We start from the raw sequence: 72089 nt of genomic DNA, 5'->3' as shown, positions 1-72089 counted from the left end.
CATGTCTCTGATGGTGTCAACGAAGTTGTGTGAACGTGCACACCCCACCCCACTCCCAGGGTAGAAACTGCAGCTGCAGGGTCAATCAACAACCAATTGTGTAGCTTCTGTGATAGGCAGCTCTGTTCTTACCAACAGGAATATGGATGTAAGTGAAAATAAACCCAAGCAAACATCCTTGTGCTAAGAGGGCTGCCAACACCCAGTACCTTGAAACAAAAGGAGTGTGAAGACGTAACCCTCTCAGACAGATTGTGGTGTGTCTACCCCTGTCTCCCCCCCCGTTCAGTTTCACAGTGGAACCCCCCAAGAACCAGGACCACTGGGACATGAAAAAAGCCAGAATCAATACACAGCCCAAAAAATTCCTGATTTACGTGGGAGACGGACTTTGCATTTGAATCAGAAAGACCACTGATCAAGATCTACCTTACTGTTTCTGGGAAAACTTCCTGATAGACCATTCCTGTGGGCTAAGGAATCCCCCCATGCCGCCTCCTGTTTGGGGTTAGGGTCGACTTAATTTTTCTGGATGCAATATTTGCCTCAGCCTGAATTTTTTAAGTTGGTTTTTCAGCTCATGAAATTTCAGGAAGAGCAATGCCTCTGCTGTTGTTGATTGGAAGGACTTTGTCTAAAATTGAACTAGCAACAAAGTAGTAGTAAAAATATCACAATATACTCTTAGGAATAATTTCTTAAAAGATGAACGCTCTCCATAGAAATATGGGCAATACACGTAAATTCACAGAGAGGTAGTATCTCTAAGGAATATGAAAAAACGTCCAGAATCACAAGTAATCAAAAAAATACAAATCAAACCAAAAATAAAAATGTGTAACAATGCAAATATTTTTTTAAGGCAGTAGTTAGTGGTGGGGAGGAACGTGAGATAAACATTCTTATACACTGCTATTGGGAATATAAATTTCTCTCCAGGAAGGTGGTAACAATTTGACAGTATATAGCAAAACCTTAAAATTGTGTACTCAGACCCAGAAGTTCTATTTCTAGGAATTTATCTTGAGGACATTATCAGAGATGCACACGAAGAGCTATATTTGAAAATTGCCCTTATAGCTTTTTACACAGTGGAAACATGGGGAAAAGCAAATGCCCACCCACGGAAGAACGGTTAGCATCAGTGTGTTCACATGGCAAACTTTTATGAAGATGTTAAAACTTACAGAACAGTATCTAAGGACAAAGGGAGATAATCCTATCCTCCAGTTAAGTAAAGTAAAATTTAAAAAGCTATATGGTCCTAGCTATGTAAAAAGGAAATTGTGTTTGTAATATGTATGTGCAGAAAAATTAAATGGACCAGGATTTTAGGGCTGATAAATTATCTCTCTCTGGTGGGTTAAGATTGTTTTTAACTTTTTTTTTCATTTTTTCTAATTTTTATTAATTTTTTTATTAAGTTTTCGATCTTAATTCCAGTGTAGTTAACATAGAGTGTTGTATTAGTTTCAGGTGTACAATGTAGTAATTCAAAAATTCTGTACATTACTCAGTGCTCATCTGGATAAGTGTGCTCCTAAGCCCCTTCACCTATTTTTTTTAAATTTTAAATACTTATTCTGTACTTTAAATTTTCTATAGTGATCATGTGTACTTTTGTAATCAGAAAATATTAAGTATTTATTTTCAAATTAAATGGGTATACCATGCAATCCAGAAAATAATATATATTTGAATTCAAGCATAATACAAAATCTCGGGGTGTTTTTTTTTTCTTTGTCACTAAAGTGGGTTTTTTGCATGTTCTCATACACTTTTTGGTTACTTGGTACCTGATTAACATTTTATTCACAGTTCAAAAGGTAGTTTTGGGGGCACCTGGGGGGCTCAGTCGTTAAGCATCTGCCTTCAGCTTGGTTCATGATCCCGGGGTCCTGAGATCGAGCCCTGCATCAGGCTCCCTGCTCAGCGGGAAGCCTGCTTCTCCCTCTCCCTCTACTCTGTTCCCTCTCTCACTGTCTCTGTCAAATAAATCTTAAAAAAAAAAAAAAAAAGGTAGTTTTTGTTACCCAGTTTTACTGATATATAATTAACATACAGCACTGTGTAATTTTAAAGTGTACAGCATTGTGATTTGACTCACATACATTGTGAAGTGATTACCACAACAATTTAACATCCCTCATTTCATATCGATAAAAAATGTTTTCTCCTGATGAGAACTCAGGATTTACTCCCTTAGCTTTCAAATATACCATACAGCAGTGTTATCTGGAGCCATGATGTGTCTTGCATCCCCAGGACTTAGGGATCTTATAACCGGAAGTTTGTACCTTTTGACCATCTCATCCAATTCCCCCTTCCCATGCCAGCCCCTGGTAACCTCAGATCTGATCTCCTTTTCTATGAGTTTTGTTTGGTTTTGTTTTTTAGATTTCACAAGTAAATGGGATCATATAGTGTTTATGTTTTCTCTAATTTCACCTAGCATAACTCCCTCAATGTCCATGCGTGTGGTCAAAAATACAGGATTCTTTTTTTTTATGGCCGAGTACTTTCCATACAGTAGTATTCCTGTGTATATATACACCACATCTTCTCTGTCCATTTATCTATCAGTGGACACTTAGGTTACTTTCATGTCTTGGCTATTGGAAGTAATGCTGCTGTGAACAAGGGGGTGCAGATATCTCTTCAACATAGTGTTTTCATGTTCTATGGATATATTTGCAGAAGGAGAATTGATGGATATATGGTAGTTCTGTTTTTAATTTTTTGAGGAACCTCCATACCGATCTCCATAGTAGCTGCACCATTTATATTCTCACCAACAGTGCACGATGGTTCCTTTTCTCCACATCCTTGCCAGTGTTTGTTACCGCTTACCTTTTTGGTGATAGCCATTCTGACAGGTGTGAGATGATATTGTGGTTTTGATTTGTATTTCTCTACTGGTTAGTGATGTTGAGCATCTCTTCATCTGTTGGCCATTTGTGTATCTTCTTTGGAAAAAATGTCTCTTCAGGTTCTTTGCCCATTTTTTAATTGGATTATGTTTTTGCTCTTGCGTTATATGAATTATTTGTGTATTTTGGATATTAACCTCTCATCAGATACATAGTTTGCAAATATTTTTTCCTATTCTGTAGGTTGTCTTTTCATTTTGTTGATTGTTTCTTATGCTATTCAGAAGTGTTTTAGTTTGACATAGTTCCATATATTTTTAATTTTGTGGCTTGTGCTTTAGGTATCATATCCAAAAAATCATCAGCAAAGCCTATGTCAGGAAGCTTTTTTCCTATATTTTCTTCTAGGAGTTTCAGTGTTTCCTGCCTTACATTTAAGTCTTTAATTCTTTTTGAGTAGTGTAAGATAGGGGTCTAGTTTTATTATTTTACATGTGGATATCCAATTTTTCCGGCACCATTTACTGAAGAGAACATCTCTTCCCTACTGGGTGTTCTTGGCTCCCTTGTCAAATATCAGTTGACTGTATGTGCATGGGTTTATTTATGGGCTCTTGACTCTGTTCCATTGGTCTATATATCTGTTTTTATGTCAGTACCATACTGTTTTGATTACTATAGTTTATAGTTTTACTATAGCTTTCTAATACAGCTTGAAATCAAGATGTATGATGCCTCCCACTTTGTTCTTTCTCAGGATTGCTTTAGCTATTGGGGTCTTGTGGTTCCATATATATTTTATGATTGGTTTTTTTTTTCTGCTTCTGTAAAAAATGTCCTTGGAATCCTGGTAGGAATTGCATTGAATCTATAGATGGCTTTTGGTAGTATGGACATTTTAACAATAAAAATTATTTCAGTCCATGAACATGAGATACTTTTACATTTATCTGTGTCTTCTTAGATTTTTTTCTTCAATGTCTTGTAGTTTTCAGAGTCGAAATGTTTCATATCCTTAGTTAAATTTATTCCTTGATATTGTTTTTGATGCTATTGTAAATGGGATCAATATCTTTAATTTTTTTTCAGAAAATTTGTTGTTACAGTATAGAAACACGACTGATTTTGCATGTTAATTTTGTATCCTGCAACCTTACTGAATTCATTGATTAGAACTAACAGTATTTTGGATAAGTTTTTAGGGTATTCTATATAGAAAATCATGTCATCTATAATGAGAGCCAGTTTTACTTCTTCCTTTTCAATATTGATGCCTTTTATTTCTTTTGCCTGATTGCTCTGACTAGGACTTCCAGTACTATGTTGAATAGAAGTGGTAAGAGTGGGTACACTTGACTTGTTCTTAATCTTAGAGAAAAAGCTTTTAACCTTCTACCATTGAGTATGATGTTAGCTGTAGGTTTTTCATATATGCCCATTATTATGTTGAGGACGTTCTTTCTATACCTAATTTGTTAAGAGTTTTTATCATGATTGGATGTTGAATCTTGTCAAATGCTTTTTTGTGTCTATTGAGATGATTATATTTTTTCTTTCATTCTATTAATATGATATATTTATTGATTTGTGTATGTTGACCCATCCTTGCATCCCAAGGATATATCCCACTTGATCCCAGTGATGATCCTTTTAATGTGCAGCTGAATTTAGTTTGCTAGTATTTTATTGAGATTTTTTCATCCATTTTCATCCAGAGATATGGGCTTATAGTTTTCTTGTAGTGTCCTTTCTGGCTTTGTTATCAGGGTATTGCTGGCTTAGTAATATGAGTTTGGGAGTACTCCCTCGTCTTTGATTTTTTTGGAAGAGTTTGAGAAGGATTGGTGTTAATTCTTTTTTAAGTGTTTGGTAAAATTCACCAGCAAAGCTATCAGGTCTTGGACTTTTCTTTGTAAGATTTTTTTTTTAAAGATTTTATTTATTTGTCAGAGAGAGAGCACAAGCAGGGGGAGCTGCAGGCAGAGGGAGAAGCAGGCTCCCCGCTGAGCCTGATGCGGGACTCGATCCCTGGACCCTGGGATCATGACCTGAGCCAAAGGCAGATGCTTAACCAACTAAGCCACCCAGGAATCCCTTCTTTGTGAGATTTTTGATTACTGATTCAATCTCCTTGCTAGTAATTGGTCTCTTTAGGTTTTATATTTCTTCCTGATTCAGTCATGGTAGGCTGCATTTTTCTGAGAATTTTTCCATTTCTTCTGGGTTGTCTAATTTGTTGGCATATAGTTCGTAGTAGCCCCTTATGATCTTTTGTATTTTTGTAGTTTCAGTTGCAATGTCTCTTTCATTTACAATTTTGCTGATTTGGGTTCTTTGGTTCTTCCTGGTTATCTAGCTACAGATTTGTCAAATTTATCTTTACAAAGAACTAACTCTAGGGTTTTTGTTTTTTAACTGTAAGTTTAGTTTTTCTATTGCTCTCCTGTTCTGTATTTCATTTATTTCTGCTCTAATCTTTATTATTTCCTTTCTTCTGCTAACTTTGGGATTAGTTCTTGTTTTTCTAGTTCCTTGAGGTATAGAGTTAGGTGCTTTATTTGAGATCTTTCTCAATGTAGGCATTTATTTCTATGTACTTCCCCCTTAGATCTGGTTTTGCTGCATCTCATAAATTTTGGTATGTTGTGTTTCCATTTTCATTTGTCTCAAAATACTTTATTTCCCCTTTGACCCATCAATTGTTTAGGAGAGTGTTAACTTCCATTTACATATGCGTTTCCCGGTTTTCCTGTTATTTCTAATTTCATACTTATGGTCAGAGAAGATAATTGGTATGATTTTAGTCTTCTTTAATTTGCTAAGACTTGAGACTTTTTTTTTGGTTGCCTAACACATGGTTTATCCTAGAATATGTTCCATGTGCACTTAGGAAGAATGTGTACTCTGCTGTTGACTGATAAAATGTTCTGTATATGTTTTTTAGGTCCATTTGGTTTATAGTATTGTTCAAACCTGCTGTTACCTTATTGATTCTGTCTGAATGATCTATCCATTGTTAAGAGTGCAGTATTAAAATCCCCAAATATTATTGTATTGCTATTTTTTTTTCCTTTTAGCTCTGTTAGTTTTTGCTTTATATATTTAGGTGCTCCATTGTTGGGTGTACAGATGTTTACGTTTGTTAAATCTTTGTGATGGATTGACCCCTTTATAATTTTATGATGACTTTTTTTTCTCTCTTTTTACCATTTTTAGTTTAAAGTCAATTTTGTCTGCTCTTGGGTTTTTCTCTGGTGTCTTGTACAGGAACAGTAGTTGTTCTTGTGAAGGGAAGCAATGTCAGGAACAATCTGTGTTGCCATCTTGGTGATGTCAGTCTCCCCAAAAGGTAGCTTTTTAACAAAAATAACCTGACCTTTTTAGTGCAATGATGAGATTATTTGTCACTGGGAAATGCCTTGCAGTCTCTCAAGGTAGCCTCTACTTCAATACGGTAAAGACTGTATGTGAACCCATGGATATTTTTTAATATCTTTCCTCGGACTTCTCTTTTGCCACGTGCTGGATACCTTAGTGTGCAAAATGTATATAATTGCATTTGGTCCTTGCAGCTACTTTGTGGGACAAGCAGGACAGGAGTGTTTGGGAATAAGTCATATAACGAATCTTCGATCTAGAAGAGCAGTGTTTCTCTTTCTTGGCTAGAAGCTAAATGTTCTGTTTATCATGAGTCCATTGAATTTTTTTTTCTGGTTAAGATAGGAACATGTAGAAAAGGTGAAAGCAGGCGGAAAGGGATAAGGTCGAAGAGAGAGATCCGTGGTTAAAGAAGTTTTTTTCCTTCAGGGTTACAGAGACTTGACCCTCCTACTGTGCATTTTGAATCTCTGAGAAGGAGCTAAGGTATGCAGGGACATTTGACACAGAACCGCTTTTTCATTAAGCATGGCACCACACTTAAAACTGGTGGGACTCATGTTGGGTTGTATTCTCTGTAGGGTCAAGCAACTGGCCTAGAGTCCCATCACTTTTACTCTGTTGAATAGACACTACTTAGAAACCACTTAACATGGGTGAATCCTCACTATGATAATTTGGAATAGCTATAGAAGGAAAATTATATGACTCTAGGAGGAATTGGGTTTTCTTAGTCATTGTGTCACTATTAATTGCTGGAAATATAGAACAGAAGTTAACCCTAACTTTCTATGTTTTTACTTGTACTCATGTTTATGTATGAAAGAACTTGTTCGTTGTACTGAATTGCAAGTTAAGTTTTTAACAGTGAAGTTTCCAACCAAACTTTATAATCAAAATATCCCACATGTACGCTTCAGAAATTGTTCTGGGCCCTGCCCTCAAAATGTAACCAGGACTGCAGACTTCACAGCATCTTCCTCCATCCTGGTCCAGGTACTCCAACTTCTCACCTGGATTATTACAATATCCTCCAGGTGGGCTCCCTGCTTTTGCTCTTGCTCTCTGACAAGTTCTGTTCAGCAGTGATCCTTTTGACACAGAAATCAGAACACCGTTCTGCTCAGAATATTCCCTTGGTGTCTCCCAGTAAGCACGGTCTGCAAGACCATGTGTGATCTGCCTTTCCTCTTCTGCTTTTCTCACGTGCTTTATTCCAGCCTCCCTGGCCTCCAGGTTCTTCTCACTTGCGGGCTCTTGCGCCTTCCATCTTTTTCCCAGAATGTTCTCCCAGTTGTAACTCTTTCACCAACTTTAAATCTTTATTAAAAAGTCACCTTCTCGGGCGCCTGGGTGGCTCAGTTGGTTAAGCGACTGCCTTCGGCTCAGGTCATGATCCTGGAGTCCTGGGATCGAGTCCCGCATCGGGCTCCCTGCTCGGCAGGGAGTCTGCTTCTCCCTCTGACCCTCCTCCCTCTCATGCTCTCTGTCTCTCATTCTCTCTCTCTCAAATAAATAAATAAAATCTTTAAAAAAAAAAAAAAAAAAAAAAAGTCACCTTCTCAATAAGGCCTGCTTTGATCACCCTGTTTTAAATTGCAGTTTATTTTGGGGCGCCTGGATGCCTCAGCTGATTAAGCTTCTGCTTTGGGCTCAGGTCATGATCTCTAGGGCAGACTCCCTGCTCAGCCTCCATGAGGCTTCTTTTGTGCTGCTATACTAGCCAGTTGTGACAAAAGCCAAATATATTTACTATGTAGCCCTTCACAAAAAAAGTCCCCTGATTTTTCCATTAGCTATTATATCCCTAGCACTTAGCCCGATGGCCTGGTATACATTAGGAGCTCTGTAAGTGTTTAATTGAATTCAATACTATTGTCATTTGGATAATATAAAGCTAACACTAAGGAAGAAGGAAGGGAATAATCTTATACATTCCTGTAGAGTTTTCTATTTCATACTTTGAGTCCATTTTATTTATTTTTCTCAAATTTGCATAACAGAAAAATAATCTCTGAATCCTATAGTGAGACTTTATTCAACCCTGTAGAAGTTAAAACAAACTTTTACCTGAATTTTTGGTTTCTCTTTTGAGGAACCAGCTGTTACATACTTGATTATTTAAAACCTTCTTCAAATAACCATTGATTTCTGTAGCAGCTTGAACCAGAAGGGCATCCTGTTACAACTTTACATTTAATTTGCCTGTTAAGACACCCAGAGGAAAGGCCCCAAAGCAAAATCCAAGTGCTCTGGTCAATGTGAGTCAATTTCAAAAGAACCTGTGGTTGGTCATCCAAATACACTTCTCTGGGAAGGAATGTTTAAAGACAGCAGAACCAGCAGCCAAAGTACTACTGGTCCCTGTTGTATCCTGGACACTTTGTGACCTCAAATTAGGCATTAATCATTCATGTGTATATTTCTTCATCCTTAATATCATAAGATTATACTATATGTGTACATACATACATTTAGTCTATGTATATGTGTCATTTCTCTTTATATACATGCATATATCTACATATACATATATGTGTGTGTATATACATATATATAAAATGCATATATGTGGATGTGTGTCATTCATCATTCCGTCAATAATAATAGGAGACCCCTCTGGTCTTTAGAAATGTCAGATTTGTATTAGTACTGCATATAAATATTTTGTGGTATTGCCTCTTACCTCATGTTGATTTCATACATAATAGAATGTGGTAAGTTACCATGGCCTGGTTTCCTCCTGAATTTATTTTATGTGACTATTAGCACTTACTTCCTGAGGGATTTCCATGTCTCGGACACTGTGGGTTTTTTTTTTTTTTTTACTCTTACTCACTGGATATGTCATGCTATAGAAAATGTAACCTCAGAGAAATGAGAGAGCTTTCCTAAAGGCCCAAAGCTCTAGTGAGTGGTGGAGCAAGGATGTAGGACAAGATTCTTTTGATTCCTAGAGCAGACATCCTTTTCTCCATCTGACGTCACTCTCTGCTGTCAAGCGAGACTCCCTTAGTCTCTCTAAAAGGCAACGGTTTGCCTTTACCTCATCCCTCAGATTGGAATGTCTGCTTTTGGTTTCTTGAAATGGTCATTTCATTAACACATTGAAGTGAGTACATGATATCAGCAAGGTTAGTGAAGTGCTATCCCACTTCTCTAAATGCTGACTTTTGGTTTCCACTCTGTCTGTTCTCCATGCTTAGTAAGGTGACAGCATCTCTCTGATGACCAAGAGAGCTATTGACCGAAACAGATAAGCCCCACTCCTGAGAACAGCTCTGGCCTTTTCTTATCTCGTCCAGAAAAGCAGCATTTCACATACTGTTCCATGAGGAACTAGTTTACGCCAAAGGGGATTCTCTCCCATGACACATCCAAGGAGCATTCCCTCCTGAAATAGGTGGCAAGTTTCTTTGGGTTTCATTTTCAAGCAGTTTTGGCCTGGCATGATCAGACCACCTGTGCCTTTGTAGCAGCTCAGACACCGAGGAGAGACGCCCCCGCCCCCCACTTCTATTCACCTTGTTGCCCTCCTACCTAGCAGAGGACCTAGAGCCTCTTGGGCATTCAGATATTGTTGGATGAATGAATGCTATTTCCACGGGATAGTTCAAACAGCTTGTGGCTGTTTTATGTAAGCTTTTATACTAATTTTATAAATGGAGAGGTCATGTCTCATAATGGGATATTTAGAGACTTTCTGAAGAATCAGGCAATACGTCTCATAAGTTCGCAGGGCCAGCAATGGGGAGAGAATGAAGGAAACAGCGTTGGGTAAGAATGTAGTGTTATCAGGAAAGGCATCTACTTAGGAAAGTTGCTCATTACCTACTACTTACAGATCATGTCAGCTCCTTGTATAAGAGTAGAACAAGCTGTTGGTTATGCAGCTGACAGGACACACAGCTCCTTGAGGTCAGGCATTCTGCTCCCCCACCTCAGGAAGCATCCCAGTGTCCACATTCCCAGGACCAACTTTCTCTGTCTCCAGATGTGCCATCTTCTTGATGCTTCTGCTGCATCAAGAAATTGATGCTCTGGTGCTCTGAAATTGGTGTTTTCTGTGTATGAGTGTTGTCAGCAGAACTGGTTCATTCTTGCCCCGGGAGGAAAGCAGCTTCCACTGGCTAACAATCGAAAGTAGGGAAAGCAGCCCAATCCATTCATAACTCCCCCAGAGTACCACCCAAAATATCCCTGCCATCCCAGGCGGGCAGTCTCGCTGCTTGTGTGGGCTGGTGTATTTGTCACTTGTGCAACCAGGATTTTAACAAAGAGCCACTTCTTAAATCACAATGCAGTGCGAGACCAATGTTTCCATCATGGGAGGCCCTGCTTAGAGACGAGGTCTTAGCTCCAAGATTGTCCAACCATTTAAAACTCCAGTGTAGGATGAAGCTTTGCTGTCGCCGTTTTGTAAGGATCAGCAATGGAAAAGATTTGGGTGAAAGACAGTAAAAACCACACTTGATCTAAAAATAAGCAGTGTGAGAACGTGGTGATTTCAATTGTAGGTGCGTGGGGGACACGCATGAAGAAGCTCAGGTTCCGTGGGCTGGGAAGAAGCTGCGGTCAGAGGGAGCCACCGTATTTGTCCTTTGGGCGCTGGCTTCAGCTACCCTCGGTCACAGGTCATCTGCCTTGGGTACTAAGCTGGACTGTAGAGTGTCCCCCTAAAGATCCATGTCCACCTGGAGCTTTACAGTGTGACAGTATTTGGAAATACAGCCTTTGCAGATGTAATTAAGTTAAAATGAAGTCCTACTAGATGAGGTAGGTGTGCCCTAAATCCAATGGTGTCCTTATGAAAAAGCCATGTAATGACCCTGGAGGGGATCATACATGGGCAAAGGCCATGTGACAATGGAGGCAGAGATTGGAGTGATACAGCTGCAAGGCAAAGGATGCCAAGGATTGCCGGCATCCCTTGCCTTGCATCAAAAACTGGAAAAGGTGAGGAAGGAATGTTCCCTAGAGCCTTCAGATGGCATGTGGCCCTGCTGACACCTTGATTTTGGACTTCTTACCTCCCGAATGGTGGGAGAGCGATTTCTGTTGGTTTAAGCCACCGAGTTGGTGGCATTTTGCTGCAGCAGCCCTAGGAAATGAATGTAGGTGTCTGGAACCAGCTCAGAACAGACCTGGGCTGCTTTTCTAGAAGAGGCCACTGAGGACCAGAGAAGAGAATGTGAGGCCAGCAGTGATTGCCCCACTGATAGGAATGGAGAAACCAGAGCAAACCAGGACTGTGTGTGGTTTTCATTCCATTGTTGGCTGACCCAGAACTAGGTGTGACCAACATCCTAGGGTCTAGGTATCAGCCTGACTACGAGTCCCAGGAGTGCTTTAGGGAGACTCCTTACCTCATTCCTGACTGTGCACCCAGTTCCCCCAATTAAGAACCTGAATGATACCTATTTCATCAGGTAGCTTCTACTGCTCCAAAAAAGGCTAAAAATATCATTATCTCTTTTGAGGAAAGGAAAACTTTTTTGGTTACCTCATTAAAGAAATCTCGTTTCTTTATAGGTGTTGGGTGACATTCTGTATTCATGCTTATTTTCTAATCCAGAGCTATAAACAAAGACAAAAAGAATCAATATGAAAAGGTTTTTTTCTGAGCTGGCTAAATTATTTTTTTCTTTGTTGCCTAGCTGAGGCTTATTTAATATAGTTTTATGCACGGAATGAAAAGTTCTCACCCTAAAAAACTTTCACAATGGGTTTGTGATAATAGAAGTGATTCATTAATTCATTCCTCAAAGGACATTTATTGGATATATATGGAATAGGTGCTCATTCTCACAGATTATCTCTGGAAGGAGATATATATAAAACACAGCAGAGGTTGCTTCTGGGGATAGAAACTGGGGACTTCCTTTTCACTGTCTACTCTTTTTAAAAAAACTATCTACATGTATTAAATATTTAGAATAAGTAAATAAAAATTTAATTTTAACATGCCAGTGGTTTCTCTAAAATAAGTTTTAAAATAAGGATTTATTGGGCATGCATTATGTATAGACTGTATTAGTTATAGAATATACAGTTTTAATGCAGACACAATCCCTGGAAATTAATCAAGTCTAATGGGAGAAATTATAAATTAATATTCACACAAATAATTATATAATTAGAAACTTGATAATCCTCTGAAATAGAAAAATTTGGTGCTATAAGAAACAATAATACAAGGGGCCAAATAAGATTACCAAAAACCTGAAAGAATGATGTTTTATCTGGAAGAAGGTAGAATTTAACCAGACAAAGGAAAGGGGGCTCAAGGTGAAGCCTTGTGCAGAACAGGGACTCGGTACATTTCTCAGACTGTAGGAAGGCCACAGTGGCTGGAGATGAACAAAGAGGTAGGAGAGATGAACAGGGACCAGATCACACAGGATTTTCGTTAATTCAGCAAGTGTCCATCAAATATATACTATATGCCTTATACTGTCCCAGCACTGGAAACACAACAGTAAATAAACACAGGGAGTTTTCAACCATCTTATGGGGTGTTCATTTCATTATGAGCCCAAAGGGAATCCATAGAAGGATTTGAAGTAGAGAATTCATATGACCTGATGTAGATATTTAGAAGACCACTTTGGAAAAGTGGAAAATAGATGTATCAGACTGCCTTGGCACAGCAGTACGTGGGTGATGAGCTTTATCAGGCCGCTTTGCTATGTGGATGCCAAAGGTTAACAATACCAATATTTATTTTGCTGGTCTTAGCAAAATGGCGGCCATTCTATTCCATTCCATTTTCCATTCCGAAAAAGTCTTTAATAGGAAACCCGAAGTTGAGGAGGTGGTATTGAACCTGATTGTTTTGACCACTAACTTTTAAATAACTTAATAAACTTTATTTTGCCATGAAGAGCAATTAGCACAAATTAGGTTTTCCATTGCACCATCATTTAGCAAACTGTCATAACTCAGGGCTATATAATGACACCAGAACAAGACTAGGCACCAAATCATCACCCTCAATCAATTAATGATATTTCTGTTGTAACTTTTTGCCATTATACTCTTCAAAGAGCACCATCACAGCCCTTCTAGCTGCTCATTGACTTTTTTTTTTCTTGATGATTTCTGGCTGCAAGAGAACAGAGATCACCAACTTTATAAAGTAGAGATCATATGTATGCATCGTACAAGAGTTCTAACCGCATTTACATTTTTCACATTTTCTCAAGAAATGCTTCCTTGCATATAGTTAGCAACTTATGCCATTTTATATGGAGACGAGAGTGGAGAGATACCAGTTCCTCACTCAGCCGACTTAGTTTGATCAAAGCTTTTGGGAAATAAAATATTGCCATCTAATCTGTATGCCCCCTCCTCTTAAAAAAAAAAAAATCATAGCATGAAAACAGGATGTCAGAGAACCTTGGAGGACTCATTCAGGCAAGGTTTTTGGAGACCATCTTGTCCAACCCCTGCATTTGGCAGATGAGAAAAGTGAAACCTAGAGAAGTCAATTGACCCCAGAAATTCAAGTCTTGCAGCAAATTAGCTGCCAAATCAGCACAAGAATCTGGACGTCCAGACATAATTCAGGGATCATGAAATAAAATACAAAAAGAGAAGACTAGACAGAAACTGACAGACGATGTGCTAATGTGGTCTGTCCACAAAAATTGCATAATCACCACACATAAGTGCCCCTCACGCCCCTCTTCCAAAGAGTGAGAATGATGGAGTGATTTCAGACTCGAATGTGTGTGCAGTGCTTAGAGTTACCAAAGGCAAATCGTCAGTAGCCTAAGAACGTGATGTAGCAGTTGCATCTGTCGTACTACAAAACTCAGTGCCACACCACATCTGGAGGTAAACTCCCCAGGTCAAATCACAGCTGGCTCAAAGGCCACATGGCAAAAGCCCCCATATCTGGAATATGATATAACAGTATTTATTTGGATAATCCTAGAGATTTGTTGGGGGCAAGGGTGGGATAACCCCAAAAAGCAACAATAAACTCCCTTCCTTAGTGATCTGAGAAAAATGAGCCAATCTCTTCCAAAGATGAGCATGGTTGGTTGGAAAAATGTAGAGAAAGATCAAGTACAATCAAGCGCTGGGGAAATGGAATTGGTGGTTCGTACACATTTTGAAGACTGACTAAAGCAGAGAACTATATTTGAGTAAACATCTATCTAACCCAATTTCACAGAGGCACATACTGTCAGCAGATCTCTCTAGGCCAGCCTGTTTATGGCGGGACGAGATTAACTTCCTGAAGACACAGGGGACTGTCTCTCATTTTACCAGGCACCTAATAGTGCCTGGATCTTTGTGTGTTGTTTTGCCTAGATTTAAGTCATCCCAGCATACTATGGTAGTGCTCAATGGTAGGTTTGCCTATTTCAGCTCATTGCTCTTTTTTCATTGCAGGATGGCCTAAACCTTAGACCTAGCTGAAATACATCTTATTCTAGCTCTGCCTTTCCTGCACTCTCCTCCAGCCCTTGGCACCCTCCCTCTCCTCCAAGAGAAAGTTACCAGCCCTGAGCAGCTCTTCCTAAGTAAGGGGGAGCAGGAGTAAATGAAAAATAAAGAACGACCAGAATGAATAAGCATCTAGAAAGATGTTCGAGTGGAAACTGTTGAGGAGGCTGGTTTGTGGGCATGAGAAGCCTAGCACTACTAGAATAACGAGAGAGAGAGAGAGACAAGGGTGGCAGAGAGATGGTCGTGAAAAATCTGCATATTAACAAAATAATTCGGGTAATTAGTACCTGGCATCATGGAAGACACATTTTCATTCAGTATTATTTGAAGTAACAGTAAATAATAATTAAGTCTCCTTCATCACACCTCCTTTCTGGACCTGCAAATTAGGTTACATTATTTTTGGTTTCCAGCCACATCACCCGCAATCCTCCTGTTAAGGGACGCAAAGCACTTTACAAGTGCAGTGTTAATCCTCCTCCGGGAATAGATAGCAAAGCAGTGGATTTCCAGAAAGTTGAAAATGGCAGAAGTTTTTAGAATGATGTTGTCTACCATAATTTTATGCCTCGATCTGCGTGTGGTGCAAGTGGTTGTTAAGCATCAGTAAAGGCTATAGCTAAATTCCAGGACTTAAAAAGGTGCCTAGGGGGTGGGATCTGAAGCATAGAGAGTCACAAAAGGGTTCTGCACTCCATTGAGGGGGTTTATATTATGGAAGAGTCTGTTATAGATGTGAATCTATTGCTGTATTTCAAAGGCTGTGTTTCTTGAAACATTTTAATGTCCTCCCTCAGTTGGAATCATCTGTGTCCAAAATAACAAATGGTTCCATACTTTTTCCCCTCTGTACCTCAGGAGGCTTGTTTTTTTTTTTTTTTTTTTTTTTGATGTAGATGGAAATTGGTGTGGAAATCATGAGGGAGGTCCAGAGAAGACTAAAATCAGCCATTCAAAGCTGCCAACGAACCCTGGACCCCCTCTAAATTGCTATTTCCATGTCACAGAATTTTTTTTTTTTCATTTTAAAACATTCTGAGATATTTTCACGGTGCCGTGGCTAACCATTTTTAGTCAGTTAAAAAAAATGCCTTTATCACCTCCCACCAGGAAACTCATGGAACACACTGTTGGAGATGCTAAAACTTTTTTCATTTCTCCTTACAAAATATTAATGGTAAGCATTAAAAAAGAAAGAAAAAGTATTTAATTTGGTTTTCAGAAGAAAGCTTAGCTTGAAATTAAAAATCGTACCTATATAGGTGTGAATAAGGCATCTGTGAGCAATTACAATCAGCCAACCTGTTTTAATGGAATAACAGGGCAAGTGCCCAGCCCTTCATTTCACCAAGCCGGTGCAGGGAATGCACTAGTGGAAGCAGCTCTGGGTCGGGTGGCTCAGATTTACAAAATTAAAAAGCTCTGCTTCACAAACACTTGTAGGTCTGGTGGGAAAGAAAGGGGAAGGAAGAGGGAGGTAGCCAGGGGTAGCTAGAAGGAGCTGAGGCCAGACTGCCCCTCAGCTTGCTGTAATGAAGAAGCCTGCGGTCCTGCTGAGGAACAGGAGGGGGAGTCCCTCTTAGCTCCCCTCTTAGCTTCTCCTTCTCTCCAGAAATGAAATCCAGGGCTCTCTTCCATCCATCTTCCCTCCAGGCCAAGGACAGGGTTGCTGTGTCCTCAGATGAAAGAAGGACAGACCGTGCAGACGGTCTTGGGGTTTCCCTCAAGCAGCTGAGAACACTCACTCAACTTTTAATAGCTTACTAATTCTTCCCGCACCCAGGAGAATATATAAATTGGTAAAAAAAAGTATTATGCTTTTGCGGTCTAAATTCCAAGCACAGTCCATTAGGTTTCTCCCCCATGTGGGGAAGAAATGCAAATAAATAAAACAGGATTTTTTGTTTTTCTTAGAAAGAACAAGGAAGTAAATGAGATGAAGTTGGAGGGGAAAGGAGTAAAGGAAATAAAACCAGGAGAAGATTCCATAATTCTTTATAAAAAGAGCTCAGTTTATGGAAAGTTTCCCACAATGCTTTCACCTCTGAGTGGATAATAAATCCACTCATGTGGAGAGAGAATTTGCTAACTAGAAAGGAGATCTGATACAGGGAACGCTTAGCCAAATTCCTATTCCCCCACTTATTTCCTCTCTCTTAAAGTAGAAATATTTCCTCTCTTTTAAGAAGACAGTCTTTTTTAAAGCACTAGTAAATGAAGACACCGAAACTAAAGCACATTGATATGCACACTGATATGTTCCCCCCAAAACACCATATGTTGGAGGCCTAACCTCCTGTACCTCTGAATGGAGATTATTTGGAAATTGGGTCATTGTAGATGCAGTTAGTACTGGGATAGGATGAGCCCCTAATCTACTATGACTGGTGTCCTAACAAAAAGAATGCCACTGAAGAGAAAGACACACAAAGAAATAAGATAATGTGGGGGCGCTTGGGTGGCTCAGTCGGTAAGGAGCTGACTCTTGATCTCACCTTAGGTCTCATTCTCAGGGTCATGAGTTCAAGCCCTGAGTTGGGCTCTGTGCTAGGTGTAGAATCTACTTTAAAAAAGAAAAGTTAGGGGCGCCTGGGTGGCTCAGTCGTTAAGCGTCTGCCTTCGGCTCAGGTCATGATCCCAGGGTCCTGGGATCGAGCCCCGCATTGGGCTCCCTGCTCGGCGGGAAGCCTGCTTCTCCCTCTCCCACTGCCCCTGCTTGTGTTCCCTCTCTCGCTGTGTCTCTCTCTGTCAAATAAATAAATAAAATCTTTAAAAAAAAAAAAAAAAAGTTAATGTGGAGAGACCAAGAGAGAAGTGGGCATCTGCAAGCCAAGGAAAGAGGTTGGAACAGACCCTTCCTTCACAAAGAACCAATCCTGCTGACACCTTGATTGCAACCTTCCAGCCTCCAGAACTGTGATACAATAAACTTCTGTTATTTAAACTACTCAGTGTGATACTTTGTATTAGCAAACTAATACAAGCAGTTTCTCAGGAGCTAAATAGTATCACATTATTCCAAAAATAATAATAGCTAACATCCACTGAAAAATTTCTATGTGCCAGGACCTGTGCATTATGTATGCATTGCTTCTCTTAGACCTCACAGTTTCAGTATCAGTTGCCTCAGGACATGATGCCTGGAGCTGTGGCAGCCGCTTGTATCCATGAATAAGGACAAGCCTAAATACTGAAAGCAAAATTCTAAGGACGTTAGAGTAGAAAGGCAGAAACTACCTGGGTCCTTCTTGATGACACTGGTTAACTGAATTAACCAACCCTATTTTGAGGCTTTTTTTTTTGGTGAGAGAGAGTTATCTTTACTATTTAAGCAACACTTTGTTGGATCTTTTGTTACTTGTAGTCAAGAGCATCCTAACTGATACAATTCCCTCCTACCATATGTTAGTTTACCTACTTCCTCTGAAGATAAGGGTTATGTTGCTTTCATTTTTATATTTCTAGAACTACCCACAGAGGCCAGCATATGGAGGTAAAATTCAATCAGTGTTTGTAGAATAAGCAAATAGATGAAAGTGTCCTCAAACAGATAATATCAGTAGCCATTTAATAGATAGAGAGAATTGAACTGATTTGCTGAAGATCATGGAGTGAATCCATGACTCAGTGAGGTGGCAGGGGCCCCTGACCCCCTCATTTTTACACCAAATTGCCCTTGGTACTGTTTTGTATGATTATGAAATACTTTCCTCAATACCACTTTCTTCTCCAATGCTTTCAACTTACACCCAATGTGCATATTTCCTATTTCTGCATTATTTAGAATTTATTTGATCTGTAAATACTATACCTATTTGCATAAGTAAGACTAGAAGCCAGGGACCACATCTGTATTATTATCTTTTTTCAGTACCTGATACAGCTCCAGTTTAATTTGGCAGTAAATAAATCCCTGTGGATGATGATGATATCTGAAAACATAAAGTAAACTCCTGAGAGAAATAATCTTGTCTTCTCAGCCTGCATCCTATATGCTCTTCAGGAGGGAATGGCTAAATGAGAAATGAATAGGATTGGAAACATTTTGTACCTCTGGTGTGGGCCTTATAGGTGGTTTTTCTGGTTTGGTTTGGTTTAAGTTTGTGAGTTCAGGTTCTTTATATTTTCTGTAACTTATATTTGCAAAAAAAAGAGAGAGAGAGAGAGAGATTTGCAAACCTACAAGCCATCCACAAAATTGGTCTCACCATTTGGGGATCCTATCTCCACACTTGGGACTGGTAAATGTAGAGTGAGGATCTTCACACTCTGCTCTCTATCTCCAGTTGTCTAATGGTCATGTCTGTTTGGATGTCTCATTGTGGCTTTAATTTCTTCCAATTATGAAAACACTCAAGATCACTGATGAATGAAAGTTGACTTCCTTTCTTGACTTTCATATCTGTCACTTTCGCCTCATCCTTGTGATGATGCAGCATCAAAAACTTCATCATCTTTGATTCATTGCTCTTCTTCACCTTCCTTATCAGACCAAGTCCTGTTCATATTCCCTTTAAGATATATTGAATCTCTTGCCATCCCTTCCTGTGACCATTGGCACCCCCCCAATTCCGTTCACTTAGCTGCCAAGCATATTGTTATTTGTTCACAACTTGTTTTCCTGAATCCAGTCTGTTCTCCGTAAAATCTATCCTTATATCGCACACAAGCCAATCTTCCTTAAATATTATTTCATCATAACATTTCCCTATTCACACATCCCAATGGCCTTTTATTTCCTTTGATGTCTTGGTACATCTGTATTTCCAGAGTCTTATCCTACTTTGCCTAGGTAACCACGTTTTCCACTAGTCACTAATACACATGAGTTCTCTCAGACTGTCTCATTTCCTGAGCATCGCCCCCCCCCTCTCCGAAATGGATGGCATATTAGACCATCTCATCCCCTGTCTTAAATGCTCCTTCTTTTCTCATAATCTATAAAAAATCACTCTGGTTCCTGACTGGGGATGATTTTTGGCAATGACATTATTGACTGTTACAAGTAGGCAACAGAGTTTCACTGGCATGTTGAGCCCAGGGATGCTGCTAAACATTCTGCAAAACACAGGACAGCCTCTCACAACAAAGAATAACTGGCCCAAAATGTTAGTAGGACCAAGATTAAGAAAGTAGTAGAAGAGACACAAGGAACAGAAGTCAATCTGAGCTCTGCTGAGTAACATCCGTTAGCTCCCTGAGGCTGATGCGTGTCACATGTCAAATGAGGCAAGTGGGCCACAATGCCATGAACCCTTGCACCTCCTGTGACTCCTCCTAATGCCTATAATGCTTGTCGATCTGCGCTACACAGTTTAAACCTTCAGATTATGTGTCGGAGATTGTCTGCTGTTTCTTGTATGGGTATTTCTTGCTCAGTTAGATCCTGCTCCTTACCTTGAAAATGAGGACCATGTCTCATTCTTGCATTCCCCTGCAGCACCTTGCCTACTGAGTGCAACAAATGCCTAAGAAGTCTCTGTTGATTCATTGGATGATCATAGTCCCAAACAAATATTGTCAAGCCCCCTGAGACAGAAGAGTGTGTCTGTGTATGCTCAGTAAACTACAACACTCTGCTTTGTCAGGCTAAATGTTGAGAATGTGTTGTTTTGCCTAATGAGGTAAAGGACATCCTACTCTTTCAGGCTAATCCATTTGGGGTGGCTGATAGAGCCAAATTCCAGAGAGAAGGATGTCTCTCCAGGGACTCAACAATTTATTATGATTATAAAATTAATACATTCATTAAGGAAAGTTTTAAAGTATAAAAATATATAGAGCACAAGACTAAAAGGAAATCTTAGCCCTACCATCCAGAGAGAACCACTGTTAACATTTTGATCTATTCAGGTGTTTTAATGGATATATATATATGAATATATTATAAAAAGTAAAGAGCAATATAAATTCAAATACTTCTATTTAAACGCACACACACACACACACACACACACTCATTGCACACATCTAGGAGTTCTGAAGATGACAAAAGATTCCTCTCCCTTCTTATCAATGTTTTCCCACAGGGATAACCACTGTTAACAATTAACATGTATCCTTCCAGATTTTTCTATTCATATACAAATATATATCTTCTTACTTTTATAAAAATAGTATACATATTGTTATGCAACATATGTTTCTACCTAATATATTTTGGATAACCTCCCACATCATGTAAATCTACCTCTTTCTTTTAAACTTACATGGTAGTGCAATTGAATAAATGCAGCAAAACCTTTTAAACCAGTCCCCGGTGATGGCTTCTTGGATTGTTTCAATTTTTGCTCCTTCAAGCACCTTTCCAAATAATGGTTTTGTAGATATATACATATATTTCAATACTAGTGCAAGTTTTATCATAAGACAGATCCTAGAAGTAGAAATGCTAAGTCCAAAAAATATAGTCTAAACTTTTTTAGATACTGCCACTCTACCCTCCAAAATATTTACTAATTAGGTCTTAAAATAATGAATTTATTTTATCAACCTTATAAATTAGTTGAGTTTTAGTGGAGGATGAATATATATATAAATCCTATTCTTATTTTAGTATCTTTGCACTATATTGCAAGGTCAAAACTATATCTCAGATTGACTTTTAGATTTTGTATGAGTCTATTCATATTCTCTGTGCAAAATCTCTCTCCCATTGAACGTGGTCGGACTGTCCTTGATGTCTGAATAAGTAGCCACCAAATTTCCCAATAAGAAAGTCTCGTGCCTTGGTGACTTTGGAGTCGGACAGATTACATTTGACTCCTACCTCCTCTAATTATTAGCTGTGTGTCCTTGGGGGAAATTATATAACCACTCTGAGTCTCAGTTTTCTTGTATGCAAAAATGGAAAAAATAACCATCAAGACTACTTTGTAGAGAGGTTCAGAGGATTAAATTAAAACTCTTCTTCTAGCATCTAGCAAAGAATAGGCACTTGTTGGTTCACTTTAAGGAAGTCATGAATGTGGCTCAAGCAAGAATGAAGTCTGTTACTGAATATGATACAAAAAGAGATGCCAGAGGTAGATGCCAGACCAAAAATCCTATTTTCCACATCAGGTGGGGTTTTGGTGTTGGTGAGCTCTAGAAGACTTTCAGTTTATCCGTATCATTCAGGTTCCTTAATGGCTGCAAATAAAAACAAAAGAGAAAGTGAGGTCCCTGCATTCCCCCCCCACACCCTGCAACCTATTGTAGCTTGGGACAAAGGGGGACCATTTCATCACAAGTTGTTTGGCAGGGTTCTGATCAGCACCTTTAGTGAACCAGGAAAGGAACACTGCGAGGTTTAAGGCAGCAAAGAAATGGTGTCATTCTTGGGTAACTGAAGTCTCTTATTTTGCTGTAACCAACACTCTCTGCAGTAGCACAAAAATCTCTGTTCCCTGTGGATACACCAGAGCTCAAACTTGTCATGGAAAGGTAATGGCAAGAAATTCCACAAAAGAATGAGTGACAGTAACTGGAAATAATTTAAGGAGAACTGATATGAAAAAGTAGCTTTTTATTATTAATTCTCTTTTTATAATATAAATGATCATTTGTAACACATTTATTTTGACAGTAGTCCAAGACTTTAAAAATTTTCCCATGAATCAGTTATAAACGGTTGATAATCAATTTGTTGGAGATTATACTGATTAAGGATATTATTCATCTACTGTATTTTTCATCTCAGATATTTTTCAAATGTTGCTGAAGTCTCTTAAGCTTAAAAAACCTTGTTATTAGCCAGTACTCACAGTAAGTGTAAAACTGATGGCACAAATATTATGAATAGTACCTCTTAGGACAAAATTTGATTTGTTTGAAGGCAGATGACATTATAAAGGATAGTCACGGTGTCAGTAGAGGGAGTTACTATGCTACTTGATTTACTTAGCATCATTGTCACTTTGTAGATTGAGATATGATTGATGGTAGCATTAATATAGAAAGTATGTTAATATTAGAACAGGCTTTAAGATCCCTCACTAGAAAATTCTCCCCCTCCTCAAATTGATATAATTTGGAATAAAGTGCCCTAAGGATACAGTGCTTCTTAGACTGAAAGCCCTTTGGTGTAAGGATTCTTTGTTTCTTGTCTTTAGAAAGTTAATCAACTTTTGAGGTGTACTTTATATATATAATGCACCCATTTCAAGAATACATTTCAATAAGTTTTGACAAATTTATATACTGATATAACCACTCCACAATCAAGGTATAGAATGTTTTCATCACCCCAAATTTCTCTCTTGTCTCCTGCTGGTCACCTCTCCTCCTCTTCAGCCCTAGACAACTGTTAAACTATTTTCTGTCTCTATAGATTGGATTTGTCTTTTCTAGAGTTTTATATAAATCACATCTTACAGAGTGTGGTATTTTGTGTCTGACTTCTTTCAGTATACTGCTTTTGAAATTCATCCACATTTTTGCATGTATCAGGATTCATTACTTTCTTGTTTGTATGTATTCCATTATGTGAAAGTAGCACACATGTGTATCCATTCTCCATTCACTTGATGGTGAACCTTTAGTTTGTTTCTACTTGTTGGTTATCATAAATGAAACTGCTTTATATATTCATGAGTAAGTCTTTGTGTGAACATATGATTTTATTTCTCTTGGGTAAATATGCAGTAGTAGTTACACTCACTTATTAGTTCTAATGACTTTTTTGTAGACTGTAGGATTTCCTATATTGGAGATCATGTCATCTATGAATAAAGAAAAGTTTTACATCTTAAAAAAAATGCAGTAGTAATATGGTAGGATGCATAATAAATGTATATTTAACTATGGAAGACAACTGTCAAACTGTTTTCAAGAGGGGCTGAACAATTTTATATCCCTACTACCAGTTGTTCCATATATTTGTCAATATTTGTTATTATCAGGTCTTCTTAATTTTGGTAATTATAGTGGGTATGTAGTGATATCTAATTGTGAGTGATGACTAATGATGTTGAGCATCATTTCATGTGCTTATTGGCCATGCATATATCTTTTCTTGTGAAGTTCTATTCATATCTTTAGCTCACTTTTTAAAGTTGGGTTGTTCATCTTAAGAAAGTTCTTTATATATATTTTTAGATATAGTCCTTTGTCATATATATATGTGTGTGTGTGTGTGTGTGTGTATATATACATATATATATATGACAAATATTTTCTGCAGTCTGTGGCTTGCTTTTTCATTTTCTTAACATTGTCATTTGAAGACCAAAAGTTGTGAATTTTGATGAAAAGGGACTCTTTTTAACACCTACTCTTGTCTCCTCCACAGCTTTGAATTCCGAATAGAGCTTTTTAAACACAAAAGTAGTCCCTTAGTGCCTCTCTGTTTATTGACAAACTGAGAAAAGCCAAAACATTAGCTCTGAATCAAGAATTCTATTTTAAATATTGACATTCTGGCTTCCTTCAAATAAGTTATGCAAATTTTTTAAAGCAGTCCTGGGAGGTAGAAAAAAATATCGCTGCTCCCATTTTATAGAAAAATAATTTGAGGCGTAAAAAAGTGAAGTACATGGCCCGAGGTGAAGAAAAGTGGCTGAGGCAGAGCAGGGAATGCAGCGAAACTAATTGATCACAGTGATGGGTCCAATCCAAGCCCTTTGGGGTCCACCTCCTGGCACCCAAACCCATTGAGCTAAATAATTACAGCAAGGCCAGGGCCTGAAGGGATCCACCCACATCTGCTGGTATTGATTCTTTCCATTTTATTTTGTTTCTTTTCTTTCTCCACCCTCCAGCCCTTCCTTCTTTCCTTTTCCTTTTTTTTTTTTCCTCTCTTTTTCTGCCTTCAGCTCCATTATGTGTTCCATCTGCTGTCCTTAGTTTTGCAGCTCTTTCTACCTCCCTTTCTTCTCGTCTCCCTCCCTCCCCGTACCCCCTCCCTCTCTCTCTCTGCCATTCTTAACTGAGGAACCCCCTTTTATAACGAATCAAAGGCTGATTTTTCTGTTGTGCAGGAACACACATATTTGATTATATCTGTGTCATCTCCCGATGCTGGTAGAACCAAAAGCAAAAACCAGAACTCACTTCAGAGCCATGGATGCCCCAGTCAGAGTAGAAATGCTTGCTGACTGCATAGACCAGTCAAGTAGGACTGAAAAAATTCACCTCATTTCAGGTGAAACTGCTGATACGTTCTGGCTTTTTATTTTTTTCTTTTAAATTAAAGTTTGCTAGCAATGATTATATTCCATTACTAATCCTTCGTAAAACAGCAACCACCTGGGTAGGTTTTTAAAGGGGTGATCCTTTCATTTTACAAATCTCAGCATGCTTCCCTGCTCCAAACTTGGATAAAGTCCTCAATTGTTGAAGCCCCCTGCAAGGTCCTACGCAATCAGGATCTCTCTCTGTCCTCATCTCATCTCTGGCCACACCCTCGTGCTCCATTTTATGTTTGTTTGTTTTCACCCCAACTGGGCTAGTCCCCAGAGTGCTCCCATGGCAGCAAACGCTGCCCCTCCTGTCCAGTTGACCCTCTTCCTAGCTCTCTCCTCACCCCCCTTCCTCTTCATAATAACATCATAACTATATTTGTTTACAAAAAAAGTATACATGCCTGAAATAAACTCAAGCAATACAGTGAAGTTCAAAATGTAATTTTTAAAATTAACCCACCGCTAAGAAAGAACGGTCATTCACGTTTAACTTCATTTCAAACACACATATACAAATATATATGCCTATTTTGTATGTATGTATATATATACACACACAGATATCAATATATATTAGACATAATATAATACATGTTCACGCACAAGTAAAATGTACTTCATGTGTATTTTTACATGAATGACAGGATAGCTTCTTAAAACTTTATTAAAATGGGATTATACTACATTATACACAGTATTTTAAGTTAAAAGTTTTATATTTGGAGCGCCTGGCCGGCACGGTCAATGGAGCATGTGACTCTTGATCTCGAGGTTGTAAGTTCGAGCCCGACGTTGGGTGTAGAGATGACTTTAAAAATAATAATAAAATCTTTAAAAAAAGTTTCACATTTGTTTGAATTTCTAAAAATAAATAAATAAAAAGAAACTGAAAGGAAACTGAAAGAAGAGCTGAACTGCAGATGAAGATTTTTCGCCATAACTAATATGTGACTTCCTAGAAAACCCCTCTAAAGTTAATAAAAACACAAAATAACAACAGAAGCATTGTTTTGTAACAACTTAATTGAGCTATAATTGACACACAACAATCTACACATACTTGAGTGTACAACTGGGTAAGTTGCACATGTATACACACCCAGGAAAGCATGACCATACTCACGATAGCGTGCATACTCTTCACCTCTGTAGTTTCTGCTCACCCTTTGGAAATCCCTTCCCTTAACCCTCTCTGCCTCCCTTCTCCAGTCAAAGGGATCTGTTTTCTCTCACATCCGTGGGTTTGAATGTTCTAGCATCTCCTTTAAGTGCAGACATAGTCTGTACTCTTTTCTGTCTGCCTTCTTTCACTCAGCATAATTACTTTGAGATTCCTCTGTGTTGCTGTGTACATCAGTAGTCTCTTTCCTTTTATTGCTGCATAGTATTCCATGGGATGTATATACCACAATTTGTTTATCACTACCTGTGGATGGGCATTTGGGTTTTTTTTCCAACTTGAAGCTATCAGAATTATAAATTGAATTTTATTAAGATGTAAAACTTGTGCTCTTCAAAAGAAATTGTTAACAGAGAGTGAAAATAGGAGCCACGGACTAGGACAAGATCTTTGCAAATCACATAACTGATAAGAGATTTGTATTCAGGTTATAGAAAATCTCTCAAAACTCAAGAAAACAAACATTATGATTTTTTAAGTACATATTTTGATTTTAACAGAATCTGCTTACTCCTTGCTACAAAAGATGAGGGAATTAGCACTTACACTTCTTCCTGTGATTTCTCCCTCCTCTTCCTATTTTTGTGATTGTATCACCATTTTTATATTGTGAAGGCTTGTAACATTTGCATTGTGGCCATAACCATAATTCCCAGTATAGTTATATTTATTCTTAGCCCTTTTTCTAAGTAGATTCAGTGCTCATGGCTAGTTCTTCCATTATATCTTTCTTATTTCTAAAGGTTTAATTTTTATTAATTCACAACTGGCTGGATCTTGCCAGCAAGCAACTTTGTTCAAGATGAGCTCCAGCACTATGCACCCTAAGCTCTTGCCTGCTTGCTCATAGCTTTTGGATGCTATTCTTCTTGACCGTTGGTTGATCAAGTGCCCTTGACCTAAATATCAGTCTCTTTTAACTGAAGCCTTCCATAACTTGAATATTAGGTGATACTCCTGTACTTTTCCTCTAAAGTACATAAAATTATAATTAATTGGTTAGTTGTGTGATTTTTTGCTTAATAGTCTTCCTAGACAATATAAATTTTAAGGATAAGAATCATGACGGTCTTATGATAGTGGTGACATATCCCCTAGCGCAGTTTATAGCCCCAAATAGGTGCTCAATATAGTTGTTCATTTAGTTAACAAATATTAATTGTTTGAAAAGTTGGAGACATAGCAATCAGTAAAACAGACCAAAAAATTTTTTTAAATCCCTATCCTTATGGAAACTACATTCTGGTGGGGGAGGCAGAAAATGAATGAGTAAACGTATATAGTAAATAGAGTATTTTAAGGAAAAAAATATATATAGTAACTTATTACTAGACTTTACTAGCAGAGTGGTATTTCAGAAAACATCTGAAGGAGGCAATATTCACTTGGGACCAGAATGGAGATAGTAAGGGGGAAAGAAAAACTGTAACTGATACAAATATGGAGAAGAAGAAGGCAAGTTTAGAATAGGTTACTCATCTCTTTCTCATTACACAAGTCCTCGTTCAACCAGTAATTTATACTGAACAAAGGAGCAGGAATGTGATTTGGATCTTCAGACCCACTTCTTTCCTTCAACCATCCCTGTTCTTGACCCAGGAAGGGAAAGATCTTGAAAGGTACCCTTGAGCCTCTGTTGGGATTGCCAGATCTCAGTCACAAATTGGGAACCAAGAGTAACTAGAAACTCTTTAAAACAAGGAATTTTAATAAAAGAACTCCCCAAATGCGAGAAGCTTCTATTTTGTCTTTATTTCACAGTAAGGAAGGCAGAGAGGACTTACTCATTCTTTCAGGGAGTCTCCTTTGAGCCTGTCATGTGCCATGAACTGTACAGAGTCCTGGGGATGCAGCATTAAGCACAGCAGATGAGGTTCTGTCTTGCCCTCTCAAGCTTCCAGCTTAGTGATGGACACTTGAGGCCTATGTACTGAAATTTACACCGCAGAAATTGGTGAGCACCACAGATGTACACTAGATTTATGGTGTTGTTGATTTTCTAGACTTAAGATTAAGTGACACAGAAAACATTAACCCCACAGATTAAATTTAAACATTTGTTGAGTTTGTAGCTCTTCCATTGTGTAGCACAAAAAATGGAGGCAGTATTCTAGTATTCAAGAATTATTACCTGATTCAGCAAAGAAGTCACTCATGTCATTGACAAATGAGTGAAATTCCAACATATGTCTTCTCCGTTGTTCCACTTTCCTCTTACTCATTAACGTAAACGAAAATGTCAACCAACATTCATGTCGGAACTCCACTCATTTATCATTTGCAACCATAACTTGGCTCCAGACACAAGAATTCGTCAAAAAGTCAACAAAAGCATCCTGCAGAAACAATTATCATGTGTGAACCCCTTGTTGTTGGTTTTCCTGTCCACAGCATCACTGTGAGCTCAAAATCAAAGGTCAGAAGGCAAGTGCTCTGCACTGCCCATTGATTTGTAACCAAATATCTCGTATGGGCATCTCTTCATGGCCCAAGGTGGGTAATGGCGAAACTGATTGACACACTGGGGTTAGTGATTCTCCCTAGCCATCCTGGTAGGCCGGCCAGTATAAAATAAGACGTGCTCAGCGGGAGGTGGCTACACTGATCCTCCATTAAGAGTTAGGTCACATAAATCATTCTTTCCGTCTCTGATGCTACCTTTGGGCTACTGATGGGTGAGACATCTGGGTAGGTCGAGAGATTGAGTCAGCATTCATGCAACAGTTTTACCTCTGAGAGCCCATGTGGAGCGCTAATCCACAGTCCAGGCCCCTGACTGGCCTTTCAGTACACGTGCAAATGTTAACTGATGGGATGGTGCAGCAACTTCACTTCTGTTCAGTCACTGAGCCTTTGCATCTGAGTGTCCCTTTCCCTCTTAACTTTTTTTTTTTTTTTTGTAAATTTAAGCCATAAATGGCATGCCATCAATGGGGCAAGAAAGTTGAAATTTTAAGGGTCTGAGAATTCACCCCTTTGAAGAAGTATTTCTACTTTATAGCAAATTTGTCAACACAACCAAATGAGTAGGTTTCTGAAACATCTTATTTGACTTTAGATGAAATCTGTTGTTGAATGACTAGGATACCCCGGGTGTCCTTGGTTCCAGTGCTTGTAAATTCTGGGCTTTATGGATTTAGGCCAATGATGCAAGTTCATACTGAAGGTATTAGAAGATGTTGGGGTGGAGGAGGAGGTAGAATTTTTCTTCAGAGTCCCTGGAATTGGCTCCACTTCTAGTACAGAAGACTGAAGACGCCCAAAGATTAGTGATGTCATAGATTAGTTGGCAAGGCTAGACTTGGGATTCCCAGTTAGATCAAAGATCTGTCTGTGAAAGCCTTATGATTTACTAAATGCAAACATGTGTATTCTTTTCTAAGTTTATTACCAACCTGAAAGCTTTTGGTGGTAATCTGTTGAATCTGCTTTGGCTCATTCTTCTACCAAAAAAAAAAAAAAGTTCACACGTATGCATATGTATTTATATATGTATACACATATATATACACCTATATACAAGGATGGATGGATAGATAGATAGACAGACAGACATGACTTATGGGATGCTTTATCAGTCAGGGTCTAAACAGGAATCAAAAAACATTTGAGTTTCTTAAAAAGAGGGCCTTTGAGGCCCTTCCTGGGTCAAGAGTGTGTTTAAGAAAAGAGGGCCTTTGAGGTCTAACCAGGAATCAAAAAACATTTGAGTTTCTTCAAAAGAGGGCCTTTGAGGCCCTTCCTGGGTCAAGAGTGTGTTAAGCAAGTGTGGAGTTGCTGAGATGCTCAGTGATGTACGTACGGTGAGATGAGCCAGAGAATGGCAACATCAGGGAGCAAGAGGGGCAGAGAGAAGAGGTGGAATTTCTGGAGCCTGCAGGCAGGGAAGGTGTAATGAGCTCTTTCTCTATTCCCACTCTTTGATTTTTTGACTTCTCTTCTCCATCTTGCTGATAGCAGTTTCTGACATCTCTAACATCAGAAAGGAAAAGAAAGAGGGGGTAATGTGGGCTGGGCAAAGACATTTCTTATCTGACTGGTCACCTGATGGCAGCTGGAACCACTAAGGCAATGTAGTGACTACCCCAGAGGCCAGGCATGGCAGAGAGGCTGGGAAAATACCCTGGCTTCTTGCTGCCCACCCTGCCCCCCCACCTCCATCTCTCTGCAGCCCTTCCCACTGACTGAACCATGCCAGAGCCCAGCTGACATGGGAGCCTAGGCAACCAGCTTCCCAGAAATATACCTCTCGTATGTTAATTTTCCATACCTGCGTAAGATGTTACCATAAACTTAGAAGCTTAAAACAACACATTTTTATTATGTCATCCTTTCCCTGGGTGAGAGTCCAGGCATGGATTAACTGGGTCTTCCACTCAGGGTCTCCCTTGTTGAAATCAGGGTGTTGGCCGGGGCTGTGGTCTTATGTGAGGCCCTAGTCCTCTTCCACACTCATTCAGGTTGTTGACAGAATTAATCTCCTGTGGTTGTAAGACTGAGTTTTCTCACCCACTTTGGAGTTTAAAAGGGCCCCTCGAAGTCGCACTCAGGCCCTAGACATCTGGCCCTCCCAGCATGATAGCTTCCTTCTTGCAAGCCAGCAGGAGAGACTCCCTCCCATCTGCTAAGGCAGAGTCTCCTACAACAGGACCAATCCACTCCCATTCAGGGGAAGGAGATAGTCCAGAGTGTATATACCAGTGGTTGGAGATTTGACGGCCATCTTGGAATTCTGAGATGCTGAACAAAGTGAAAGAAGGCAGAAAAAATGGACCTGGGGGCAACCAGGCCCAGGGCCAGTACAAATGCAAAATCAAAGCAACTTTATTTGCCCTTTGATTAAATTTCCTTAGTGAGGTTCCTTAATTGCTAACCCTGGCTGAAAGTGTTAGCAGACCTCATGACTTCTCAACACTCTTAGGTCATAACACACCATGTCAATTTAGTGATGCCAATGTCCAGTTTCCAGGAAGAGTCAATACTTTAAAGCTGATCAGAGTTGATACTTGGCCTTCTTCTCCCAACAATGGAGGCCAGAAGTTGCCTTGGGGGAAGATGGTATGATGGGTTTCTGCTTTGTTACCTGACTTTAATCTTCTCCTTTCCCCTGTGTTGCTAAGTGCACATTTTGACACCCCACCATTGGAGCAGAGGGGAGGGAGGGGCCACAAAGTGAGGGTGGAAGGTAGGTAGGAGAGTTCTTATTTGGGGCTATCAAAGCTGACTTCATGCTTTCGGGCCTGGCAGATGTTGAACACTTTTTTGTGGATGCTTCTCTGGGTTCTTTGAAGACATCTTCAGGGCTGTCCCACCCGTAGTCCCTTGAGGGAGAATGAATCTCTCTTCCCGCAGGTCTCTGAGGCTCTTTACTCACCCTCTGTGAATTTGGATTCACCTCAGCCCTCTTTCCATTCACATCCCTTCATCTGCTATGTGGCCATCTTACAATGGATTAAGACTATCACCTGTCACCTCTCTCCCACACAACCTATTTCCAGCCTATAGGAGACACTGGTGGATCTTTCTCTCTGACAGACTCACAGGCAGGGTGATTCCCAGCTCAGCCACCTTCCTTCAGCCAGACAGCCTGCTTCCCAATCTTTAGGGGTAGGAGCCAGATACCAGTCCACTGGACCCCACCATGTCATTCTAGTCAGGGCGGCCGGGGGGTGGGGTGTGTCCTGATGAAGCCCCACTAGGCTTGAAGTGCAGGGCATAGCCCCTCCACCTTGCTCCCCTGGGTGGGTGTGGTGAAGTGAGGCTTCAGGCACCCAAATAGCTCTCTTTTATACCCTTTTATTCCTTAGATGTGGGTAGGGTCTTAAAAAATCATGTAATACTTTTCGGTTTTCTCTTTTGGGAAAACTTACATCTTGGCCTGGCACCCAATTTAGGAATATCATCTCATTAACTCAGGGCTTCAGTTGAAACTTTAAGTTATTTTTTCCAGATGGGGAATCTTAAATCAAGGGAATCCCCTGATTGCATAGAGCAAACATACCCACGTTTCAAGGGAAACTGATCTATCTTCCAGCCCCCACTTTTTTCTCCCACAGAGAGACACAGCTGCTGGGAGGATCTGTCCCAGATAGACTCCCAGGAAGATCATTTGATTTTAGAGACTAGAATCCAACACCATACTCAACAGCTTTCAGACCTATGCGGTAATTCTAATAAACTTAATAACTTGGACGAGTGTCTGTGAACATTATAAATCATGTTTCATCAGCAAGTTGTCATAAGCAACTTTAGCTGACTTACAGCCCAAGAAAACGGATGGAATCAGCTTTGTTTCCCTGCAGCATTCTTGTTATGCCGTTGGTGTTTCAAAGATTTCTCATGTCTCAACACTGAAACATCCATCTTGACTAATGGCAAAATTATACCCATAGGGTTTCACAAAAGACAAAAATTTGTCCTCATCTTCTTTGTGAATATCTCCTAGAATATGTCAGTCCAGCATCTCTGGGATACCATGTGTCTTGGACGATATGTACCTTCGTGTAGATGGTGGACCCTCTATGATTTTTCTTCTTCCTCTTTTGCTGACAAAATTGCACATGAAGACATTTTCCGTGCTACAAATTAAAAAGAAAATATCCAACTTGTATCAGGGGGAAGAGAAACATGTTGTTCACACAGTAAAACAAACAAACAAAAAAAACCCACAAAAAGGTATAAAATAAACCACAACTAAGCTATTATTTGACCATAAACTATTTCTAACAGAGGCTCAGATCCTCCTTCCCAAACGTGTTCTCCGCCATCATCTTATACACCTCTTGTCACTCACAATTTCACATCTTTCCCAAATATCCGCTTACCAGCAGATGCTCCCAGTTCTCAGACACATTTCTGTCTGCTGGGCACGCCTTTCCCCCCCTTTGGTGCCTGACAGCCAAGGCTTGACTCAAATGTCTGCCTCTTCCCTGTGGGCGGCATTGGTACTTGATCCTTGTAATCCCCTAACACAGAGCACAGAGGTTGGCAGACTATACTCTTGTGGGTCAAATCCAGCCCGTCACTGTTTTTATAAAGTTTTATTGGAACACAGCCACATCATTTGTTTACATATTGTCTACAGCTGCTTTCTTGCCCGACAATGGACTTGAATTGTTGCAACAGGGACGGTAGGACAGGCCAAGCCTGCATATTCATTACCTAACCCGTGACAGGAGGTTTGCTGATCCCTGCCCTAAAAAATTTGCATATGTCAAGAAGGGCTCTTGACATCCTGCACGAAAATTGTTTTGCTTACTTACCAGTTTGCCTGCTCACATCATCATAATCTTAGTCGTTCAAAGTATAGACCAGGAATAACCCAGGTTCTGCAGGTGGATGGCCTGGTTTCAAGTGTTAGCTCTCCCATTTATGAGCTGTGTGACTTTGAGAAAATCACCTTATCGGGCTGGGCCTCCAGTTTCTCACGGGCAAAACAGGGATGATGATAACAGCCTCACAGGGTTGCAGTGAGGATTAAGCAAGATATTAAAAAATGCTTCAAATAACATGTGGAACACAAAATCTCAGCTGTAAGTAACCTTTGTATCCCATGGGCCATTAAAGTGGCCCACACTGGTGGAGTGCCTGATATCCAGGGCGTTCTCCATAAAGGTTTCTCGCATATGTAAGGAGTGAATGAAGAAAAAAGACACAGATACTCCTGAGAGATTAAAATAATGGAAAATACCCAAAGTCGTCGACTAATTCCATGCACAAAGCAGAAGTTTGACTCAGCTTACTTACAGAGGGGCAATAAAGTGATGACAGAAAGTCTTCATGGAAATAATAGAAAAATAGTAGAAAAGAAAGCTTTTGCTAAATAATAGAAATTCTCCTTGAGTTATATGGTTAGTTCAATAGCAGAAGAAAACTACAGATGCGCTGTAGGAAATCTTGCCCTCCACCACCTTCCCCTCATCCTCTGAGTTTGAAGGGAAGGAAACTGTGACACCAGCATAACCCTCTCCTTCAGTAGATGCTAAGGGAGAAACTTCTTCAAATCCTCATGTGCCGTGACTATTAAATTAACCAAATATGGGCTTACAAGAAATACCAACCGCCTGGCCCCAAATGGGACGAGATCATTCCCTAGCTTGTCTATATATCCAGGGCCTCACCTGCCCATCTCTTTTCTGAGCCAGTGGTTCCTGGCTCAGTCCCGCAGGCTCTGAGCGGAAACCAAAGCCATCGCCCTCGGGCTCTGTCGCTGAGAAGGGGAGCTGTGCTAATTTGCCATGACTAGAAGATCTTTGAAGGTCTTTGCCAGTTTTTATCAAGGCGTAAGAAGCGATTATCACAATTAATGCAATTTACCATGTGTTACTTTTCCAAAAAAGCTATTTCAGGGTAGGTCTGCGGTCTGTCCCTTTCAGAGTTATAAAACTGATACTTTAACTCCATCCACGATCCCGGGTTTTCCATGTAAGACCTCAGAGAGAATCCTCAGAGGGCCCCATACCAGCATTTGTCTGTCGGGCTCTCCGAGCTCCCTGATTCACCAATGCTCTTCACCTCAGGTGTGAGAAAGGTTTTCAGGGCGGGGCCAGATGAAGGAGCCAGCGTCGTAATGGGTATTCAGACACTTATTTCTGCAGCGGCAGCCCACAACCGGCAGAGGGAGCTTCCTTTTTTGCCTTCAGCAACCCTTTCCCTTAACAGCACGCTCATCTTCGAAGATGCTGTCTACCAACGAGGCTTCTGACAACCAGAAGTATGGAGGAGACACTGTAGCGAGCGTATGTTGCCACGCGAGCCAAGGGAAATAGAAAAATGCGTGCCAAAGGGATCCAGGCTGAACAGGAAAGAAAGGGAGAGGCAAAAACATGACTCCTAGTTTATATGAGCTGTTTTTTAGAAAATTAAAACGGACATTTAAGATCGAAGTTCAATTATCAAAGATCAAAGTAAAATGTAAAACAATTATTTGTTATTGGTATCCTTTTGGGGGGAAAAATAAACCCACTTGATTGCTGTCTTTATCATCCTTTCTTTTTAAGTAGATGATTTGGGGTTCTGGGGAAATCCGAAGTGGTATCACCCATTGTAAAAAGCATGGTGCCAACCAAATGTCTGGAAAACCCATACTTCGCTTCTCACCAATCTCCCCTCATTCCTCTGAAAGAAATCTGGCTGCAGAGCTGCTAAGTGTGTAGTGAAAGGAGAAACAGGACAGCCTTTTCCCAGTGAAAACAGGATTCACAAAGACTGTGAGAAACAAACCAGCTTTTCTCCCTGTTCACGCATTTGGTGGAAGCTGCCATTTTCAGGTTTGGCACTTCTTTCCTTTCCAATAACCAAGAAGATTTTCCATGAGATATTTATATATCTATAAAGTACTATCTAATGTTTTTTAATGACTAAATGTTTTTATAATTTTTTTTTTTTTATCCCAATGCTTTGGCTTGTACAGTAACTTTCATTTTTACTGAGATCCGTGTAGCCCTCGGGTTTATGAGAGGTTGCTGGAAAATAAATTAGGTTCTTTGAGATGATCTTGGGAACCTTCAGAACTTGTTGTTCAGGAGATGATCTTTCCTCCCTCACCTACCTTCAGCTGAAGCCAAGGGACTGGGACGAGGGCATTTATCTGAGGTGTAATGACAGTGTGTCCTTCTTCAGTTGAAAGAGCTATGGCGGGGCAGAGGGTTATAGCTCACTGTTGCTGGAAACTGCCTTTTCCTCACATCACGTGAGCCAACATCTTGCCCTGACTTAGGTGGCAAGGGAAACAGACATGTCAGTTTTCATTGTCATCTTCTTAAAACATTATTTACCTGGCAGTGTTTGAACCGTGTATTTACTGTCACATTTTATATTGGCTATCAGGCTTCTATTTACCACTTAAGAGATATATTGAAAAATTACCCTCAAGATGTCACATCCAAGTGAAGATATATTTGAGGTTTTTAAACAAGATTGGGTTTTGCGTATACTAGCTATGGGCAAATGAATTACAATTCGCAAAGTAAATTAAATAAAGTTAATAGATATGAAAACAACCGGTAAAGAGATGATCATTGTGATCTTAAGCTTCTGTCCAGCCCTTATAAACCATTGCAGACTGTGAGCCTTAAAGTAGAGCCTCGGTGGCAACCGGGATTCAAGTGAACAGGATGTAAAATTAAGCCATGTGGACAAGCCTGTCATGGTCACAGATACTCCAAGTGTTCTTTCTGAAAGAGGGGACTCTGGACCGGCAGTGTGCACATGGCCCATGGGCAGCCCCACAGTCCCTGGGCATAACCTTCAGAGCCCTATGAGATGGTTGTGGGCAGCCTGGCCATGAGTCCATTTAATGACCTGAGGTGGCCTCCTATGAGGGACTCTGCCCATTAAAATCACTGTAGTTGTCAACTAACCAAAGAAGACTAAGTCCCCCCAGAATCTGAGAACACATAATGGAATGGTCATTTAGGATTTAGAGGAGCACAGAGCCCACTTACAGAGAAAATCAGGAAAACAAGAATGGATGTTTACAAGAGAACATAGATACTGGAAATTCAAGCCAATCTTTGAAGACCTCTTGCTTTCCCACGGTTTGTGTGTTTTTATGATACACACCCTTTTACCTCAGTTACTGAAGTGAGCCCTGTTCCTTTCAAAATTACCCTAGTACCATAGGTACTGCTGTAGTTTCTACTACCATAGACTACTATAAATAGCCTAATTTAATTCCCGGAATAGATATTGTTGTTACTCTTAAATATTTCATAAATGTACTCATAAACTTACATAGGACAAAGATGACCACTTTTCATTTTCACTTGGTACTAACTAGACTTGATTTCTAGGAAAAGAGTATTTCTGCTGTACCAGCATTCAGCAATTAAACAGATCTCTAGAGAATATAGTTACCTGGTCATACCACCTGGAGAACCAGGTGTCCCTAGAGACTTCCCTCGTTCAAATGGTGAGGAAAAATTCCTATCTGTTCACTTATGGCTGTCCCTTTCACTTGGTTTTTTCTTTTTTTTATTTTTTAACATTGGAGAAAATATAAATAGAAAAATTACAAAGTTTAGACGAAAAGGAAACATCAGGGAGTATGTGACATCTTTCAATCCTGTGGAAGATACAGGCATTAATATAGGCCCTGGGTTGGGATGGTGTGGCCCCCCCATTCCCTATGAATTGTTCATAGAAAGTGAAGGACAGCTATGAAGTAAATCTCACCTTTAACCTGAGGGCAAGGTGGTCCCAAGATTTGTAAAGAGAACCTGGAGTAGAACTTGGACAGGAGATAAATATACATGGAACAGCATAAACTCACGTGCTGAGGTCATTTATTCAAACAAGTATGTACTGAATTCCAGACACTATTGCAGGTGCTGGGGATATCATCGCAGTGAGGAGAACAAAGTCCCTGCCCTCACAACGCTTATATTCTAGTTCAGGGTGTCCCAAAGTGCGACCTACAAAATGCTAGTCTGTGGAGGGTCCGTAGTCAGTAGTAGAAAGGGGGTGCTCTGGTATTAAGTGTTGGAAAATACTTGGTTGAATGAAATCAAGCAGGTTTTCATAAAGCATATCTTCACAGCTGTATTCCTTTGCTTGGGCTGCCCTAACAAAGTGCCACAGGTTTAGGGGGCTTCAGCAACAGGAATTTATCGTGTCACCGTTCTAGAGGCTGGAAGTCCAAGCTCACGGTATGGGCAGGGTTGTTTCTTCTGAGGCCTCTCTCCTTGGCTTGCAGACGGCCGTCTCCTCCCTGTGTCCTCACATGGTCCCCCTCTGTGTGTGTCCGGGTCCTAATCTCCTCTTCTTATAAGGATACTACAGTAGTTACGTTGCATTAGCACCCACCCTGATGACCTCATTTTACCTTAACTGCCCCTTTAAAGACTGTCTCCAATACAGTCACCTTCTGAGGCGCTAGGGGCTAGAATTTCAACATAGGAATTTGGGGGAAAGAAAAAATTCAACCAAAACAACAGCTTTGTGAAGCTGAGTCTCCCAGAATTGTAAATCAGACCGTGTCCATTCCATTCCCCTGCCTACGTTGAGGCCCCTTGAATGAAAGAGTGAACCCTAAAGTAAACTGTGGACTTTAGTTAATAGTTGGTAGCAAATGCACCGCACTAATGCAAAGATGTTAATTATAGGAGAAACTGTATGTGGTGGGGGTGGGGGCTACGGAGGAACTCTGTGCTTTGTGCTCTATGTTTCGGAAAACGAAAACTGCTCTAGAAAAAAAAAAAAAGGCTACTGATTTTTTTTTTAAGGACAAATCCTATATAAACATTAAAAAAAAAAGACCCCTCAAATGGCTGCACATTACCAGATACTATGAGGAGCTGCCCCCTTTCTGCATCTCTGACCTCCCCTGCCCCTAGCTTCACTCTGTTCCAGCCACAGTGACCTTCCTTATGGTTCTAGAGCATGTCAATCTGGTTCACATTGGAGGGGCTTTTGCTTAGTGTTTCCTCAGCCTGGATTCTTTTTTCCTTCCCTGGTTTTCCGGCTCTCAGTTTACAGGTCACCTCCTCAGGGAAGTCCTTCCTGACTGCTTCACCTACGGGAGCCCACAGAGCACTGTCCCATCCCCCTGCATTTATTTTATCCTTGTTTGTTAGGTTTTATTTCTGTGTCTGTGATCTGTTTGTTCCTTTTCTGCTCCCGGGGTCTTGTTCTCACTGAGTCCTCCCCGAGCACTTATTCCCATTTCCTCCGAGGCCACCTGGCCCAAGCCGCCCTCTGACCTGATCAATTGCAGCAGCCTCCTAACCGGTTATCAATAAGATACAAATGAAGATGAGTGTGATCCTTGAAGATGATTCCAACAATTGGGTCCTTTCGGCCAGATCTGGATTTCATTTCATATGCAAGGATCCGCCCCCCCTCCCCGCACCTTTTTCTCTTGAACAGCATAGCTGTAAACACAAGGGGGAAACAAAGAAAAAAGAAGGAACGCCCTTCTTCCCACAAAGATCTTTGTTTAGCATTTAAGATTTCACGTCTTGGAACTGTTAGGGTAACCACCTCAGTTAATCTCAGCTGGTATAGTTGAGAAAGGTGATCCTGAAAGCAGCGAGAATTGATGAGGCAATTTAGAAAAAGAGAGATTTAAAAACACTGAGTGTTCCTGGTAGATTTGGGAGCACGGGTGTACTTTCTTCTATTTGGAAAGAATTGCAAAGAAATGCGGTCCAACGCTGTATGTTAGCTAGCGACAGCTCCTCACTTACCCCAAAGTAAATGGGCTTCAGTGGGAGATTTGAGAGGTAGAAATATGGCCAGGGATTGTTATGCCTCTTTTCCTGAAGGGAAAGACCCCTCTTTCTTTCCAAAAACGGTCACAGGCGTGAATGAGTTCATGGTTTGGGTTTTTTTTTAATTTGTTTCATTTTCTTTGTGTGTTTTGTTTTGCAAACAACAGAAACAAACTCAAACCAGCTGAAGCAAACAAGGGGGCATTGATGACAGGGGACACAGAGGTGCCGTGGAAATGAAGGGCGGAAATGGAAGCTGGCTTTAGGAAGCTCCTGGAAAGCCCTCAGGGCTCCCTGTCGTGGCTTTTCTCTGCGGGACTACACACTCCTTCGCTTTCTGTGTGAACTGCCTTTCCTTCTCTGGGCCACAAGAGCACCAGTCACCCTCCTTCTGTCACCTAAGTATACAAAATATAAGTGTTGCAGCCAGTGGAGGCTGTCCTTGAGTCTCAGTCTCAATCCATGTTCCTGGGAGAAGTCATGTTAGTGGCACCGTGTCCATCTGTGGCCAAGCGGCGGAGGAGGGAGACTCACAGGACACACTGACTTTCACCTCTGTGTTCTGTACATAGTGGAAGTGAAATGAAGGCTGGGGAAGTGAGAGAAAGAGCGAAGGGGAGTTGCTGGGAGCTGCACTGATGTTCCACAGAGCCCCACAGTGTGTGCAGGATCATCATCCATCCATTAACGATTTATGGAGCCACCCCTACAAAAGCGCAGACTTGCTGGTATTGAAGACAACTCCTGCCCTCTAGAAGCCAGGAAGTGAAATATGCACATATGGAAATTGTCGGGCAACATGCAAATAGGACATTTTGGGATGAAATATTTATTGGGTACCTGCCATGTACGAGATAGGGAGTGAGGGTACTAGTAACTAGCTGCCCCCTCCTTGTCCAAATTCTAAACCCACTGAGAAATAACATAAAGCCAGAAGAGACCCAAGTGCTGCCTTTATTACCAATAAAGGCTGGGTTGGGGGAGGCAGTGTTTTATCGCAGTTAAACGGGCTTTCTTTGCTAAACCACAGAATTAGGCAGAGATGGGTGGAGCCAAGCACATGGCCTGGTATTCCAAACTCCATGTATTAAACAGCTACTAGACACCGGGCACTGCTCTAGATACGGAGATATAGCAGTGAACAAAATTAAGTTTCTGCCCTTACGAACTTGACTTTCTAGTGGGGAGAAATCGACGACAACAACAACAACAACAAAAGGTGATGGTGTATACACCTGTATGGGTCTGCTAGGGCTGCCATTATGAAGTACCACAGTCCAAGTGGCTTTGAAAACAAGTTAATTTTCTGACGGTTCTAGAGGCTGGAAATCTGAGATCACGGTGTTGGCGAGGCTGGTTTCTTCTGAGAGCCGTGAGGGTAGGATCGATCCCAGGCTTCTCTCCTGGCCTTGTAGATGGCTGACTTCTCTCTGTGTCTTCACTTGGTCTTCACTCTGTCTTAGTCTCTTATAAGGACACCAGTCACATTTGGCTAGGGCCCACCCGAGTGACCTGACCTCATTTCAACTGAATCACATCTATAAAGATCCTATCTCCAAATACAGTCATGTTCTGAGGTCCTGAGACTGAGTCCTGGTTAGGACTTCAGCATATGGACTTGGGGTGAGGAGACACACCTAGGCGCCTAAGAGCACCATCAGGAAAATCAAAGCAGGGTTAGAGAGTTTTGATGGATAGAACACTGTTTTAGACAGGGAAGACATTAACAAAGATGTAAAATTTGAATACAAGTTTTATTTTAATGAATATTAAGGCCTTTGAAGACATTCCAGGTGGGGTAACAGAGCAAGGGGTTGGGCATGGAGTGTGTATGAGATATGTCAGCGTGAAGTGAGGAAATCTGGGGGGACTCAGGGGAGCTTTTTTAGGAGTACTAGAAATCAGAGTCATCCGCAGGGTGTAGTGAGGTGATAAATTACACTTAGCTTGAGGTTAGGAATTTGGGATTTATCTTGAAACAACTAGGCTGAGAGTCCTTTGAAGATTCCAGGAAACAGTAGGAACAATGAACATGGTCTCTTGGGAAGAAGAATCTAAACTCAGTAAGTAGAATGAATGAGAAGTGGGACCGGCTGGAGGCCAGGGGATCATTTTAAAGGAAGAATCCACCGAGTCAAAATCAGCATTCAAATCTGTGAGTTACATGAAATAAGTCATAGTCATTAAACTCCCTGGAAATGGTTACCTGGAGTAGAGTTATGCCCATATCCATAGTTCATCTGCTGCTGCAATTAAAAGGCAGAAAATGCAGTCAAACTTGGATTGGAAATGCTGAGCAGGTCTCCAGGCTCAAGGGATGGCTAGCTCCTGGCCAGGCGAGCAGTTGGGATTTTCATCACGCCTTTGTCTCTCAGCCATGTCCACACCAAGACCATTAGGTACGGGTAGGACTGTGTCCTCCCAAAATTTGTACTTTAAAGTCTAATTCCCAACTACCTCAGAATATGGTGGTATTTGGAGACAGGGTATTTAAAGAGGTAATTAAGGTAAAATGAGGTCATTGGGGTGGACCCTAATGCAATATGACTGGTGTCCTTATGAGAAAGAGATTAGGAAACAGACAGGTGCATGAGGGAAGACCATGTGAGGATACAGCAAGAAGACAGCCATCTATCTATAAGCCAAAAAGAGAGGCCTCAGAAGAAACCATCTTGCCAACACGTTCATCTTGGACTTCCAGCCTCCAGAACAGTGAGGCAAAAAATTTCTGTTGTTTAAGTGCCCCAGTCTGTGGTACTTTGCTACAGCAGCCTTATCCATCATTCTGTTCTGATGGCCACTTCTGAGCATGCCTTAGAGTTCCAGAAACCTTCCTTCATCATGTTTTTCTCATGTTTTGCTTACAGCCAATGCTTAGCCTCCTTACTTCACTTTAAGTCCAGTTTCTCCGGTTCTATCCATAAACAGAGGAAAAGGGTTCCATCATCCTCATCATGCTGCCTCATCCAATACCTAGCCACTAGTCACCTGTGGTTATTTAAACTTAACTCAATTAAAATTAAATACAATTAAAAATTCAGTTTCTCCAGCACTAGCCACATTTCAAGTGCTCAGTAGCCACGTGTAACTAGTGACCACCCTATTAGACAGCACGTAGATAGAACATCTCTTTTATCACAGAATGTTGTACTGGACAGCACTGGTATAGAAGAAAGCTTAACCTTTCCTTAAAGCCCAACCTGTTGTATTTATTAAGGTTCTCTCCAGTGTAAGCAACATAAACCCACTATTGGTAGAGTAAGGTTTAAAAAATGGGATAGGAAGGTGGTGGTGGGTCTTACTGGGAAATACCAAATATCCCACAGGACCAGAAGGACAATTGAAAGAACCAAGGGCAGCTCCAAGGACTTGGATAGTAGGCTTTTGTGGGCCTTTCCTCTATGGAGCTATCAATTTCTACGTTTTTCTATGCTGTATCTCAAAAATCAGGAAAGAGAAGCCGAATGGCCCATTTTGAGACAAGAGTCTACTCGGCCAAATGAAACTGAGAAAGATATGGCAACAGGGCGCTAAAGGACAAAATGGCCACATGATGTCCACCTTGATGTCTTCTCAATGATACCAAAGAATAAGGAGTCACTGTGAGTGAAGCTACCACCTCGATCAGGGCACTGTTACGGATAAATAAAATATCTCTTTAGTGGTTGATCCAGAACCTTCCACTGCACAGTAAGCATTGTGTATGCTTCGATCTTTACTTTTTGTAGGATGAAAGCAGCAAGCATGTTGGGTTCCTTTACCTATTTTGACAAATATTTACTGAGGGCTTGCTTGGTGCACAGGTGCTGGTATAGATGCTATGGGAGATATAAAAGGGAATAAGGTATGTTTTGTTAAAAATATATCTCATCCCCTAATAGAAACTTGTTCTATACAAAACTGAATAATCTGGGAACTGATTAGGAGGCTAGTTTCACTGAATTCTTTGCCCCATCCTTTCCCAACCTTAATAAATATTTTTATTCTTTTGCTGCTTCATCACTATGAAAAATTATACAAAATACACAAGAAACCCTCAAACCTACGGCCCTCCCTTCCCAAGCAACTACCTCATTTACTTTAACCAGTTCTGATTGCCAAGATCAACTATAATGACATCTTGCCGAAGCCCACACTTCTGTTAGGAAAATCCTGTAATTTTCCACTTTCATGAATAGTTTACCCAAAAAGAGTTTTCCAACTTGAATCTTATACATTTTATTTAAGTCAGCGTACATATGCCTCAATCATCCTGTGACACTGAGCTCTATGATTGCAGTTAAATTCCACACAAAGACTTCAAGTCCCTTTAAAATATGCTGTCTACCATAAAGAGGCCACTTCATTTCAGAGAACTCAGTTGAGATTGAACTGTCTCTTACTTTCAATTAAAAAATATTACACAAATGAATCATCAAAATAATTGCAGTTGTGGATAAAAAAATTAAATCACTAATGATTCCAAAATTAATAATCAGAAAACAAAGGGAGGAGTATATTGAGTGGATGACAGCAAAAAATGAATCTCCAGGCCAACAAAACAGTGAAGATTTTAATTTGGAGTTGCTCTACTCCCAGCTATCCGTTCATAGTGCACATCCATCAAGTCCTGATGAATATGAAGGAGCACGGTTTATCATGCCACCAGAGCCCTAAGGACGTCCATGGATTTGGAGTTGGTCAGAGGAAATGGCAGACACCTGTATGGTGATTCTTCAATGTTCCTCTCTTTCCTCCCTATTGTTTATTTACAATTGCACTGATAATAGCGTAATTGTCATTTCAAAGGGATTCCAATTCTTTAGATAGGCTCACATTGCTTCAAAATCTGTCCGTGACCATGATGAACCGTAAACGCTGAACTAAAATGTGCTGCCATATTTGAAGCTTGAGTTATTCAGAGAAAGCCGGTCTGTAACACCCTCAAAGAAAGAAAATCAGCAAGTCATTTTCCTCTCTCATTCAGATTCCCCTTTACTAGTTTAAACCACCTATATTTATTCTTGCATTTTTTTTTTATTCTTGCATTTTTTATCTCCCTGGCTCTGTTCCCTTTTGTGTCATGAAAGAGTATTTATTTCCCCCCTTTGTATTATGTACTGTTTATCGCTTTGTAAGAGCAGTTTGCCTTTTATCTTTTGCTGATGGGAGACTGTTACCTTTTGAGTGGTTTCTGGTCCTGGGTATGAATTTGCCCATCATGGGGATGGCATTACCATCCACTGAACCCATTTCAAGTTCATTTGCATTTCACAATACATATTTCTATATCTGTGTGTAGATCTAAGAGGAGCTGAAAACCATTAAAATTCCTACTATTCTGCATGCTCAAAAATCTTCAGAAAATTCATCATCTGTGTCGGGAGTACTGAGGTGCTGTTACCTTGCATACACGCATCTGTATTTTAGAGATTGTGAGTAAATATCCAATGGCTTAGTACAGGCTTCATTAAGGAATTACTAGGGTTGACATAAATACTCTTAATTATAAGTAACCAATTCAATGCGAAGGGAGAAAAGTGATTTTTGTATTTGCGGTAAGTAGTTCACACTTGCAGTTCACAGGGGTGCATAGGGTTGGCAGTCTTTTATATGACTAGTTCCTGGTGTTGATGAATATTGTTATCAGACAGTATATGCAATCATTTTGTTTTCAAAATTGAACACTTAGGTGTGATTTAGTTAACTCCCTATCTGCTCACAGTTGTGTTTTTATAATATAAGTAGTAACGCTTTCATATCTGTAGTAATTCACGGGTCAAAATATTGTAGGCATGCCTTGGGAACAGATCTGCCAAATGGTTTAACCTCTTTTCTTTTTTTCTGTAGCTAGTCACATTTGATCTCCTCAAATTACATACTAAAAAGAAACAGAAATGTGGAATTTATTTGCATTTGTTTTCCCCCGAGCTTCGTCACTCTGATGATATAATTTACTAGACTTCTGATTTTTATTTGAAAATGAGTCGTCACCCCTTCTGGTTTAAACTGCACCCTCTGCTCTTCATCCTATTCATTCTGCTCTTGCTAATTGTGTATTTTCTGGGAGTACCGTTTGCTGCTTGTTCAGCATGTCAGCTTTCTTTGAATGAATTTCAAGATGTACTAGGGTTGGTAAGCTGAATTAGATTTGGGCTGCTTCTGTTTCTCACTGGGGAACATTTCTTCATTTTCTGGGAAGCTGTCTTTGACTGTTATTCATGATACAGTTTCATACCTCTCAATAAATGCTTAGAATTTGATAATAAAAAAAATCTCATTCTCCTGAATGTTGAATTGCTTCTCTTAATAAATCATAAAATGAAGATAACCCACGATGTTTCCCTTTTTGCCTTGGCTATTGGGGAACCCAGAAGTATTCTATTTTCTATATAGCAGTCACCATCCTTGATGTAACACTTCTGTGCAATTCTTTCTCCCTAGTCCCCAGCCTTTCTTTCTCTCACCTTGCTGTAGTTCTCTTGTTTTGATTTTTCAGGAGCTATTTTGTGTTTTTCTTGTTAGAAATGTCAAATTCTTCTTTGGAACTCGGTGAAGTTTAAAAGAATTAAAGTGATCATTCTGTATTTTAGAAGAAATATATGGCCTCCATTTCTATTTTTTTTTAAAGATTTTATTTATTTATTTGACAGAGAGACACAGCAAGAGAGGGAACACAAGCAGGGGGAGTGGGAGAGGGAGAAGCAGGCTTCCCGCTGAGCAGGGAGCCCGATGCGGGGCTCAATCCCAGGACCCTGGGACCGTGACCTGACCTGAAGGCAGACGCTTAATGACTGAGCCACCCAGGCACCCCCATTTCTTGACAGTAGTTAGAGGATAGGCAGAAACCTTCCCATGAATCCTAAAGAAATGAAGGGAAGAACCCCAGAGGAGATCCACTGGGACCTATAGTTTGGGTGCTTCATATGGCCATCCTCTTGGGCCAGAATCCCTGAGGAATTCATGTTCTTTTTCAGTAATCACAGGTGAATTTTTGCTCCCCACCACGGGGAGCATGGTAGGAGGCATTTTGAAAATACAGTAAACAAATCTAAATCGCTGGTTTCAACTATGAGAACCAGGTCTGCAAGTATCCCTTCTGGGAGATGAACACATATTAGGTATGGCATCTAAGGCCCCAGTGCATTTTTTTTTTTAAAGATTTATTTATTTATTTATTTGTGGGGGGTGTGGGGGTGGGGAATGAGCAGAGGGCGAGAGAGAGAGAGAGAGAGAGAGAGAGAGAGAGAAGCAGACTCCCCACTGAGCACAGAGCTAGATGGCAGGCTAGATCTCAGGACCCTGAGATCAGGACCTGAGCCGAAATCAAGAGTCAGACCCTTAACTGACTGAGCCACCCAGGTGCCCCAGCCCTAATCCATTTCTAACTCTGATTCTTGTACAGGTTATTTCTCAGCTCTTTTTTCCCTTCTTTTATCAATATTTGATACTAATCTGGTTCTTAATCTAACATTTTTGGCAGTGGAAGGGTTTTGTGTCCTTTACAGAAGTCTGGTCCTTAGAAATATCTGATTTCCAGTACAGTCTTATTCACTACATCCAGATTTTTTAAATCTTACAAAGTTCTTTTGAAAGCTATGCTGTCCAATCCCAATTTAACAATTCCAATCAACAAACAACCCATTTAGCCCCCAGTCAATGTGTCTTTAGGGCCTGTGGGTGGGGTAGGGCCTAAAGATGAAAAGTCCTGGCATTTCTTTCAGTCACAAGAGAGGGGACAAGTTCTACCCCGCCCCCCAACAAAGCAGCAGGAGGGAAGCACAGTGAGAGAAGGACATGCCACAGGCTCTGGAGGCACCAGAGAGGCAGGGGGCAAGTGAGGGGATGCGGGGTGGGAGCCAGGAGGGGGAGGGATGAAGGAGGAGGTGGCTTTGGAGCTGGGGGGCAGGGAGTTTGAAAAAGGGATAATACCGGGAGGAGGAAAGAGGAGAGGGAGGAAGTTGGTGGCCAGGGTAGAGGAGAAGACAAGGACAAAGTGGGAAATGACAAGACCACTTCCTGCGAGATTGACCACTTCCGGTGTGATGAACCAATAACCAGAGAATGGATAACGAGGGGGCCAGGTATGAAAATCAAGGCTGGGAAGGCAAAGAGGCCTTGTGGCAATTTCTGAAGAGCCTGGCACTCCGAGCTTAAGTAGCTGGACTTTCCTGCCATGCGGACGATGAGGAAGTTACTGTTTCTGGGCAGAGTGGGGACGCACTGAGCAGGTGCTGAAGGCAGATCACTGCCAATGCGAGCGTGAGGCTGGCTGGTGATGGGAGAGGCTTCAGGAGGAGGAAATGGACAGCGGAGCCCAGTTCTTGTGGGTTTTAACTCCGTTCAATTGAATTACATTGAACACATTAATGAGAAGATAATAGAAGTGACTTATCCAGAGAATTCATTCTAACTAGTACAGTCAAACACTGGATAAAACATTACATTAGGGCCTTCTGAGCTTGTTCTGAATTTCTGAAGGAAAAGTTAATTATGTAGTTTAGATCTAATGCATGATTATATCTGAGAACCACACGTCTAAAATTCCTTTTCATTAGCTCCTTTTTTTCTTTTTTCTATTCAAGGCCTTTTGTAAAAAAAAAAAAAAAGCCCATGCCACCCTCAGCTCTGGGGGAAATGAGCAAAGAGGGCCTTTCAGTGGTCTATGTAATGCTAGAACAAATGTTCATGTGTACTGGGGTGCTGGAATCATGTTATGGAGCTTTCACTAAGAGAATCCATCGTGGGTAGTCCACTTCTGGCTCTCATCATCCAACTCCTGAGACCTTCTGCCCACCCGCAAAAACAAACCCTGAAGAGTAAATGTAAAGAGATCATATGTATGTGATTGCAGATATATACACATACATCTATAAATGCATGATGGCAGCTACCGCATAATAGACATGCTCAGGGAATCCTCAATTTAGCAAACAGTTTTGAACTTTCTTTTACAAAAGCAGCCATTGGTAATAAAATGAACCATTTTGCCTCTGCTCCTGCCCCTGTGAAGTTGCTATCCTGCTGGAATAGTCCAAACAAGACAGCAGCAAACAATAAAAGGCTAAAAGACCCAGAATGATAAGCATCTGTGGAGCAGCTCATGTTCAGAATATTTCCATGTGCTGATGAGTCTTAGAAGCCTGAGTGAAGCCAGAGAACCTTTGCAGATATTGATGAGTGGGAAGATTGCTCCTTGTATCTTGGACTCTCTGGGCAAAAGAAAAACACACCAAACCCTCATCTACGTACTACGTAGCACCAGCCTTTACTGGCTTTTTCCACTTTCCAGAGCCAAAGATAAAGTAATTAATAAAATTATGAATTGTTACAGGGCGCCTGGGAGGCTCAGCCAGTTAAGCAACCGACTCTTGATTTCGGCTCAGGTCATGATCTTGGGGTCCTGAGATTGAGCCCCACATCGGGCTCCACGCTCATGGGGGGAGTCTGCTTGTCATTCTCTCCCTCTCCCTCTGCCCCTCCCCACACATGCTCACTCGCTGTCTCTATCTCTCAAGTAAATAAATAAATCTTTAAAAAAATAAATTATGAATGGTTACAACTACTTTCAGTGGGAAACACTGAAATATACAACTACTTATATTCAACATACAACTCCCTCATTTTTTTCCCCTCCAGCTTATTACAGATCTAAACTACCTCGGCAATTTATTTTTAGGATTATGGTTTCAAATTGTACCTATTTTTATATGGTTTAAGACTTTTCCCAAGAGGTTGCCTGAATTAGGGAAAAGCTGATATGTCTATTCACATACAAATACCCAAGGAATGCAGTATTTATTCACAGGACAGATTGTTCATATTAAAGGTGAGTTGCTCTGGGGTCACACTCATGTAGGAGTGGGGCCAATGCACCTTCCCTTGATATTCATATCAACTCCAGCCCACTTTCTCTCAGAGCCAGATTGTGGGATATTCTAGAAGATCAGCTGCTCTTGGCAAGGTCTGGCTCTGTCGGTTGTTCTCTGTAAGTCCTCTCAGGATTCATGATGCTTTAGAATTTTAAAACAAAACGAAAGAAACAAAACAATAAGACTACCCCAGTTTTTACCGCTGCCTGCCTGGTCGGTCTGTGTGCTGCATAGCTGTGTTCCTATGATGTATTTTCTGTCTGAAATTCCCTATGGTCTAATGGCAGCTGTGTTTAGTTTCTTGAATTCACCCATCTTCCTTGTATGGCTAAGGTATCATGACCGTCCCTTGGGAAGACTGGCTGACCCCCTTAGACTTCGTTCTTGGTAACTTTTTCTTCAGTTCTACATCAAATAGGGTCTTAGGGACTGAACATTCCACCCATGGAAAGCAAGTATAAAATATCATATCCAGCCTAGAGATTCCATCCTTGTCTTGATTGATATGGCAAGAATTTGAGACCAACTTGAAGCCATACGTTGTAACCAAGCCTTAGGTAAAGTGCTGATTACCATCTCTCCTTCTGGCTATTCAATAATTTTCTGACAATAGACTTGCCAAGCTAACTTTCCAACTCACTATCTTCCATAGAGTTTTTCGTTGAAAATTCCCTACTGTGTGTGGTTATGACTTAGGTGTCCTTCAGAGTGATTGCTCTTCTGGCTAACTCAAAGCAGCCCTCTCTTGTACGTTCACTTTTTCTTGAGGATCATCATCCACAGGAATAGTTCCTGAGTAACTATCAATGATTTTTAAATACACTTGCAACTTGTTGACTTGGGGAACTTCCCAGAGCAGGGGAAAACACGTTTTAATGCTTCCTACTAGGTTGTAAATCCAAAATCTTGGTCTGTCAAACTGCCGTGAATTAAAATTACCTTGCTATAAAACTTTTTTTTTCTCTTACTTTGGAGAAGGGTGAAGTGATCCTTGTGTTAGTTTTGTCTTACTTTGTTTTATATTATACAATAGTACACACAGGCAACTCTCCTGGAGAACTTGGGTGTTCTAATTTTGTCTAAATCTATGACATTTAGTATCCATTTGATGTCATTTGTCTTAAGTCTGACCCTTTAGCTTCCTTTACTACTACTAAGCCTGTGTTCGACCATCCAGCCCATATGCCCACGCACTACTCAGCAGTCCTACAACAAATGAACATGGAAATTGACATTTATTGGGCTCTGGTTTTGAGTTGGGTATCATTATGATTGTATGCATTAACTCACTCAGTCTTCACAACATTAGTGTTAGGTATTCGTGTTATTCCCGTTTTAGAGAAAAGGGAATTAAGCCTCAGGGAGGTTAAGTAACTTTCATAGCAACTAAATGAGGAAACCAGGATCCAGATTAAGACCCATCTGATTCCAAAGCCATAAGGATATCCTACTTCCCTACATTACTCCAGGGAGACCCTTTCTGGCTAGAAATCTATAACTCTTCAGTCAAAGGAGTGTATGTTCTGAAATATAATTTAGAGATCCAGGAACCAAAGGTAAATAGCTGATCCCAGTCTGATTTTTTTTTTTTTTTTTTACTCTTTTTATCTCTATTTCTGTAGATAGTCCTTGGGTTTGTTAACTCATGTTATTTTCCTCTTATAAATGCTATTTCTGGTTAAGTACTGCTGGATTTGGAAATCATTCTCATGACTAAAGATTTGTTTGCCTAGTAAGAGCCCCGTGGAAGGCTGTGCTGTCAGTGGGCGCTCAATAAAGATTAATGGATGGCGGTGCGGGTCTGCGTGGGAGTCGTGTGGCTTCGGATCTGCACGGTTCTCCGAAAGAGACAGAAATGAGGCAGGGAGATAAAAATTACTGGATCCTAATCCAACCCAGATCCCGGGTTTCTGTATTGGACTTTGTGATCTGAATGGTCACGAAGGCCCAGGTGCCAAAGGAAATGGGAACATAGAGCCTTGTGTTTTCTCGAGACACGATTGGGAAAATTAGATCCCAGGGCTTGCTTCCAAGATTAATATCAACTTTGAGAGAAAACTTGCTTCTCTGATGAGGGCTGAAGAGAATCAAATATTTTTTTTTTAATTGACACATTTTCTATTATTATATACATATAGAGATGATGAGTAATATGCCATATCAGATGGCTTATTCAAACTGTCAGAATAAGGGCTGAAGCGTGAGTAACTTTCCAGAGAACCTTCTGAGAAATTCAAGCAGTGGAAAGTGGCAGCCACCAGCCGTTAGTTCATCTACTACCCAGTCATCCCTGAACAACAACAAAAATTTCTCCCAAAGCACGTGGTGGGACACCTTTAGAGAAAAGGGAGATTGATAATGTAAACTGACTTCACTCAACAGCCAACTGTCCATGCGCCACCCGGGTTTGTGCACTCACTGGAAAAACGGGTCAGCCATGTGACCTGGGAAATGTTGCCTGCATCGTGCATGATGCCGACAGAGCACTTTTCCAAATCTCAGCAGACCTTTAAGATGTTGGTGCCCTCGCTTGCAAAACCAAGCTGTGCTTTGGCATTAGAGATGGTGGAAAGAGAAACGCCTCCATTACTAGGGCTGGTCCCAGAGCTCTGAGATTGCAGTGTAGAGGAGAGTGTAACAGGACACACACTGGGCGGCCTTTCTCCTGCTCAGAGCTGTGTCTCACCCTTGCCGTCCGCGAAAGTGAGCAGGTACGGAAGAGCTTTCTAGCATTCATTCCGGCTCTACCATTTCATGGTATCCTCACTGGCTTCCTCTGTTAAGATGAGCAGTCTTCAACGGAAGTATATCTTGAGGTTTTCAATGAGAATTTATTTATTCAACTCTACCTTTTAAAAACGCCCCTTTTATCCCCCACTGGACTCTCTTTCGCAATGAGGAGGTCTTATGAATTTTGATAACTTGGTGCATTGGAAAAGAGTTTGATTAATACATTAACATTCACGGCCGTTCCCACCCTTTACTATTTTGTTCCCCAGAAGAAAGGTGACTTTTGAGAAGCAACCCACATGGTGTGTTAGGAAAATAGGTATTGTGGCCGGGGGAGAACTTTCTATGTGTCTGCCGCTCAAACAGAGGAAAATAAGGTACCTCCTGTGAACCAAAGTCTTACGCCCAAGACATAGACACACATTTCTGAAACCACTACCCTAAAAGGTAAAGGTTTGAGGAGTGGGGAGGATTCTCGTCCAGTTGCAGCCAGAGGGAGAGAAAATACGGAGACCTGGGCCTCACTCTTGATTCTCCCTGGAAAGACCTAAAAGAACTGCTGACACTTCTCTTAAACGAATCAGTAAATCTTGGTTTTCTTCTGCCTGCTCATTTGACCTTATTTCGTTTTGAAACAGAGAAGAAGGAAAGAAAGAACTAAATTGGCGTGGCCTGGAAGTTAGGCAGAATGAACAGACAAGGAAATGCTTGTGCTGTGGAGGCCCCAGACAGGATCTCAGGCCTCGGATCGTCACCCCGGGATGTTATTGTTTGCTTGCTGTAGTCTTATTTGTTCTTGCTTCTCATTTCAGATTCTCACCCTGATGTAATAAGTCACCATCTTCCCAGCCATCATCCGCGTATTGACAAGCAAATGTCATCCGCGTTTGATTGACATCCATTGCTCCTGAATGCAAAAGTATGATTTACAAATCAATTCCACTTGTTTATTTAAAGCTGTTCTTGTGTGTCTTATGTATTTGTTAGTGAGATAACTTGCCTAATATCTACTCTGGGGTTTTTTACATTAATATTACAAAACCAGGCTTTTCCTTCTCCTGCTCTCCCACTGCAAATGGGGCTCTTCTTTCTCATGTTTTTTTTTTCCCTTTTTGCCCCATGCTTCAATGTACGTGCAGGAAATGTGCTGTGAAGCCTAGAGGACACTTTCCATATCTTAGGAAAAGATCTTGCCCCAGTACTTTTGTAAAGGCTGCTTGGTTTGTCTTAAGACTTTTAAAGACATTTTAACAAGTGATTATTTCTCATTCATGTAGTGCAAGTAAATGCAACTTCAGGTCCAATGGCACTAACTCCAGATAGATAGCTAGAACAGTAATCCTGTAAGTAGAGGACGGAGTATATACTCACCATCTGCAGCATTTGTTAAAAGAACCTCCCCCCCCCCCCATTATGTGGTGGGCATGTTCATTCATAATCATTCAAAACGTCCTTTGGCTTTTCAACGCACCTCACTGTTCTCTGGGTAACATCTTCATTTTAGAAGGCTGGCTAGGAAAACCATAAGGTTAAAAAAAAAAACCCATCTGGAAAATTCTAAAGGGCCCTTCTGATGTTAAAAGTGGCATTTCGAAAAACACCTGAAGCACCGGTTGATTGTGGGTGAGCCAGCAAAGAAATACTGTCGACCGAGCCACCCTCTTTTCAACCTTCACCTCCACCCTCCAACTGGCGCTGCCGGCCCTGGGGAAATAGAGGGCTTAGGTGTGACCTTCGAGTGCCCAAGGCTGTTGCACATCTGTCTCCCTCCCCCCAGGTATGTCCAGCGAGACCGCTGCCATCACCTGGGTTCAGCAAGGGAGTATTCACGATCTCACCGTTCATCCATGTGCAGAGGGGAAAAAAAAAAAAAAGAGAGAGAGGCTGGGGGGAAAAAAATCCCACATTGTCAGAGTAATGCCAAACTCTCTCTGAGTGGGATGAGCAGAGCAGATGCTACAGTGAGATGCCAAAGCGGCTCCCCTTCCTCTGTGCCTTGGGTGCCTATAAATTGCTCCGGCGCGCGTTTGTCAGCCTCCTCTTCTCCTGGCAGGTGGTACCCAGGCAGAATTCTGCGTTCAGTGTCTCTCTCGCTCCGCTCCCGGCCGCGAGGCGCTCGCCGCTGCTCACTAGCTCCTCCGCTCCAGCCCGGAGCCTCGCCGAGCTGACCGTGCCCGCCGCCGCGGCTCCGCGCATCCGGGGGGCGGCTGGCCCGAGCTCGCGCGGCCAGCGCAGGTCGTTGGGGGTGCGCGTCTATTAGAGTTGTGGTGGTGGCAAAGGAGGGGGAGAAAGGCAGTGGAAGGGCGAACGGAACAAGCGAAAGAAGAAAAGAAGGAGGCAGAAAAAGGCAACTTCAGACGGAAAGTTGGTGCGAACTGGCGCAGTCGGCAAAAACGGAAAAGTCGATCGCAGGCAGCGGCTGCATAAAAGTGTGAGCTGCCCGGGCCAGCACGAGAGGCGGCGGTAGGCTCTGCCCTCCGGGTGGCCGCGCCGGCGCCGGCGGCAGCCACAGGTGCGAAGGGGCTCGCGGGAGGCGAGAGGGCGTCCTGCGCACCCCTCCCCCAGCCCCCACCCCCAGCCCGGGACTTCAGCTCAAGTCACTTGGCGTCCGAGCTCCCTCCCCAGCCGCAGCTTCAGCAGGGGGAGCAGGAGCGGGAGCAGGCGGGGAGCGGTCGGCGCGCGCCCGCCCAGGGGAGTTGGGGTTCGCAGGGGTTTGTTTTCGGCTCTGAGGAGGTCCCCGCCCAACCTTCAAAATTTTGTCCAAAAGCAGACAAGAGGATCGCCCCGCGCTGAGCCGGCTGGTGGGCAGCAGGAGGCGCCTGATCGCCGCCGGGGCGCTGGGGGTGGTGATGGTGCTGCTGCTGGTCATCCTCATCCCGGTGCTGGTGAGCTCGGCCGGCACGTCGGCGCACTACGAGATGCTGGGCACCTGCCGCATGGTCTGCGACCCCTATGGGGGCACGAAGGCGCCCAGCACCGCCGCCACGCCCGACCGCGGCCTCATGCAGTCCCTGCCCACCTTCATCCAGGGCCCCAAAGGCGAGGCCGGCAGGCCGGGGAAGGCGGGCCCGCGTGGGCCCCCCGGTGAGCCCGGGCCGCCGGGTCCCGTGGGCCCTCCGGGCGAGAAGGGCGAGCCCGGCCGCCAAGGCCTGCCGGGCCCGCCCGGGGCGCCCGGCCTGAACGCGGCCGGGGCCATCAGTGCCGCCACTTACAGCACGGTGCCCAAGATCGCCTTCTACGCCGGCCTCAAGCGGCAGCACGAAGGCTACGAGGTGCTCAAGTTCGACGACGTGGTTACCAACCTCGGTAACCACTACGATCCCACTACGGGCAAGTTCACCTGCTCTATCCCGGGCATCTACTTCTTCACCTACCACGTCCTGATGCGCGGAGGGGACGGCACCAGCATGTGGGCTGATCTCTGCAAAAACAACCAGGTGAGTGCCGGCAGGCTGCGGGGTGGGCGGGGAGGGAGCGCGGGAAGGTGCAGGCAAGAGGGAGGAGACCCCGGAAATGGGGGTGGGAGCCCGCGGAGGAAGGGCAAGGCAGCCAGGCTCCCGGGAGCGGAGCTGAGGGGGAGGCTGTTACTCCCTGGGGAGGCGGGGGTCGTGAGCCAAAGCGGGTGCCCGGAGGCCTGGAGAGGGCGGTTCCCAAGCTAGGACCTGCACTCAGAGCGCGCGAGTGTGAGCGCGACCCTCGAAGGTAGGGAAGCCGGGAGCTCGGTCCCCTGGACAGCTTGTGCACCAGGGAGTCCGGAGCAGGAGGCGACCCCCGGCTGTGGGATCCTCAGCGGCGTGGGGTCGCTCTCAGGCTTTGCCTGGAATAGGAGGGCTGGGGCAGCCCCGAAATGGGCGTGCCAGGGTGACAAACTCGGGGGAGAAAGGGGCCCGCGGGAGAACGAAGGGACCCGAAGGAGCGAGTCCAAGTGTGGCGCGTCCAGGGCCGAAGAGGGACCGGGGACTCGCGGTCGCAAGGCCCCTGCGGCGTCCCAGACCCGGGAAACAAGCATACCGTCAAATTCAAGGCACATACCCCGGTTTAGATTTCAGCCCAAGGAGAAGAAGGGGGAAAAGTAATGAGTGCTGATAACAAAAGAGAAAGTTGAGACTCATGGGTGTACTCAGCAAAACACGCACCCAAACACAGAACCCAGGCTCCACTGGCTGGAGTAGGAGGCCGCACAGGCAGGTGGCTAGGAGGGCGAGAGGCCCAGTCGGCCCCTGGGCCGCCTGCGTGAGGGTCTTTCCAACCCTGCCTTCTCACAAGGCAGTTGTCTTGGCCTTGACTGTGCACTAGCCTCAGATTAGCCCTGACCCCTTGGACTTGCTCTCCTGGGCTGGTCAGCTCTGCCACCAGGGCCACGGGTCTGCAGTTTTATGCTGGGGCCACTTTACTGTTTGCTTGAGAAACTCTCACGGTCACTGCAAGACCAAAGTGTGTCTGATCTCTTAGAAGAGGAAAATAGTATTTGTAACTACCGGAAAGTGTCATCGGACCCGAGGCTCGCGCTGAATCAGCAGCCGCGCTCTGGGCGAGGCCTTGCGACCCGCAGCCTGCAGTCTGGGCTGAGTTCTCTGGCTTTAATTTTGCCTATTGGGTGGCACAGGGAATGGCCAACTTAGATTTAACAAGGGCTACTCGGCTCAGGTCACCCGCCCCTTGAATTCAGACCTTCTCAGTTACAGCCCAGGTTTCTATTAAGCAGCATTAAGGCAGGATTTCTTCCAAAGACCCAATTCAGTATCAGTTTTTTTGTTTTTGTTTTTTTCCAAAAAGTGAAAGACGAATATTCTAAATGTATAAGAAAGAAAGGACAAAAAAAATCCCGTCCCTCCCCCCTCCTCCCACCCCTCATTTCTAAAGGAATTTAGAAGTAAATAGCTCAAGGACCCCACAGTACAGGTAGAACCAAAGGAAAAAAAAAGGGGGGGGGGAATGGCCACGAGGAGGCACTGACAGGGTTGTTTATGATAGTTATTATGCACAAAAATAATATTAAGATAAAGAAAAATTATTTACAGAGCAGTGAGATAGTTATAGGTGAATGGCTAAAAAGGGCATGACTCACCGTACCAAAATAGAGCTATTATATCACCTTTACAGAACGGTTTATGAAAAGCCCCTTAGCAGATAGCTATGAGGCCACCCATTTATTTACAAATTGGCTCTCTTCTGACTCAAAGGTTAGGTCTGGAAAATACTGTCAGGCTGAAGGATTGTTTTTAGAGGTATTCATTAAGATGGAGTAATATTCAAGTTTTATCAGCCACTGAATAAAAACACATCTTTAAATATCTGGAAATTTCAATTGCATGAAAAATCAGGGAATGAAACATTTAAATTAGTTTAAAGATTGCTATCTCAACTGCTGAGCCCAGGTATATCGAACTGATTCCAAGAAATCCATTTTATATACATGTTCTAGGTGCATTTTGTTTTTAAAATTATTTCATTGTTTGGAGAGTAGAATGCTCCTTTGTATCATCTTAGCATGCACATTCTCTGAGGATCAGGAAAAAAAATAAGGCAAACCAGCTGACCTTATCATGTATAAAGCTCTCCATTGGCATTATTAAGCTGTTACTTCTTCAAAAGGTGTGCAACAAGTAATTCAGAAAAATATATGTAGCAGCAAACAATATATTTTCAACTTCAGCATGGACTATTTTGGAAAATTGTTATTAAAATATTACTGTGAAGGAATTTTATCCTTAGAATAGAATTATTTTGTAAAGTCTGATCTGTAGACAGCTGCAAATGAGAAATATTTTATAAAGTTTATTTTATGAGTATTAAATAAATAGTTTATCAGTGATTTTCAGTTACGTTCTTATCTGATCACTTCTTAGAATGGCAGTTTCCCCCCCTGAGCAGACCTAATTTGTTTTCATAAAACAGAAACTCAGAGATCCATGTCAGTGTAATGTTCTATGGATTAAGTGGATTTGAGCAGCACAAAAATTAAACTAAAAATGCAGTTCACTCTAGGATAGAGGAATGCCTCTGGACCATAACCATAGGAGAAGCATTTTATTTATGCTTTGTGCTGAATGCAGGGTCACAGATGGAAACATCAAAGGCCAGTAAATTAACCTGATGCACCACTTAACCTTTTGTTTATGATTCCACAGAAGTACAATGAAAATGAAATTATGAGAGCATCAGTAGCAATTAATTAAATTAGCAAATGTTACCATAAATATTGTCTCTAATGATAAACCCTCCTTAATAAGATAATGCTAAAGCCACATGAGCTCCTATGTTCTCACAAACATGCCACTAAAAGGATCACAGTTCTCATATTCCCCATGAAACCATCAACCCAAATTTAATCACACCATTTGTTGAGAGCCCATGACAGTGCATATGAAAGGTAAAAGTTGGACTCGGATGGCTTTACAGAGAGACAGGAAATATAATTTTAATGTGTTCGTATGCCTTTAGCAGAAAACCTGAATTCAAAAATTGCTATGTGAATACAGTCACTGTAATACCACTATAATAAGCCACTATAATAAAAGCTAAAAGTGGCTTGAGATTAGAACTATAAAATAATTAAAGACCCGGTTTTTTTCTAAGAATGCATTAATTAATTATAGTAGCATCAATGAACATGAGATATGCTGGAAACAATAGTTTGTGGGTTGATATTCATTCATTAGCGAGATTAACGAAATGTCAAATTAATATTATCTTTTTAAAAGTGATGAAACACGCACTACAGATCAAGCAGGATCTAAATAGTTAACTTATAATATGAAAAGATAGTAGAGTACATTTAGGCAGAAATGGGGATATCGGGCTAAGGAAAGGATGCATCATAGTCCCGGAGAAAATGCTGAAATCGGTGTACATTTAGGAACCTGAAAATAGTCTCCAAGGTGGATGCATTACCTTCCTCAGTAGTTTGATGGCTTAAAGGGAGAATTGTTGGAAGTCACCAAGCTGATTACTAGAGCCTGAAATTTCAAGTTCCATTATACCTTTAGAGTAGGATCAGGTGAGCAGGCATACTAAAATCATGCAAAGTACACTGGAGTATGGCAGTTATTTAATTGGGAAAGTCTCGTGGTACAGTATAGGTTAAAGTCTTAAGAGAATAACTTTCATTAAAAAGCAATCAGACAACAAAGGAAGTGAAAAACCATAAGGGTAGCCTTCTAGTCTGTGGGATCACACTAATGCATTTGCAGGTTTTTGTGGTCGTACCTACAGAATAAAAATGGTCACATTTACATGATTTTCTGCTTATACCCTGTAGAATAAAAATTGCATTATATATATATATTTAAGACTATTGTCTCTAAATCAAGGGATTTTAATGAGTACTGGTTCCCAAATGCCTTTATATAGAAAACAGTGTTACAGCACAATACCCATAGAGCATATATTAAACACCTAAAGCACTAAATAAAATGTGTCTGCTTATTAATAATAGCTGAAAAGCATATTTATGCATTGCTAATTAATTAATATATTACTGACATAGCTAATTACTAATTTGTATTCTAATTTTTCTCACCCATTAAAAGTCCACGTGTTTAAAAAAAAAAAAAGATGAGGTCGTAACAACGCTATCCTCCTTGTAGATTTTTTTTCCCAGGGAATTAATGACTAGATGAAATTAATGAATCAAAGCACTCAACTCCTACAAACTTATGATTAATTTCTAGGAAATATTATATCATTAAATTGTATTATTACTTAACGGTCCAAATATATCACCTCATTGAACTGGTGTATACATTTGAGTCAGGGTTTCGGAGCCTAATTGCGTGGTATATTGCATTCACTGTATTAATGTCAGCACAGTGTTAAGCAATTCTAAATCCTTTAAGCCCCTTTCTCCTTTTGCTATATGATATCCAGAAAGAAAATTTTACAATACTACTCAAATTACTTTACAAGTTCAGCAGTGTCAAAGAGCCTTCTCCTTTTTTAACATTTCAGCATTAATGTGAGAGCATACCACATGAAAATTTAATTTGAAAACCTATCATTTAAGTTTTGAAAAAAATGCATGGAAATTCTTGACTTATGTCTCATTTCCCTCATTTTGCCAAGTGATAAAATCCAGCATATTGTACCCCAAGCCATGCATTATTACATAATGCAGGTTTACAGAATCACTAAATCACTTGCTATGTTATTTGGGGAAATAACCATTATAGTGGAATAGGAACAAGCCACAGAGTAGAAGATGTTTTACTGAAATAAATCAAATACAAGTGTGCCTACTGAAATTTTTTTTCCAAGGCAGAATCAAAATATAGCTAAATGAATCTGAAGCCTAATTTGAGTTGAGGATGTGACAGAATGTCCATATTACTTGAAATGATAGGTAAATTGACTGTTTGCAAATGTCTATCAACCCACTAATGAGATCACAGGCTCAACACAAGTGGATTATAGGCAACTTCCATCCTCAAAGCAAACCACACATTTTCAGAATCACCTAAAATGGAAAAGGGTATTCAATCACATCATTAAAAAATTTTAGAAATTTTAGAGGCTTCAAAGCTTAGTTCCTACTATAACTTTTAGATATGTCAAAATTAAATAATTTACTTGAGTGTACACATCACAGGTAAGTAATAAAAAGGCACAAATAACAAAATGAACCCTGCAAACTTAGGTGACGTTTTAAACGGGGGTTTCTGGCAAAAAAAAAAAAAAAAAAAAAGGCTTTACCTGTATTAGATTTCGAAAGCCCCAAATCAAAAGGCTTTCTTCTTTTTTTTTCTCTCCCTATATAGTAGAGTTGGAGTCGTGTTATTTCTCTGAGTCTCAACTGCCAAGGATCTCCATTTTCTAATAAGCGTGGGGACCAGCTGAAGTTCGGATTGAACCTCTGTCCTCGTAAACAGCTGCTTAGAATATTGCTAATTGGCTTAAATTGAAATGCACAAAAATTACCCTTATTTCCATTTCAAGAAGTGATTGGGCCTAGAGATTCAAGGAATGAGAAAAAGTGCTGATTTAGGAAGGGGATAGCGTGGTGCGCGCTGTTTACAGCACACAGTAGGAGAAGGCTGCTGGACCGACCCTCGCCATAGCACCTTGTGATCTTTCTGCTCCTCCTTTCCAGCAACGCAGTTGAGACTCTTAGAAAGATATCCTCCCGGAGCTCCAACGCCCATGCCGAATTCCGTGCCACGGCACAGGTCGGCTTCTGATGCTGTGTGAATGGCAGCAAGGACAACCCGGGAGTTGTCTCCTACAGGTCCTAATTCCTGTTTGTTTCACACAGGTGCGAGCCAGCGCCATCGCCCAAGACGCTGATCAGAATTACGACTACGCCAGCAACAGCGTCGTTCTTCATTTGGAGCCAGGAGACGAAGTGTACATCAAATTAGATGGCGGGAAAGCCCACGGAGGGAATAACAACAAATACAGCACGTTTTCTGGATTTATTATTTACGCTGACTGATAACGCAGAAACTAAGCTTATTATTCTGAGTTTGGACACTGGATTCGGATGGCTAACGTCAGTGACTCAAGGATCCCAGGGGATGCCGGTTGCGGGGCACCTCGATTGTGTATATGTGGGGAATTCAAATGCTACCTGACTCACATCTGTATACTCAGAAACATTATGTAAAAAAAAAAAAAAAAAAATTAAAAGCAAGATAAGCAGATGTGTTATTCACTACCGCCAAAGCAAATACTCCTCCTTATCGTTAGTGTCCATGTGAATGAAGTCCTATATAGATCACAAATTTTTATAGAAAAATCTAAGACACTGAATTATTTCTCCAGTATATATGATACTTTGGTGTACTGTGATCTTGCTGCTTTTATCCATATGTCAGCTTTGGTTCTTGTGAGTTCACCTGCTTATTATGATACTTGGAGTCCATTCATAGCGTGGGGAGGATGATTTTACCCTGCAGGAGAAGGTCTGATTGAAATAATGCTGCTTGTCCCCAAAGAAATTGTTTGCCTTGTACTTTTGTTAACTTTAGAGCTAGTCCTGGGAATGATTCAACTTCAAGCCTTAACCTGGAATTTTCTGGATTTGAGGGAATTCCCAAGCCTATGATCATTTTCACATTTTCTTTTTCTTACGAGTTTTCTTTTCTCTCTTTTCTGGTGATAGTCTTTAAAAGTAGAGATCGAAATTGTATCATAGGATTACCCTCTAAGTGTGAAAATGTGTAATTATGTATGGTATTTAGAAAATCCCCCGTGTGTCCATTTTGTCAATAGAATGCATTTAGATTTACTTAGAAAGTCAGAGAAATTTATTCTTTGGTGTTAAATCAGACTGAGGCTTTTGCCTTCTTTGGAACAAAAGATTATTCATAACCCAATGCACAATGGTTTAATTTGAGCTACTGCATGAGTCACCAAGGGGACCCTAAGTAAGGCCTTCAAATAGTTACTATGAGTCGTGGCCCGAGGTTATTTCAAAATGAACAATTTCACATATAACCAATAAGACAACAAAGTGTATATATTTTATACAAATACCTGCTACATATACGTGTATTTGTGTGCACACGCACACACACACCTATGTTAAATCAAATATAATATAGACATGGCTTCAGACCATAGGCACAGTGGCTGTAGAGCCTCAAAAATTTAATTTAAAAAAAAGTATGTGTATATATACACACAAACACACATAAATTATTTGACTTATTTTGGATCGAAATATATTTTGGATTACAAAAGTATATGGAATAGCAAGATAATTTAAGTGACTTCTCTTTTAAGAGTTACCGAGAAAATTAAATTTTATTAGGTTAAAATGCCCTATACATCACAGGTCTGTAAATTAAGCCTGTGGCTTCTTTATTACCATATGCCAATCAATACTTGCACTGCATTCTGTGGCAGACTGTTAATATTAGGACTGCAGAAACAAAGTGGCTCTCTTTTGCAATGTTTATGAATTATATGCATTTGAATTATCCATTTTTTTCTTTTTTCTCAGGTGGATTAAAGCTGACAGGAAAGTAGATGCTGAGAGTAGTGCAAATCATTTCCCTCTGGTTAAAATACACTGCCAAAAGCCATCTCTTTAATCTAAGAAAAGGATTAAAAATGCATGTTGATAGATCCTAACTATGAGACAACTTCCACTATTACAATGAAAAATCTGTCCCCCCTCTCAGTTGCCTTTGAAGACTCTTTGAACAAGTAGATTTGAAAAATGGGGATTTAAAAATCTGCTTGTTTTACTGGTGAAGGACATTTGCATTTTTTCATTTAAAGGAATTAGTTTGTTCTCCTGGCTTGTTCCTCTTGGGTACTTTGTGTTCTAATACACAGAAAGCTTGATCATCTTTGATCCACGGAAATATCTTGTATTTAGAAAACCCTAACTTTCCAAAAGAGTTACGCATGGTGTTCCCATCTGAAGGTGCTGTTGGCTTGGTTTAAATGCCTTGGTCTGAGTAACTGTCATGATTTTTATGATTAAAAACACTTAGCCCATTCATCAAGAATAGTGACTAATTCTGTTTGGCCTTTCTAATATGTTGGATAACTCATAAAGGAGTTGCAATGGATTTATTTCTGTTTAACAATATATACTTATCAAAGACGAATTGGTAGCAAGGGTTTGGAGATTTTTTTGGGGGGGAGGTAACAAATAGCATAATGAGGAATCAACCAAAAAATTAATTTGTAAACAGCAGTGCACATCTTCTATGGGTTTCAAAAAGGCTTTATTTACACCAAACATCAGGGCAGGGTACCTTTTGAAGAGTAGGCTCTAGAATCAGAATGTCATTTCTAATAGATCTGACCTTTTCTTCAGATAACTAAGCATTATTTTCTCTCTTTAGGCCCAAGGAAAAACAAAAGGTAAAGGAAATAAAGGGAATATAGATAAGGCAAACATTTCTCTTTTTTTGCATTATATATTATTAATTAAACTGTGGCCTTTGTTATTATAAATGTAATGATTCATTAAACTATATTATGTAATATATTTTGACTTTTATGATTGAATTTTTATAAATTACTATTATGTGTTCATGCTCCCTTATACAAATTTTTTAAAACAACAAAGTTTTACAGCAAAAATGGATACTGGGAAGCCACGGGCAACAAAACTGATTTATTATCAGTAAATATAGATAAAGTAGACAGCATATAATTAAGCTTACACAATCTTTTTACCATTGTGAATTGGTAATTGTATTACAGTATCCTTTGGGAAAAAAAAAAAAGCCTCAAAACTTAACTTCCCTTGCTGCTGAAGCTATTTTAAAGTACCGTATTATTCATTAAGCATTAATTAAAGAACAGCAGGATAATTAGTAGGATCATCAATATTACAAGAAACATTAGATTGCTCCAGAAGGGGGTAATTTAACTAGAAACACTTTAAATTTTCTCAAGTAGTGCAGCTGATAGATTAAGAAAACAAAACAAAACAAAACTCCACTAAGGGGATACAGACTGTAAATAAATCACTGTTTGGAAATAGATATTTCTGTATTTATTTTGTGAAGGCAAAACAATAGGGCTCAATTAGGTCAGTAATTTCCTAAAGGTACAGAGGTAATAGTGGTTTCTGAGAAGGCAAAACTCTTCTAATTCTCATAAAAAGGAAATGACCCACCGTTAGTCCTACAGAGAGGTCTGATTAATATCTCACAGTGGGTTTGAAACCACTGGAAAATGTTCTTTGCAAGCTTTAGGCTCAAGGTGTGAATTCATAAACAACCATCCTATTTGAAAGTTAGCCATCGCTTAGGGTTCTCTATTAGTATCTTATCAAGTGCATTCTCAGTGATACCTCTAAGCAACATTTTAGGAACAATGTTGGTAAGTATATGAGAATAGCCGTGACCTCCATATTTCATTAGCCGATGCTTCGTATGTATGTCGTGCGCCATCAGAATTCGATCTTCATAGCCCTCATCCACCAGAAGACGCACTCTGTGAAAAATGTTGACTCATTATATGGCATTGGTCTCACATTTAAAATTATCAGGGCATTTTAAACGTTTTACTCATACTGCCTTCCGCTATGGCACGTGTAGTGGGAGGCCCTTAATATTGCGTGGTGATGATAAAAATAGTATTGCATCCTAGTAGGAACCTGATCCTTATTCCATGCACACAGAAATTTCTAGCCTGTGGTATTTATGACAATGCCTGCAATGCTGCATTAAAAACAGCTTCTAATAGGCAGTCTGAATGAACAGCCGCTTTGGCATTTCCCAAAGTAACTTTGTTCTGGATTTGTATCCAGCTCTCTGCTCTAAAATACCTCTCCTATTGGACCCATTTTCCAGAACCCATTCTCTCTCTCTCTGTCTTTCTCTGTCTCTCTCTCTTTCCTTTCTTCTAGGAAATACAATCAATGGCAATTTGTGATTAAAATAGGGAAGCAAAAGGAATCTTCATACAAGTAAAACATTCTGAGAGTAAAATCTGTTGGTTTGAAAGTGAAGGGCATATGATCAGCTAGATGGTCATTTTAGAAAGGTCAGCAAAGGTACCTCTGTATTTTGAGCACTGGTCCCTTCGAAGTCTATGGGAATTTTGACTTAGGAGTCGTCTTGGAGCATTGGATTAAATCAACCAACAACAATTGACTCTATCTTCCTTCTACCTCAACAAGATTGTTATAAATATTGAGCTGTTCCTTTAAATTTATAGCCAGTTGGCTACAGAATGGCTTTCCAACTTCTGTCTAAACATCTAATCCTCTTTGCTTTGTTAAATGCTATAATCTACAGTGTGAGTCACCTCCTGACAGCTACCATCTGTGTGTGTCTGGACTCTGGGCACTGTCCGTCGTGACTTCCACCAGTCGCTGATGGCAGGAGGTGCAACTTGGAGACAATGCTTTTCTCTGGCATTCTCTACACAGTCTTGTCAGTCTCTGGATTCCCAAATGAATCTAGATGGTTGGACAGCACCTTCTTCCAAGGGCTAATTATTTAAAAGGTATCCTTTTTGCTTCTGTGACATTTCTTGCCATCCAGTGCATGAGTCATATTTAATAATGACTAAAATAAGCACATTGTGGGCCACCGCACAAAAACCTCAAGCACAAAGCCTTGCCCTCCGAGAACACACATTTTAAAATAAAATTATAATTGAAGATGAGATCTTGTGTTTGTAGATCAAAGGAAAGCAAGTGCCAGAGAAAAGCCACCCTGAGCCTTTTTGTCTAGAAATCTGTGTTCATGTCACATGTACCCACGTGTGTCCTATAAGTACTTGGACTTCTGTTTGTGCCACCGTGGATATTTACCTCTTTAAAATTTGTATAGTGTCCAAAAGCTCTGATCTGATGTTACTTTTGGAACAGACTCTCCTTAAGGGAATGCTCTAAGTGAGTTATGTCATCATTTATGAAAAAAGAGGAAGATTTGACAGAATGCATACACATTGCTGGAACTTAGTTTAACAAACCTTGATCACCAAATGAAAAGGAGTATCACATTCCCAGAAATTTTAGGGTACACCTCCCCCCCTTATATTTTCTGAGCATTTCCCAAAGTTTTTGTCTGTTTTCCTTGTCTGAGTAAAAAAAAAAAAAAATGATGTCATGTTATTACAGATGGATAAACAAATTCCCATATGTGACCTCGCGCCATACCCTGAAACCCAAAGTTATCAAATTGTGAAGTAGTAAGGAAAGAGTATAATGGATAAGATACTCATTGAAAAAGGAGAACCCTTAGAACTCATTAAGTCGAGCATGTGGAGACCAGTTCTCTCATGAGAAAGATACTGCCATGGTGCTGCAAACATAATTATCTCCTGACTATCAAGATATAACTTGGCCACTCTTTTTTTTTTAAAGAGTTTTTTTTTTTTTTAAGATTTATTTATTTGAGAGAGAGAGAGAGAGCATGAGCAGAGGGGACGGGTAGAGGGAGAGGGAGAAGCAGACTCTTGCTGAGCAGGGAGCCCGATATGGGATATGGATCCCAGGACTGTGCGATCATGACCTGAGCCAAAGGCAGACACCCAACTGACTGAGCCACCCAGGTGCCCTAGCTTGGCCACTCTTAGAATAAAAGCTCCTCTCTCGTGCCGTGCCATTGTATGGAAGAACAGTAGTTCCAGAGATGCAGGCAGAAGGAAGGAACCACTGTAGATGAAAAGACAAATATGACAGTAATTATAGAAATACAAATGAGTTAGTGTTTTGCAAACAAATATTAGAGAGAGACTACAAAGTGTGAAAAGGCAGAGATATAATAAGATTTGAGAAATGGAGCATAAGATTGAAAACAGGTGTTAGACACAGAATTTCTGGTGCTGAAAACCAGAGGTAGGCAGAAGCGTGCTTCTATGTTCTTGCAGTTCAGAGCTGTAAGATGACTAAGGCTCAGAAAAGGACTGCCAATGGATGATGAAAATCAGGTGCCCAAAGGAGGGAGGGCAGGGGGGTACCGGAGCACATCCCCTCCCGAAAGGTCATTCAGTAATTACCGTGAGCTGGACTTAAGTCAAGTGACCTAATGCATGATTTTCATTTAAGGACAGTTAAGTATATATACAGACATAGACATACATAAACACACATATATTACATATATATTTTGATGTATAGAAATACATCTGGAATGTTTACATTTGGTTCAAGGAAAGCTGATCAGAATGAAATTCTTGTTCTTGAATTAATAGCCAAAAGTTGCTAAGAAGGAATATGAGATGAGGTGTCAGTTGTCCCTCCCCCCCATATTTCCTTCCTAGACCCCTTTGCAGGCTCCCTCTCTCTTATTCAAGGTCCAGGAGCCTCATGGATGGCATAGGATTCCTTCTAAAGATACAAAAGATACAGCTCACTGCCACAAAGGGGCTTAGGAAAAGGAAGCAGGTCCTAAAAGCAAACTTCCTATTTCTAAGATGAGTTACAAAATGTGTATTGAGGGCATTCCTCAGGAAACCATGGTTTTGAGATCATGAAAGATGAGAAAGCCCTACCAAACCACCCACTTTAAATTCCAGAGAATATTCACCTCTGAGTATGGCACAGGGGCCATAGGGACACGTGTTTGCCTCTACTGAATGGTGCTCCTAGGGCACGTAAGTTAAAATCATAATTCAAAATGAACAAACAAAAAAGAAACAATAAATCAGTGTATCAAAGAATTGATGTCAGTGGTGTAAAAAAATTTTTAAAAGACCTAGCTTCACTAGTCAGATCAGTTTGCTCACATACGGCTGATCATCTCCATATTGACATAGCTAGAGTTACATGGATCAGCTAGCTCTCCCTGAGGATATTAAACTCGAACCATCAAGGAGGAGTGACCATACACAGGGACAGCAGAAGGCAAACAGATGTAAAGGTTGACTGCCCAGGGTAAGAGCTGAGGGCTGTCCCAACTGTGGCCACCGGCTCTAGATCTTTCCCTCAACTCCCGTGTGTGTATATGTCCTACTATTGCTGCTTGAGCCTCAGTTTCTGGACATCCCTTCTGTAGGTCAGTTTTCTTTACTTGTATTCCAAATGGTTTTCTGCACCCATAACCACTTTCTGGGCCTTGTCATCATGGAAGACTACTTCCTCTCTGAAATCTCGATCTTCAGTTCCCCACTCTGACCCCAAGTTACATCCTTCTACCTTCTCACTCACCTCCTTCTGTGTACATTCTCCCCCTTCACTCAAGCTTCCGGTTATTCACCTCTGCTATATTATTCTTTTATCTTCCCATTTTTCTCTATACCTTCTTTCCTCCATCTTGGACCTCATGACCCTCACTCAACCCCACCCCTGTTCCCCCAGTTGTCAGCCATGTTTTCGAAGACAGAATCCCAACCCTCTCTCTGTTGACATTTTCTGCTTCTCCTCAAAGCTTCCTTGGTCTTACTGCCAAAATACACAACATTTTGGGTGGAAATAATCACCACATCATGTGCATTGGTGCCACTGTGCAGTCATGCAGTCATGACCTTGAGCCTCACGTGGGTCTCACACACAACACGTCCCATCAGTGTCTCTCGCATTCCCTCAGCATCCATTCCCAGCCTCCCTCCTCTTCTATGAGGTCCTGCCCTGAATCTGTTCCTTCCTTCTCAGAAGATAACCAAGTCTCCTTCACAGGGACACTACCGAACATGGGTGGCCATATGTCCTCAGTTTCCTGTTCTTGCCACGACATCTCTCTGCATTCACCCCATTGCTTGCCTTACCCTTTCAACCGACTTTCTGTTTGCTTCCCAGATTCCATCTGTTTGTCTCCTTAAAGCCTTGCTCTGTAGCTCCTCTCTGCAGATTGCTTTAAGTTAGCATCGATTGACTATTTTCATATTCTGCACCAGACACTCACATAAAAACTCTGCATACTTTATTTCATATATATTCCATAACAGCGCTGTAGAATGAGTACTGCTTCCCGGGATTTGTCTCTGCCTCTGTCTCTGTCTCTCTGCTTTTGCTCTCAGGCACATAAACATTGCTCAACTCTTAACAAAACCTTCCCTTGATCCTGCCGTGGCTTCTTGCTTTGGCCCTACACCCCTGCTTCCCTTTACTACCAAGCTTCTTGAAAGAGTACCCTCCACATTCTCTCTCCTCTTCCTTACCCCCTCCTTACTCCTCAAGCGTTGTCTATGGAGACTGTACTTCCTGACTGTGCAAGAGAATCTCCAGTCTATGAAATCCAGTGGACACTTTCAGCCTTTACCTCACTTGATGCCTGCCACCTCTCAGGTGTCCAAGCCCTTCTGTTTTAAGCATTCTCCCACCCCGACTCCCACCACAACACATTTCCCTGATACTCTTCTCACTTTGAAAACTTTTCAATCTGTCCTTGAGTGACTCTTCCTGAGTCCATTCCTTAAATATCAGTGTTCCCCAGGGTTCTGTCCTCATTCTCTTCTCTGAGTGATCTCATTCATTCCCATGCTGCCAACCATGACATACAGACCGAAGATGCCCACATTTATGTCTGAGTCCAGATCTCTGCTCTGAGCTTCATCCCCTTATCCATGGCTTCACTGGATAGCAACTCTTAGATGCTCCCAAGCCAGGCATCCTTGTGAATCCCAAATCTGTTTCTCCTCCCAGATTCCCTAACTTGGTGCATTCAGGGTTCACATCACCACGTAACCAAGACAAACTGGTAGCCATCCACCCTTGACTCCAAAAATTTTCACTTGGTTGCAGAGAATGACTCGTACAATTACTCGCTTAGACAGTTTTGAGGGGTTAGATCTTCTATGATGTTTCATCTTTAGACATTTGACTTACAGCATTTAAGTTTCAATCATCTCTGTAGTGAATATTTTTTATAAAGCATTTCAGAAATTCATTGTAGGAGGTGAGGGCTTCAGTGTGGGCAACATGGGAAAGAAACAGCTTACTTGATTAAGGATAAAAAGAGGAAAACATCTTTGTTCTCTTATTGTCATGGCAGGGGTTAAGTATTATCTGTTTCTTGTCAGCTGCCCATCTGCACTGAACTTCTAAGGCTCTGCTAAGCTTTTGCCTACTTAGGATGACTCATTTGCTTCTTGAAATAATATATAGAGATTTTCTGCCTGCAACAGCACTGATACTTTTTTTCTGAAAGTCTCTGGTTCCGCCTGCATACTGTGTTCTGAATCTTTGCTAATACCCGCCTAGATATGAATCAAAAAGGGCTGGTAAAAGGGAATGCTCTCAGAGATTTCATCGTATTTACCTTCTAATTCTTTTATTATCATTGGGCATGTCGATATCCGGGTTGAATTGGTAATGAAGGAGTTCGGTCCCAAAGAGATCATATTCCAAGTAACAGCCAAGTTGAGCAAACTCTAGTAGTTCCTTTTTATCAAGTATAGTCCTAGAGACAATAAGACAGACACACTGTTATTATCAAGAATGTATCTTCCATATATACAGATTAAAAGTTCTAAGTGCACTGTGTACTGAAACATAATTAAAGTAACAGAACTTTTGAGTTGGCTCTTATGATGTAACTATAAAATAGTAAATGCAATGTGTTACCAGAAATAAGGGAATTTACCCTTACCTAAAAGGGAGTTTTCCCTTCTAAAGTACTTGGGAACTAAGACGTTTTAATTATGCTTCCATTACTCAAAGACAATTTTGTAATTCTCCTTCAGACTTGTCTTCAGGATATGTTCCTTTTGAAAATCCTTCATAGAAGTGGGAAGGCTATGAACTCTGGAAGCTATCAAAGGGAATTTGGCATCAGTCTGGTGAATTAGGTGAGTAATACTAATCTGGGTAAAATATGAAACTAAGGTAAGGTAATATGGTGATTTTCTTGTGAAGATCATAAAGCGGTTCCAAAATTAATTCCAATGTCATTTTGGGATATATCATCATTTGTGAATATCACTGCAACTTTTCAAAAAGGGGCACCACTCCTACAGATATTTGTGTTCTGGCATGCCTAGTTTTTAAATAGAATTTATCATTTCATGATAATTTTTATGGATGTCTTCTCATTTCTTTAGAGATCATAGTAAGAATAGCACTGTTTTATGATGTAAGACTATGTAAATGAACAGGAAAAGAGAGGTGTATAAGAGAAGCACCAGCTACAGAGAGTGAAGCAGAGTCCAGAGCAAGAGTAGATGATCTCAAGAAATTTAGATCATAACAAGTAAAAAGGGATGCATGAAGTTAACCCCAAAAATACCATGGTAGAGATTCAGACACATAGAGGAGAAAGAAGAAAGAAAGAAAGGCAGGAAGGAAGGAAGGAAGGAAGGAAGGAAGGAAGGAAGGAAGGAAGAAAGAAGAAAGAAAGAAAGAAAGAAAGAAAGAAAGAAAGAAAGAAAGAAAGAAAGAAAGAAAGAAAGAGAAAAAGAAAGAAAGAAAGAAAGAAAGAAAGAAAGAAAGAAAGAAAGAAAGAAAGAAAGAAAGAAAGAAAAAGGAAGGAAGGAAGAAAGAGAGAGAAAGAAAGAAATCAGGAGACAATATGGAAAAAAATGTGAAGGAAAAATACACCCTTTAGACATTGTGTGAAGGGAGTTCAGGGTGCAGAGAATGGAAATGATTGAAATCCCAAATTGGCCTGGCACAGAGTTGGAATATCAGATGATGATTGTCTTACTAGGCTTTTATCCACTGATATTCTATTACCTTGGCAATTCCAGGATGCAAGGATTAAAGCACTGTTATATGTCTATAAATTTGCTTCAAAGAAGTCAGAAGTATTTTCAAGGCCTTTCTTCCAAACCATAGGAGGACCAATTAAGCCTCTGTGTGTCACGAGTGTGAGATGCTCCCTAGGAGTTGACTATTGACTTTCACTCTAAGCAGTCATATTGTAGCTGGTTCTGTTTTATTCTATTCAACA

General features: G+C 40.9%; 2 protein-coding genes across 3 annotated transcripts in view; one reads left to right on the top strand and one right to left on the bottom strand.

The window, feature by feature from the left end:
* Positions 1-53840: 53840 nt before the first annotated feature.
* Positions 53841-61462, top strand: C1QL3 (complement C1q like 3). The gene is made up of 2 exons (XM_032425756.1): positions 53841-55280; positions 61094-61462. The coding sequence occupies exons 1-2, from the start codon at positions 54693-54695 to the stop codon at positions 61271-61273; spliced, it is 768 nt and encodes a 255-aa protein (XP_032281647.1). The 5' UTR covers positions 53841-54692; the 3' UTR covers positions 61274-61462.
* A 2326-nt stretch (positions 61463-63788) lies between these two features.
* PTER (phosphotriesterase related) overlaps positions 63789-72089 on the bottom strand; it is a 67337-nt gene continuing 59036 nt past the window's right edge. For both annotated transcript variants that reach the window (XM_032425755.1, XM_032425754.1), the window contains exons 4-5: positions 70461-70601; positions 63789-64743 (exon numbers count right to left, since the gene is read on the bottom strand). In XM_032425755.1, the coding sequence (XP_032281646.1) occupies positions 64533-64743; positions 70461-70601 (352 nt within the window). In that variant the 3' untranslated portion in view covers positions 63789-64532. The remainder of the gene's footprint in view (positions 64744-70460; positions 70602-72089) is intronic.

Source organism: Phoca vitulina, unplaced genomic scaffold, assembly GCF_004348235.1.
Source record: "Phoca vitulina isolate PV1807 unplaced genomic scaffold, GSC_HSeal_1.0 scaffold33, whole genome shotgun sequence".
In the NCBI taxonomy this organism is placed as follows: Eukaryota; Metazoa; Chordata; class Mammalia; order Carnivora; family Phocidae; genus Phoca; species Phoca vitulina.
The sequence above is the reverse complement of the archived record's forward strand: the minus strand, read 5'-3'. Positions and strand labels throughout refer to the sequence as shown.

What these genes read in the sequence shown, in the direction of transcription:
- C1QL3 (XM_032425756.1), top strand. Translation starts at nt 54,693, where the DNA reads ATGGTGCTGCTGCTGGTCATCCTCATCCCGGTGCTGGTGAGCTCGGCC. An exon ending in ATCTCTGCAAAAACAACCAG is followed by an intron (nt 55,281 to 61,093) that starts GTGAGTGCCGGC and finishes TGTTTCACACAG; the next exon opens with GTGCGAGCCAGCGCCATCGC.